This window comes from Muntiacus reevesi, chromosome 3, assembly GCF_963930625.1.
Source record: "Muntiacus reevesi chromosome 3, mMunRee1.1, whole genome shotgun sequence".
Classification (NCBI taxonomy): domain Eukaryota; kingdom Metazoa; phylum Chordata; class Mammalia; order Artiodactyla; family Cervidae; genus Muntiacus; species Muntiacus reevesi.
In genome coordinates, this window is record NC_089251.1 from 15,048,821 (window position 1) to 15,120,909 (window position 72,089).

Here is a 72,089-nt window from a genome sequence, read left to right on the forward strand (position 1 = left end):
AAGGAAAAAGTCAAGCTCTGGGAAAATAAAATAAATGAAACATGAGAATGTGAAATACGGCTAGTATTTAAACACACCATTGTGATTTGGCAGAGGGAGCATGAAGCCCTTTTGTTTATAATAAATGGTACCCCACCAGCTGGTGAAACCAGCTCTGTTCTGATTCTATCTGCATTCAGGAATTCTAAATGTTTTAACAGAGTGTTGCTTTGTTTCATTTCGTATTTCCAACTGAATTGCAAGCTCCTAGAAAGAAGAATTTTAAAGCTAAACCGGACTTTGTACTTCATTAAGTCCGACATCTTCCCTTTGCCAGTGAGAAAGCTGAAATCTACACGTGCTGTGTGACCTACCTAATACATTCACCACTTAGTGAGTGGTAGAGGTTGAAATGGAAGTTCTTTCTCCTCCCTTTTAATATCTTATCTTGATGCCTTTAGAATCTGGCATAGTGTTCCACAGTCTACAAAGCACATGCCTGATTATTTCTTCTGGCTAAATTCACAATATTTCAGTGCAGGAGTTACTCTTAGTACTCACAGTAGCCACGTGCTCTTGGCTTCTTGGGGCCTCTCTCAGTTAGGTTGGATCCAGGAGACTGGGGTCAGGCCAGTGGGAAGTGAGCAGAAACAAAGCCAGCCACTTACAAGGTTGACCTTCTTCACCACACTGTTATCCTGGAGAGCTAAGGGTTCCGATGACCTAACGGCAAGAGGACCCACCGTGGGACACTTCTGTTCAGAGGAGAGCCCGCAGGAGAATCTCAACCCTCCCCAGACCAAGAGATGAGCAAGAAATAAACCTTTGCTGTGTGGAGACACTGATATCCCAGCGTTTGTATGCTGTTGTAAGCCTGCTATTACCATGATTGTGTAGACTCAGCAATTTGGCAAACTTTTTTGACCAGTTTAAAAAAGAGGATAAAGAAATAAGCCAGGACTTCCCTGGGGGTCCAGTGGTTAAAACGTCACCTCCCAATGCAGAGGCTGCAGATTCAATCCCTGATCAGGGAGCTAATACCCCACATGCCTTGGGGCCAAAAATCCAAAACATAAAACAGAAGCAATACTGTAACAAACTCAAGAAAAGACATTAAAAATTGTTCACATCAAAAAAAATCATTTAAAAAAAAGAAAGAAGCTAAACAAGAACTCAGAAATAAAAGCAAATATTATAAGATCTGTCAAGTTCTTTCACTTTCCTGTAAACCAATCTATTCCTTCTCCAAAGCTACATAGGACAATCTATGCACCAGTCTAATGATGCCACCCAAGTACCACAAAGCAATGCTTTGTAACAGGTTTTCTTCATGCAGGCTTCCTCAGGAACATATCAGTTCAGTTCAGTTCAGTCGCTCAGTTGTGTCTGACTCTTTACAACCCCATGAATCGCAGCACGCCAAACCTCCCTGTCCATCAACAACTCCCGGAGTTGACTCAAACCCATGTCCTTTGAGTCAGTGATGCCATCCAGCCATCTCATCCTCTGTTATCCCCTTCTCCTCCTGCCCCCAATCCCTCCCAGCATCAGGGTCTTTTCCAATGAGTCAGCTCTTCGCATCAGGTGGCCAAAGTATTGGAGTTTCAGCTTCAGCATCAGTCCTTCCAGTGAACACCCAGGACTGATGTCCTTTAGGATGGACTGGTTGAATCTCCTTGCAGTTCAAGGGACTCTCAAGAGTCTTCTCCAACACCACAGTTCAAAAGCATCAATTCTTTGGCACTCAGCTTTCTTCACAGTCCAACTCTCACATCCATACATGACCACTGGAAAAACCATAGCCTTGAGCAGATGGACTTTTGTTGGCAAGGTATTGTCTCTGCTTTTAATATGCTGTCTAGGTTGGTTATAACTTTCCTTCCAAGGAGTAAGCGTCTTTTAATTTCATGGCTGCAATCACCATCTGCAGTGATTTTGGAGCCCCCGAAAATAAAGTCAGCCACTGTTTCCACTGTCTCCCCATCTATTTCCCATGAAGTAATAGGACCAGATGCCATGATCTTAGTTTCCTGAATGTTGAGCTTCAAGCCAACTTTTTCACTCTCCTTTTTCACTTTCATCAAGAGCTTTTTAGTTCCTCTTCACTTTCTGTCATAAGGGTGGTGTCATCTGCATATCTGAGCTTATTGATATTTCTCCAGACAGTCTTGATTCCAGCTTGTGCTTCTTCAAGCCCAGCATTTCTCATGACATACTCTGCATATAGGTTAAATAAGCAAGGTGTCAATATACAGCCTTGACGTACTCCTTTTCCTATTTGGAACCAGTATGTTGTCCCATGTCCAGTTCTAACTGTTGCTTCCTGACCTGCATACAGGTTTCTCAAGAGGCAGGTCAGGTGCTCTGGTATTCCCATCTCTTTCAGAATTTTCCACAGTTTATTGTGATCCACACAGTCAAAGGCTTTGGCGTAGTCAATAAAGCAGAAATAGATGTTTTTCTAGAACTCTCTTGCTTTTTCGATGATCCAGCAGATGTTGGCAGTAGCACAAAGTAGACACCAAAGAAATGTTTGCAGTAGGTGAAAATAAAGCTGATGATTTTATTTTCCTGCCAGCAACATATTAAATAAAAAAGGGGGTCAAAACTATGGTGTGATAACAAAGAGGAGTGAGAGAAATAAAGCGAAAGGCCTCCAAGGGCACAGCAGGTAGGGTCCACTCCACCAGCCTGCCTGTGTGGCTTTGTTCTGCACCAGGATAATAGTGGGTTCCATGTCAACTCTGTCAATGGTTCATGCCTCTTTTGGGGTGATGTTTGCTCAGTTAAGGAATGAGTGGAAAAAAACAAACTTAGTCCTTGCCATCAAGGAGCTCACAAGATTAATAGAAGAGAGGGTAGTGCTTAGGAGGTAAGATCTGGGGTGTAATGGCAAGTGAACTAAAATGGACTGGGATGGGTGAATTTAACTCAGATGACCATTATATCTACTCCTGTGAGCCAGAATCCCTTAGAAGAAATGGAGTAGCCATCATAGTCAACAAGAGTCCTTGTTGGATGAATACATGGATGAAACCTCAAAAACGACAGAATAATCTCGGTTCAATTCCGAGGCAAACCATTCAATATCACAGTAATCCAAGTCTATGTCCCAACCAGTAATGCTGAGGAAGGTGAAGTTGAATGGTTCTATGAAGACCTACAAGACCTTCTAGAACTAACACTCAAAAAAGATGTCCTTTTCATTATAGGAGACTGTAATGCAAAAGTAGGAAGTCAAGAAGTACCTGGAGTAATGGGCAAATTTGGCCTTGGAGTACAGAATGAAGCAGGGCAAAGGCTAATAGAGTTTTACCAAGAGAATGCCATGGTCCTAGCAAACATCCTTTTCCAACAACACAAGAGAAGACTCTACACATGAACATCAACAGATCGTCAATACCAAGATCAGATTGATTATATTCTTTGCAGCCAAAGATGGAGAAGCTCCATACAGTCAGCAAAAACAAGACCAGGAGCTGGCTGTGGCTCAGATCATGAGTTACTTATTGACAAATTCAGACTGAAATTGAAGAAAGTATGGAAAACCACTACACCATTAAGGTATGATCTAAATCAAATCCCTTATGATTATACAGTGGAAGTGAGAAATAGATTCAAGGGATTAGATCTGATAGAGTGCCTGAAGAATTATGGTGGGAGGTTCATGACATTATACAGGAGGCGGGGATCAAGACCATCCCCAAGAAAAGGAAATGCAAAAAAAGCAAGATGGCTGTCTGAGGAAGCCTTACAAATAGATGTGAAAAGAAGAGAAGCAAAAAGCAAAGGAGAAATGGAAAGATATACCCATTTGAATGCAGAGTTCCAAAGAATAGCAAGGAGAGATGAGAAAGCTTTCCTCAGTGATCAGTGCAAAAAAATACAGGAAAACAATAGAATGGAAAAGACTAGAGACCTCTTCAAGAAAATTAGAGATACCAAGGGAATATTTCATGCAAGTAAGTACATCAAAGGACAGAAATGGTATGGACCTAACAGAAGCAGAAGATGTTAAGAAGAGGTGGAAAGAATACACAGAAGAACTATACAAAAAAAGATCTTCACAACCCAGATAATCACAATGGTGTGATCACTTACCTAGAGCCAGACATCCTGGAATGTGAAGTCAAGTGGGCCTTAGGAAGCATCACTACAAACAAAGCTAGAGGAGGTGATGGAGCTCAATTCCAGGTGAGCTATTTCAAATCCTAAAAGATGATGCTGTGAAAGAGCTGCACTCAATATGCCAGCAAATTTGGAAAACTCAGCAGTGGCCACAGGACTGGAAAAGGTCAGTTTTCATTCCAATCCCAAAGAAAGGCAATGTCAAAAATGCTCAAACTACCACACAATTGCAATCATTTCACATGCTAGTAAAGTAATGCTCAAAATTTTCCATACCAGGCTTCAACAGTATGTGATCCATGAACTTCCAGATATTCAAGCTGGATTTAGAAAAGTCAGAGGAACCAGAGATCAAATGCTGGATGATGCTGGATCAAAATCAAAATTTAAAAATGCTGAATCATCAAAAAAGCAAGAGAGTTCCAGAAAAACATCCATTTTTGCTTTATTGACCATGCCAAAGCCTTTGACTGTGTGGATCACAATAAACTGTGGAAAATTCTGAAAGAGGTGGGAATACCAGATTACCTGAACGGCCTCCTAAGAAATCTGTATGCAAGTCAGGAAGCAGTAGTTAGAGCTGGACATGGACTGGTTCCAAATTGGGAAAGGAGTATATCAAAGCTGTATACTGTCACCCTGCTTATTTAATTTATATGCAGAGTACATCATGAGAAACGCTGATCTGGATGAAGCACAAACTGGAATCAAGACTGTCTGGAGAAATATCAATAGCCTCAGATATGTAGAAGACACTACCCTAATGGCAGAAAGTGAAGAGTAACTAAAGATCCTCTTGAAGAGGAGAGTGAAAAAACTGGCTTAATGCTCAACATTCAAAAAACGAAGATTATGGCATCTGGTCCCATCACTTCATGGGAGATAGATGGGGAAACAGTGGAAACAGTGACAGACATTTTTTTCTTTAGCTCCAAAATCACTGCAGATTGTGACTGCAGCCATGAAATTAAAAGACACTTGCCCCTTGGGAGAAAACTTACAACCAACCTAGACAACATATAAAAAGCAGAGACATTACTATGCCAGCAAAGTTCCGTCTAGTCAAGGCTATGGTGTTTCCAGTGGTCATGTATGGATGTGAGAGTTGTACTACAAGGAAAGCTCAATGCCAAAGAATTGATGCTTTTGAACTGTGGTGTTGGAGAAGACTCTTGAGAGTCCCTTGGACTGCAAGGAGATCCAACCAGTCCATCCTAAAGGAAATAAGTCCTAAGTGTTCATTGGAAGGACTGATGCAGAAGCTGAAGTTCCAGTACTTTGGCCACCTGATGTGAAGAACTAGCTCATTAGAAAAGACCCTGATGCTGGGAAAGATTGAAGGCAGGAGGAGAAAGAGGATGAGGTGGTTGGATGGCATACAGACTCAATGGACATGAGTTGGAGTAAATTCTAGGAACTGGTGATGGACAGGGAGGCCTTGCGTGCTATAGTCCATGGGGTCACAGAGTTGGACACGACTGAGTGACTGAACTGAACTGAACTTAAAGGCAAGAGGGCACAAAGGCAAGGGAACCACAGTCTTACCTCGCAGGATACGTGTGTTTGATGTTAAAAAAAAAAAGTGAAAGAGAAGAACCTTCTGGTCAGAACTGGGGTAAAGATTGAACTTGGTGAACGTGGGCGGAGAGACTGAAAATCTAGTCGAACAGGTAGAAGGAGTTTGGAAGGGTCTGGACAGTTATGTGGAGGAGTTTGGATCTTCACCAGGACAACTGAGAACTAACAGAGAAGTTTACAAAGTCTAGTAAGCAGCAAAACTTAAATTTTAGAATACTGAACTGTGGCAACAGCATTGGGGTGAATTTCAGAGGGATGAAAATGAATGTTGGAAAAGAAAGTAAAGTTCTAGAACAGCCTCCTAGGCCAAAGACAGTACAGAACTCTAAAGGCTGGATGGTGAGAACACACAGGGTCTAGCTGGGTGAGCCAGCTCATGGGCAGGGAAAAATGTTGGGGAAAGGAGGAAAAGAGAAGGCACGAACATTTCCTAATGCTACACAGAGGGCAGGAGCTGCATTAATTAACACCCGCAAGGGCTGTTTCATCCAAGCCCCTACCTACACTGACGTAGGAGCGAGTTGTTCCCCCAGCAGTGTAAGTGTGGCCGGGAGTTTAAAATAAAGGCACAATTTGTAACATGAGGGTTAGAGCCTGAGGCAGCCTGACTCCAAACACACAGTCCTGAGATGTTTAAAAGGGAGCTCAGTTTTCTAGAAAGCCAGTCCCTTCCTGCTTCAGGGAGACTGTATCTAAATATAGACAAAGGCTTTAAAAATAAAAAATATAAAAGACACTTACTTAACAGAGACAAAAATAAATAAAAGTCACTTGACTAAAAACAGTGTGCATATTAGTCGCTTAGTCCTATCTGACTCTTTGCGACACCATGGACTGTAGCCTGCCAGGCTCCTCTGTCCATGGAATTCTCTGGACAAGATTACTGGAGTGGGTTGCTGTTCCCTTCTCCAGGGGATCTCCCCAATCCAGGGATCGAACCTGGGTCTCCTGCACTGCAGGCAGATTCTTTACTAACTGAGCCAGCGGGGAAGTCCTGACAAATAACAATAATGCTATCTAAAGCCATAGTTCTAAACTTTCTTCCATTCAATGAGAATTCTTGCTTCCCATCTGAGACACTCCTCAATTCTGACAGTGGCCTGCCAGTGTGCGCTAACTAGCCTCCTTACAGGGCAGCCATATACAGTGATTTGCCCAGGATTGGAGGATTGGGGTATATACTAATATTACCTCTCTGGTCCAAAAATGTGTTCCCTTCTGAGGGACAAATTGTAGAGTCACCCCAAATCCACAACTTCTGACTCACTAATATACAACTTTACCTTTTCTTATAACTGCTCCAAATACCCCAGTGGTCATCATGCATTAGCATGTTCCAGATTTCCAAGAAACTCAAAATAAAATAAAACAAGTATACAGCAACGTGAGAGAATTCAGACTACAAGGAAAGCTGCAACTCTCTCCAGAGATGCAGGTCCCAGAAACAGACTGATTTTCTCTCTTTATAGAAAACCATGATAGGTTAGACATTTGTCAGCGTGGTTTTTGAGATCTAGATTTTATTGGCTCTCAGTCTAATTGTATGTTGTATCAGCTGTCCCCATCAACTTACACACATCTGCTTCCAGAGTCAGTGGGGAAGCATCTTAATTTCTGTGTGTGTGTGTGTGTGTGTGTGTGTAGTTGCTAAGTCGTGTTCAAGTCTTTTGCGACCGCATGGACTGTAGCCCACCAGACTCCTCTGTTCATGAGATTTTTTTCAGTCAAGAATACTGGAGTGGGTTGCCATTTCCTTCTGCAAGGGATCTTCCTGATCCAGGGATTAAACCCAAGTCTCCTGTATTGCTGGTGATTCTTCTTCTTAACTCAGAGGAAAAGAACCTCTTTCCCAAGCAGGGAATGTGAGCAAAAAGACCTAAGCTGGTCTCAGGTGAAGTATGTTTGAGGTCCTTTCAAGTTTCTGGAACCTGGATCCTTTTCCAGCATTCCTCACCTGTCAGAGGGCTGGGGTCCCTGGACATGTAGTGTGGTACCCAAACTACCAGCCCACAATCAGGGAAAAGCTGATCATCCTCCTCTGATCAACACTCTCAGATAAAGCCTGTGGGAATGAAGGGTGGGCATGTTTCCTCTGACCTCACCATCATAAGCTTGGAGCCCAATTTCAACTTGATGTAGAGCAGTGGTCCCCACTGACTCCATGTAAGACTTTTAACTCAGAGATCAAGAAAGACAGAAAGTGTGGTGGCCATTAAATTTGCAAGACTGAGTTGCAAGGAACATTTGAGAGATTTCGCCATTCCTGATCCCTCAGCACAGTGACTCTGCAAACCAAACCATGCTAAACCCCCAGCCAGTTCGGCCCTCGTTTAACCATTCATCAACAATTATTTACTGATGACCTCTCATGCACCAGTTTCTTTTCAGGATATGAGTTGTAAGCAACTCAGTCAAGGTCAGGCTTCTATTTTAAATGGAGAGAGAGAGAAAGCAATCAACAAATAAGTGAACAAGATGATTTCAGCTGAACTTTCTGCAAGGAAGAAAATGTGTGGCGATGGGGTTGCTAAAGACAAACTGATTTAGATGCCATGGCCTGGGGAGAGAGGAAACCACAGAGCTGGGAAGAGGGCAGCTCCTGAAACTCTTGGAGGCCCCGGTAAGAAGTAAGGGCTTTGTTCTCAGTCAATGGTCACCTACTGGAGGACTTCGAAAGAGAGGGAGGACATTGGAGGGAAGGAGCAGGGGCATTTTGTCCATTAAGAAGATCATTCCAAGTTGCAGAGAACAAATCTGAAGCAGGGGAAGCCACTGTGATGTGTCTGTAACAGAACAACATAAGCTGATGGCTTATAAAACCAAAGGAAAGTATTTCTGACCATTCTGGAGGCTGTCCTTCCAAAAATCAAAAGTGACTAGACATTAGTTTTCACTCCAGAATACATTTGGGATGATAATGGAATGGCATTCTAGAAAGTCAGAAAGATATGGAGATGACATGGAGCAAAAATTTAGTCAAAACAAAACTATGTCCAAAGAACAAAGCCTTCACTGATTATTGAAAGATCAACACGATAATCTAATATTCACTGCAGTTTTTTTGTTTGTTTGTTTCTGTTGGCTTTTCAAGCTCTGGCCTTCATAGTTCTGGGCAGGGTGGGGGGGGAAGCCAAACTCTTGACATTAACCAGATTCCAAAGGGTTCCTGAACCTGAAAATGCACCCCAGGGTATTTGGGAGGAGCTACATAGTTGATATTTGTTTGGTGTATTAGCAGAGCTTTGGTGAAAATGTCACGTATGGATGGAAGCTGGCTGCCTGGAAGAGCTCAGAGCCATTGAGATAGTAAATCCCTCACAGGTATGTATCTCAGTGTCTCACTGGAGAAGGGAATGGCAACCCACTCCAGTACAGAGGAGCCTGGTGGGCTATATATATATATATAGTCCATGGGATCACAAAGAGTCAGACACGACTGAGCGACTAGCACTTTCACCTTCACGTGTCTCCGTAGATAAGATGTCTTAACACCGCAGGTCCCTCACGACAGACCCTTCTCTGCTGAAAACTGGAAGGTAGGAATATCTAGAATAAACCGGGTTTCACAGAAAAAACATGGGTAGCTATGTGTGACTCAATTCTCTAAATAAATCATTTCTGGCACCTTTCAACATGGAGGTTTCTGACGTATTTCTTTTGTTTCATACAAGGAAGGAAAAGGACTAAAACACCCCATCTTCTCGGTAGGCTTATGAAAGTTAAGACTGAATGTCTACCCAGTGGCAGCCGCCTCATTAAAACAAGCAATCTGGAGCCATTATCTGCCCAGCAATGTATTAATACAACTCCATTAAATAAACTGGGTGTTCTTCGTAAATGGTTGATGAGATTCATTTCAGGTTATGAATATCATATTTATTGCTGTTTTATGTGTAATACTCAACTTGATGGCTAGTTCTTCCTGCAGCAACTCATAGTGAGGCCATTAGAAAGGGTTTTCTTTTTCTTTCCCTCTGCAATAGGTGAAATGTGACCTAATTTTTATGGGCATTATGTATCTATTTAATAAATACTGAAAACTTAGCGAGTGTACAGGAAAATATGCTATGTCTGACCTTATACTGAGGGTTGTGATTTAAACTCTGATGTTATTTCCATGGGTCCTGTCTGGGGCTTTTAGGACTGATCTAGACGTAGACTAAATAGTAGAGCTGGTGTGTGCACAAGAGGTTTATTCCCTTGACATCAGAGAGAATTGGAATATGCCAGGAAAGTCACAGGAAATGAAGACAGGGGCTCGGAAGCCAAGAGGTGGTCAATCTGGGGGTGTTGATCACAGTTGAATGGGAGGACCCAGGAGACCTAAAAGAGAAGAAGATGAGAGAGAAAATAAGCCAGAACTAGCAGCCTCCCCATATAAGGAGTTTTTAAAAGTCAAGAAACTCAAATCATGATGAGATAGTTCTTCACACCCATCAATATGACCATTTTCAAATATGCAACCAACCAAACAACAACAACCAAAAAAAAAAAAATTATGGAGAAACTGGAACCCACGTGCCTTGCTGGTAGGACTGTAAATTGGTGCAGCCACTGTGGACAGTAATATGACAGTTCCTCCAAAAATTAAATATAGAATCCCCTACGATCCATCGAATTCACTTCTGGGTATTTACCCAAAAGAATTGAAACTGGAAATTCAAACAGATGCTTGTACACCTATGTTCATAGCAGCATCATTCATAATAAATTAAAGTGGAAGCAGCCCAAGTGTCCACTGATGTGACCCGATAAGCAAAATTCAGACTCATGTGTGAATCTAGGAGGACAAATACTGAGGCCACTTATGTGAGGTCCCGAGAGTAGTGAATACTCAGAGACAGAAGGTAGGCTGGTGGTTACCAAAGGCTCAGGGAGGGGAATGAGGAGTTAGTGCTTAACAAGTGCAAAGGGTCAGAGTTTTGCAGGATGAGGATCTCCTGGAGATGATGGTGGTGATGGTTTCACAACGGTGTGAATGTAGTTAACACCGTGGAATTTACACGATAAAGTGCTCATGCTTGTGAACTTTGTGTAATGTGTATTTTACCACAATAAAAAAAAGTCATTAAAAAGTAAAAAGATAAGTACTCTTTTAGGAAAATAGGGACCTGGCACAGAGCAACAAACCATACCATTCTTGAAACACTCTCCTCTCCAGACCTCGATCTACCAGCATTTACATGTTTGTGTAGCTTTTCACCAATCCTTCAACCTCATCAAACCTCAGTATATTGGTCTGTAAGATGGTGATGCTAACTCCTCCATCCCAGGACCATGATGAGGATTAAGTGGGATAAAGTACAGTGGAATGTTTATTTCTATCCCTGACAGAGATCCGCAAATATTTTCATTCCTCTCTCCCATTTCTGCTCCTGTCTTTCAATTGTCCTCGCTCCCCTTTCTTTCCTTTTACCACTTCTCTGGTGGTGTTGCCTTCAAGTCCGTCTAGGGCTTATATTAATATTATGTGCATCGCCCTCTCTGTCTTTGTCCTGCCCTGATGCGGGCAGGACATTTTCTGTAGGTTGGCTCTTTTCCATCTAGACTGTGCCCCATCTATGGGATGTCATGCTCTGCACACGAAAGGTGCATATATGTAGTATGTGCCCATTCAGTAGAATCTTTCTGGGACCTCAGATGGTATATCTTCTCTCAGTGTATCATTCATTCACTTCCATAGATCTTATTATTCTTCATCCTTTAACTTTTTGCTCTTTAACTTTTAACATGAGAGTGATAATTTTTAAATGCATCCTTTAATGAATAAACATATAAATATGTTCGTTTTTAAACTTGGGAGATATTTATACTTAGCTTAATCATTTTTCATTTTCATTGTTCAAGAAGTATCCCTAATTTCTAATCATAGAACTTTAAGTTTAGAAAGAAACCTAGATGTATTCTATCCAATATTTTTCAACATGGAGGCCATTGACATTTGGGTCCTTTCTGGGCAGGAGTGTGGATTTCAGGACATGGGGAATCCTGGTCCCTGAACACAGAATCCCCTAATTGTAGTGACAACCAGCCAACTCCAAGCATCCTGGTTCGAAAAGCATCAGAAAGAGTAAGGGGGACCAGTGTCCCACCTGGAGCATGTGGCCACTCTGGGTAGAGCCGGGGTGGGCCCCTGGGGGCCCAGATCCCACCCATGTCCTGTCCTTCGGGTCTCACTGTTTCATTGACTGCTATCAAGGGAAATAGGATGTTTGCTTATAACTGAGGAAATGCCCTCTTTCTGTAGTTGGAGTGAATCATGCATCTGTGGGGACAACACTGGGAGCACTTTGAATCTCATCCGATTTCATCATCACTCCAGCAACTGGTGCCCAGAATAACACCGGTGAGGGGTGGGCTAAGTGCCCCACATTCACACGTGAACATCGGGCTCACAAACTCCAGTCCAGGTGTGTGCATCTCTGTGTGTGTGTGTTTAATGTTTGTTTGTTTGGAGATGCCAGGAGCAAAGGAGATTGACAGAGGCCTAGAGGAGGAGGAAGAGAGGAGCAGAGGGAAACTTCACTGCGAGGGGGCCGGGAGGAAGGGCATGCCCCGGTGTGGGCCACGGAGGTGGAGTCGGGGAGAGAGCCAGCGGGTTGTGTGCTCCTGGGCTCTCCCAGCCCTACGAATCCACGGAACCAAAACTGTCTACAAAAGCCCGAGCTCCAGAACTGATCCATGCGAGTATAAGTGAGGCTGACAAAGAACACATACCCTAAAAAATAGTTTCTGTTAATACTTGGCTTTCCGATGGCTATTTTTGTAATCTAACTTTTTTTTTAATTGGAAGATAATTGCTTTACAATGTAGTGGCAGCCTCTACCATATAGCAACATGAGTCAGTCATACACGTTTTTAACCAAGCGAAAGACTAGATGGGAGAAAAAGGCTTAAAAACAGACAGTAAAAGTTATATTAGGAGCTATTGCCACCTCAAGTTCCATCATAAATTAGCATAAATTATGATACAATGAAATCATTAAAGATGACTTAATTTGTTGAATACGAACTGATAAAAGCATAGTAAAAGGAATATCTCTGACTTTAGCTGAAAGAATGACATATCGGACTGGCTCATGTTTCAACTGATTAGAAAATTGCCACAACTCATTCCTAGCAAAGAGACACTGCTCTTTGAAAGCGTTTTCCACAACTACAAAGCTCAGGATGGATGAAAGTAGCTGTTATTTTGCAACCTTCAGACCAGCGGCTTCGAATATGATGCCCTTAAAGAGGCAGCTGAGAGAGACAAATAAGATACTATACATGGAATATTTCTTAAAAGCTGAATGTTTTTAGAAGCACCATTTGGTCAGTTATCCTAGAGTCTCACTGGAGCTTCACACACACTCAAATCTCTCTGAGCTGCCCCAAACCAGAGCCGCCACCTCGTAGAGCTGGGATGAGAAGAAATCAGCTGTGAAGCTGTGTGTTATTACATTCCGGATGACCATGGATAAGGGTGTTTGCAACTGAGATTGTGTGAATGGGATTTAGACCAGCAAACTGCAGCCTTTATCTCAAATAGCCCTCAACATCAAAGCTGCTAAAGCATACCACTTTCCATAAAAATGTGTTAAGAAAGCTTGGAGCCACAGCCCAATAGGAAGGACTACATTTATCAGCAAAGTTGTCGGAAGCAAGAAACTGCTGTGATAGGTGATGCAGAAGCAGGAAAAAAGAAAGAAAGAAAGAAGGACAACCCATCATCTGGGGAAGAAGCAGAGACAATGCTTCCTCCTTGGAGTGACAACCGGAGCTTTCAAAAGGACCAGAAGCCACCTCTATCGGAACTCACTTCAGGGGAGGGCAGGCTCTGTGTCAGCAGACTCACGGGGCCACTGGGAACGGTGACTGGTGCTACCGAGGAAGTCAAGTCTTCATTTCACCGCAATTTTAACTGATCTAAGTGTCAACAGCCACACACAGCTTGCAGAGCCCATGCTGATCGTGGTCACAGGAGCCTTAGGAGACAGAAGTGTCTCCCATCAGCTGGCTGCCCATGCATTCATTCAGCTGGGCAGAATTCACTGGACATGCTAGCCACCATGTTCAGTACCAAGACTCAGAGATAAAAGACAGAAAATTGTTCTGCCATTGAGAGTTTAGAGTCTAGTAGGCAGGAAAAGCAAATATAGTACAATTTTTCATGAAAAAGTGTAAATATAGAATGAAAGACATACAGAGGTCTCTGAAGAATTAAGAGAAGTGAGTGGGTGGTGGGATTTGGGAGCAGGTTTTACTGAGAAAGGACTGATTTAAGTCTTGAAAGGTGAGTAGATGTTTGAGGGAATGAGGGAACAAGTTTTATTCCAAGAGCATGTTTGTAAGTCCAATTTGTTTGTAAGTCCAACAAAGTTAGCCTAGGTACCTAACTAACATAATCAGCTCTATAGTTGTCGTTTATTTGCTAAGTCATGTCCGACTGTTTTTGAGCGCATGGTCTATATTCCATGGGATTTTCCAGGCAAGAATACTGGAGTGGGTTGCTATTTCCTTCTCCAGGGGATCTTTCTGACCCAGGGATTGAATCCACATACCCTGTATTGGAAGGCAGGGTTTTTACCACTGAGCTATTTGGGAAGTCCTACCTGTAGAGTACTGTGCTTTAGTAGGTTTATAATACTTTTCACATAAGTAATACTTAAAAAACAAACACACAAAAAAATAAACATTTTTAATTTTACAGTTTTGTACCTTGAAAAGTAAAGCAGTACAGTACAGCAGCTGGCATATAGGGGCTGGCATCCCGTGAACAGGCAAGAAGAGTTCCTGATTGAAGGAACGAAAGGAGGTGGGAGCTGGCAGCGTTGAAGGGCCATCAGCAACAAGAGGCGGAGGTCCAGCTGCAGCTTCACTCTCGCCTGATGTTGATGGAATGCATGCCTGCATCTTTGAAAGTTCGCAACTTGAAAGTTCATATGTACAGTGCTTGCTGTAAGAGCAATCCAGACAAAGGAAATGTTCAGAGATGACTGGCAGTCTAACGCACCTTAGAAGCTGCAGGAGCAATAAAACCCGGGCTGTGAACTACATTCCTCCAGCTCACTGTGGGTCTCCAAGTCCTGAAGCAAATACAGATCCCAAAGCCCACAGAGCCCTCTTCCAGCCTGCAGGCCTCTCTCAAGCACCAAATACACCTCTCAGTTGGTTTATTGACTCTCCAAATCCCTCTTGTTACTCACAAGCCTGTTTACATGAAGGACTCTTTTTATACTGTGATGGGATTATATATCAAGCAAACCAAGTAAATATGAAAAGGAAAGACACAAATTAAGTGTGAGTAAAACTTCTGTACAAGTTTGGGAGAAGTCTACGAAACGTAAAGAGTGATGCACTCAAAATTTCATGCATTCCATTTTAAAGTACTAAATCTGGAAATTATATACAAGGCATTATGATTGTGGTTTATCCAAGAAAAATGACACCTAACTCCAGCCAGTCTGGAGTTAGCCAATCTTCACTCAAAGAAAACGTTTTGGCCTTACATCAGAACATTAATAAATGAGTGTAAATGTGTATCTTTAGTGTTTTAATAAAATACTGAAAGCATATTGTATCAGTTTTCTGACTCCCTGTGTACTCTGAATTTTTCAACTGACTAATTGTCATTCTGGTTTGCATCCTGTTGAGGCCTCTCTGTTAGTTCAAGATGGCAGGAGTTTGAGCTGGCAGTGGAGATATGAGGGGGTGAGGATGGAGAGCTACTCAGAATCTTCATGAGCCCCTGGCATGCCCTGCTGGGACCCAGGGTGATGTGGACTTGGAGCAGAGGTGAACAAAGGGTGGGTTTTCCAAGCAGCTGGGTATCTACTGGACTCCATTTTTCTACAACAGTTTTAAACCATTGATTTAGTTCACTCAGCTGTGATTTCCAGTTAATCTGTTTTTATGCAAATACTGACACTGCTAAATTTTCAAACATCTATGTGCAATATTTTTATAAACAATAGCAAAATCAATCTACATAGCAGCTCTAAATGTGATGTGCAATTTTCCCAATGAATATTTGATATTGAGGCATATATATTGTGACAGGGGATAAAATAAAGTTATAACGACAGCCGTAAGTAAAGGATACAAATAAATTTGGGAGAGGTGGCTGGTTGCGGAACCCAAGCTTATGTCAGAATGCCCTTTCTCTGTTTGTAAAATACAGTCAAGATACATGACATTTTCATAAGTAATGATTTTAGAAGATTAGGGTGTCAATTCAGAGTTCTTGTATATTACTTTCTATGAAAATCATGACCATTGCCAAGCTGTAATAACAGTTGGAAATATGATTCATTATATGAAAAATAAAAAGAAAGATGATTTTCATTCTAATCAAGTCTCCCACTGGGTGTCAATGACCTCAGGAAACAAAACAGCTTCTCAAAGGTACAGTGTCCTCATCAGCCAAACGAAGAGAATATAAGAAACGTCTCATAGAGCTTTTGTGAGATTGATACTCTATCAAGTCACATGGCTATTTAGCAAAATGACTGGTATCTGGTAAGAGGCTAATACATGTTTGCCACTATCATCATTGTTGCTGTTAGGTTGAATGAAATGATTACATCTAAGATCATACTCATTGGAAGGACTGATGTTGAATCTGAAACTCCAAAACTTTGGCCACCTGATGCGAAGAGTTGACTCATTTGAAAAGACCCTGTCACTGGGAAAGATTGAAGGTGGGAGGAGAAGGGGACGACAGAGGAGGAGATGGTTGGATGGCATCACCAACTCAATGGACATAAGTTTGAGTAAACTCCGGGAGTTGGTGATGGACAGGGAGGCCTGGCATGTTGCAGTCCATGGGGTCGCAAAGAGTCAGACACAACTAAGCGACTGAACTGAAGATCATTATAAGGCACAAAAACTGTGTCTAAGTTAACAGTGAAGACCAAATCTGAGTCTCCAAATATCTGATACATCAGAGCAGCACGTGAGGACCTGATTTTTATAATGGCCCAGAACATCCAATTATTTATGTGAACAAGAATTTGTATAAAAAATGCATTATTAAGTAAACATTAGGGTGGTCAGCTTAGCCATTCCAAAGAAGCTTTCCAGTCACCCAACCATCAGCAAAGCCTCGTCTGGAGAACCAAGGAGTCACCCTTGAGAAGAGGAACCAAAGCCTTCTTGCATTGCCTCATCTGAAAGCAGCACATGGATGTGAGCAAGGCACAGGTGCTTAGACTCCAGGACTTGAGACATCTATAGGTGCTTTTTAAATAAAAGGGGAAATTTTGCAAGAAAGACTCATCTGCTGAGTTCCTCCGAGAGTTATCTATGGTCACTAAAAGGGAACCATCAAAGACTGGTTTCAGGACTGTGACCAGCTGGTGGCAGGATGGGGGAGGCAGAGGCCGGGTGTCAGCACATCGCAACCAGTGCTGGAGAAGGGCAGCGGCTGGAGGGTGGACAGACGGCCCCTGAGAGGCCAGGCCCGAGTCCTGGGGGTCCTGGGGGAGAGAGTGGGGTGAGCAGTGATAACTAAGGTGGATGCGGGCTCAGGAGGCCCCCAGGGCGGCCACAGAAGCCCTGTTTGTCACCAGATTAGGGCTTCCCTGGTGGCTCAGCTGGTAAAGAATCCGCCCGCATTGTGGCAGACCTGGATTCGATCCCCAGGTTGGGAAGATCCCCTGGGGAAGGGAACAGCTACCCACTCCAGTATTCTGGCCTGGAGAATTCCATGGAGTGTATAGTCCATGGGGTCATGATGAGTCGGACACAGCTGAGCGACTTTCATTTGGAAGAACCTTGGGGAAATAAAATGTCTATCTATATTCAAAAACTGGTCCAATAAAGAAAGTCATTTATCTGGGACCCAAGAAATGACTGGGGCATAGGAGAGGATAGTGAATGTAAACAGAGATTTCTTTCATGCAACAGAATGTACTTCACTGCCATTGGCCACATACTGTGGCTAGCATAACCATCTTCTCTGTGTGTGTGCGTGCTTTATTACTTTAAAATAAATTATGTTCTTGGCACACTGATGCTTTTGTTGTTGCTGTTCAATTGTTATGTCCAACTCTTTGTGACCCATGGACTGCAGCACTCCAGGCTCCCCTGTCTTTCACTATCTCCTGGAGTTTGCTCAATTCGTGTCCACTGAGCCAGTGATGCCATCCAACCATCGTCTCCTTTGCCTCCCCCTTCTTCTTTGGCCTTCCATCTTTCCCAGCATCAGGGTCTTTTCCAATGAGTCAGTTCTTCACATCAGGTGGCCAAAGTACTGGAGTTTCAGCTTCAGCAACAGTCCTTCCAATGAATATTCTTTAAGCCCCCAAGTGATGAGTTGCTATGGGGGCTGATCTGTGTGCTGAGGGGCATCTCACAGCGTCCCCAGCCTGCACCCACTAGATGCCAAAGATTGCCAGCCCCACCCAGACATGATGAGCAGAAATGTCTTCAGACTCTGCTCATGTCCCTGGGCACAGGGAAAACGGGGGCCCAAAATAACCCTCAGGTGAGAACCACAGCTTCACAGAAATGCCTTTCCATCTTTGCCTGGAAGTGTTTGCAGGGCAACTCATAGAGCTTGGAAAAGTATTTGAAGACACTGTGATTAACTTTCCCCATAATTCCAGACATTACTGAAACAGGTGAAAGCAACTTTTCATCCACCACCACGACTACACACACACACCTTGGAAGTTGTTCAGTTTCTGTTCTTCTCAAACACCAACTATGTCAGGACATGAAGTCCATCTCACTGGGATTACCCACTTGCTTGTCTTTACCAGACTATGGATTCTGCAAAGATAGGGCTATGTCTTATTCACAGGTATGTACATGGAGCCCAACAGAGTGCTAGAAAATTCCATTTTCTCAGTAAATGTTTATTGACTGGTTAACTACAATAACAAATGAATGAAGTAAAGGGACATGATGCTTTCAAATTGTGGTGCTGGAGAAGACTGTTGAGAGTCCCTCGGACAGCAAGAGGATCAAACCAGTTCATGCTAAAGGAAATCAACCCCGAATATTCATTGGAAGGACTGATGCTTAAGCTGAAGTTCCAATACTTTGGCCACCTGATGGGAAGAGCCGACTCATTGAGAAGGACCCTGATGTTGGGAAAGATTGAAGGCAGGAGGAGAAGAGGTCAACAGAGGATGAGATGGTTGGATGGCATCACTGACTCAATGGACATGAGTTTGAGCAAACTCCAGCAGATGGTGAAGGACAGGGATGCAAGGCACACTGCAGTCCAGGGAGTCACAAAGAGTCAGACGCAACTTAGCGACCAAACAACAACAACAAAAGGGACATAAGAAAACAAGCACCTTCTACTCAGTACGAGAGAATTTACACTAAGGGCAAGGGTACACTCTCAGCTCTATCACACAGTGACTTCTGCTGAAAGCAAGTTCATGGATAAAGCAATGAAGCCAGCGTTTCCTGAAGCTGAACTGAATAACTAGGGCAGAGCAGCAGAAAGATTTGTCCAAAAGGCAAGTCAATGCCTCGCTTCCTAAGCCACAGGCAGGCAAAGCATGGGAACGACACAGGCTGGGGCCCACATCCAGGCCGCCTGAGCATTCATTTACACGTTTTATGTGCTCTGGAAGTGCCAGGACTGAACGCATCTTTGTAATGTCTGTGCCAAGTAATCCCCAGCTCCGTAGCTCATGTCATTCTGGCACATATGGCCTTCTCCTTGCAGCTGGACAGTACGTAGCCAAAAGGTTACTGTCCCCTTGAAATATGAGTGGGGCACTCTTGGTTATCATTAGCGATGATCAAATCCATGGGGGTATCATTAGCGATGATCAAATCCATCTCCATGGGCTATCAAGATAGACTGATTCCAAGGAGAGTATAACCTGCCTAGACCCAAATGCTGCCTCCTCCAGAAATTCAGTATGTGTTGGCCCCCAGACACAGCAAGAGCAGCTTTCAAAGCACTCTAAAATTTGTAGCCCAGATTAGCAAAATCAAACTTTTATAAACTGACCATCAGAGAAACATAACTAAGCTGTGCCTAAGTAGAGGCTATTTATACCTTGTACTCCAGGAAGGGGAATCAGACGATCACACCAGCTTGAGTCACATGGTTGGATCCTCATTTTATGAATACATGTGGGTATGCCTTCGAATTCTGCCATAAATGTTACTGGGGTTATTTTAAAATGCACTTTAATTCGGCTGACATTTACAGATTTTATTTTATTTTTACACAGCACCAACATGAGCATGCAATGATGTCACCCCCAGCCTAAAATTCCAAAGTGTTTTTTTTAATAGTGAAATCTATGATGTGTACATCCTATCGGTGGCATCTCTGGGTCCTGACTCTGAGGCCATCAGGTCTGTCCAAAGGTACTTCTCTGACCATGGACATCTCCTTCCTATGAAGCTGCCTTTGCTTCTGGGGTTTTCTGCTGAAGTATCCTTGCTTGTGATTGTCTTCCTGAGAAATTCTTTCTTCTAATTTAGTTCACCCTTTGCTCCATCCCTTCCCTGATACCCAGCTCAAGCTTCTATCTCCTTCTTTCTTCTCTCCCCTTTGTACCACTCTCCATCACAACTGCTACATCAGCATCGCAATTGTCTGATTGTATCCGTTTTCCATGCATTCAGTTAGACACTTGAGAGGCAGACACATGAACATCAGAGTGAATGTGTGGTCCTTAGCTCCACAGCTGACAAATAAGAGGCAATCAGATAGATGAGGGAGAAATAGGTATGCAGCTCGAGTTCCTCAAACAGAAAGCACACCTAACAAATTAATACAACTCAAGCAAACAGGAATAGACAGTGAGATCTCGGAAAAGAAAACCTCAAACATGCAGATGAGGAGGGACACAGTGTCTGGCACAGTGGAGCATTACACTCGATGGTAATCCTGCTTGCTGGCAAGGTAAAATGTGAAGTGTACAATTCTTAGCTGTCAGAGAGAAAGGGAAAGTGTGTTTCTTGGAATAAGCAGGGCCTTTTCTGGCCATAAGTTCCAAAGGAAATGTCTCACAGATGGCTTCCTGAGCCGAGGAACGGGGGGACTAGGGTGCAGCCTAGAGGGAGGGTTCCTTTGGTCATGAACTAGCCTTAGCAGCGATGCTCCATCGATCCTGCCACCCAAAGGAGGAGCATCAAGCAACAACCATGTCAAAACTATTGTCATCTGAGAGCTATGTCCTACAGTCCAAACTTAAGCCAGTCCCTGCAAAAGTGCTACCTGTCCATGTTTGCTGAATTTCACAGCATTTCCAAAATTGTGACAATAAATCACAGGCACCCACCTGTCCTGCCTGTGTGTAAGATTGTCCATGAAGCCATGTGATGCAATGAACCTGTGAAACTTCTATAGATAACAGAGGGAGACCGGCCTGCCAAATATGCTTTATGATCAAGGTCAGTTTGGCCCGGCTAGCAACACATTTTAGAGTGTATTTAGAATTTATAGCATGAAAGTCCTCGGAGAAGGCAATGGCACCCCACTCAGGTACTCTTGCTTGGAAAATCCCATGGACGGAGGAGCCTGGTAGGCTACAGTCCATGGGGTTGCTAAGAGTCAGACACGACTGAGCGACTTCACTTTCACGCATTGGAGAAGGAAATGGCAACCCACTCCAGTGTTCTTGCCTGGAGAATCCCAGGGATGGGGGAGCCTGGTGGGCTGCCGTCTATGGGATCGCACACAGTCAGACACGACTGAAGTGACTTAGCAGCAGCAGCAGCATGAAAGTCCTAGCTCACATGTGATGCAAAATCCAGCTTAATTTCTTCTGTGTAATCTCAGTGTCTGATAGTCTTCAAATACACCTGTGTGGAATTATTGACTCTCGTCTTTTAAAGGCACTCCTAGTTAATCAAAAGCTTGTTTCATCATTAGGATACAAAGGTAGGAGGTGGTCCGTTCAACAGCCTGTGACTCGTCACTCACCTCTCATTCAGGTAGAAAACAAGGGCCTGGGTGCCCAGGTTTACAAAGAAGATAAAGATTAAAGGGGAGAATAAAAGGAAGGGGAGGTAAACAAAAAACAGGAAAACAGAAGTGTAGGAGAGGAGGAGGATGAAGAACCTGGCAGAAGCATTCATGAGAGAGAAATGGTTTCCGATTGCTTCATTCCCAGACTGAAAAGTCGCCAGAGGAGTCTCTCCTCTGGGGGGTCCTCAAGCTTCCTCAGAATTGACGCCAGGTTGGCACAGAACTTTCCAATTCGGCTCATATTTGCCACGAAGCAGTTCCATTGTCGGGTGAATTCTGATCATGATTGCAGATGTGAATGAAATGTGCAGACAAGTAGTAGAGTGTAATTTCAACATCCCTGTGATGTAGTGAGAAAGGGTACCTTGCCACAGAATATAGAAAACTGTGCATAATAACTCAGCGCAAGCAGAGTGCTCATTAGAGCGGTGAAGGAAGAGATTTGTTAAATTATAACTGTTTTTATGTTTACAATTTCCCCAATAAATTAGGGTTTAGTACACTAATTAGATTGTCTATTACAGTACCTGCACGTGTTATGTTTGCTCCCTCCTCAGCTGGCAGATGGTGTGGAGCAGATGATTCTGCCGTTAGGAGCCATGGAATTTCAAACAGACAAGCGTAACTGTGTGTGTTGCTTTTTTGCTGGCCCCCCAGCCACGTGTGTGAGTCAGGCACATGTACATGCAACACAGCTTCAGCATTCCTGCAATGCCTTTCTTTAGAAAACTGCTCATGCTTTTTTTTTTTCTTCATAAAATCTATGTCACGGATTATTTCAAAATTTTAGAAAATTATACCATGTAAACAATCATGTTGCTCTAGACCATTTCAAGGAGGCTCCCATTACACGATGAAGTCTGTTTGTTCTTCTCCTTCCCACGGAGGACTTGATCTAAGTGAAGTCTCTGTAAGCCCAAACTGACTAGGAGACACACTCCTCAAGTTATGGGACATTTATTGAATGACCAAATGCATGGCTGACAGAACAGAATAAAATGAACAGGTCGCACGTAACGACGTGTGGATTCGTGAACTGTAACTACTGCAAAGTGATAAAACCGTGGAAAACCGATAGGTGGAGGGACGTTTAGCAGAGTGAACATGCTTGGTTCGCCCTGGGTGCTTTCAAAGCTCATTGAAAACTGTAACGTTCCCCAGGGAAAATACACTTCTTGTAGATGGAGCCCTACACCAGCATCTTCCCAGACACGTGAGCTCTCCAAGGGCAAAGAAGCCCAAAGGTAAAGAGAAAGCCTGCTCCACCCTCACGTCTCCACGCTGCCGCAGGTGCGGAAAGTCTTTTAAAATGTGGGGTTAGTGATTCGGGCCAGCCTGCGATCTCCAAGGCTTTCAATTTCACCCTTGACCACACTGGCTGTCTTCCTCGTATGTTTCACCAGCACCAAACAATCCAGTGATGCTAACAGAGGTTAGCCAGTGAGTCTGCCTGTCAGGCCCTGGCTGAAGGTTGGGTGGCCGTGTCCTGCCTGCTCACAAATCAAAAACCACTGGACAGGGGGAAGGTGCAAGCTAAGAGTGGCCTTGCTTTCTCATCAGATTTTCCTGGTCTCCTGCACTGGGATTAACAATTCCCACTGAGATTAACAATTCCATCTGGGATGACCAGTTTGGAAAAAAAAAAAAATAGCCAAAGTGAGCAGTAATGTGTGCCAAAAAATGAAAAACAATTTGAATAAAATGTGAGTCTTTCTAACAATACTCTAGCTTAGAGAAGTTCAACTTTTATACAAAAAAAATGTTATATGATTAAAAAATCTTATTTTTTAAAAGCTTCAGCTCAGACATACTTAAACTATGGTCTCTACCAATAGTCATTTGCTAAAAAGATGTTATATTTAATTTTATATATAAATCATACATAATAATTTATGTCTTTTAACGAATTGATAAATCTAAAATGTATAAAATATAAAGATGTTCATTTATAGTCATTTCTATTTTATTATAAATCTATTTTATTTATTAATTTTATCTGTGTGTGTGCTCAGTCTTGTCTGACTCTTTTGCAAGTCCATGGACTGTAGCCTGCCAGGCTCCTCTGTCCATGGGGTTTCCCAGGCAAGAATACTAGAGCGGGTTGCCATTTCCATCTCCAAGGGATCTTCCCTAACCAGGAATTGAACCCCCATCTCTTGCATTGGCAGGTGAACCCTTTACCACTGTGCCACCTGGGAAGCTCTTTTATTTATTATGTTTTCTATTATAAACAAAAATTCATTGCTGATGTGTGACTATTAGTGACCCTGCCCCAAAGGCAATCTAAAGGATGCAATTCAGCATGAACACAAAATACATCTTCATTATGCCTCTCAAAGGAGCCATTGTTGTTGTTCAGTCACTAAGTCGCACCCGACTCTTTGTGACCCATGGACTGCAGCACACCCGGCTTCCCCATCCTTCACCACCTCCCTGAGTTTGCTCAAACTCATGTCCCTTGAGTCGGTGATGCCATACAACCATTTCATCCTCTGTTGCCCCCTTCTTCTCCTGCCCTCAATTTTTCCCAGTATCAGGGTCTTTCCCAATGAGTCGGCTCTTTGGAGACAGGAGCTGCAGGTTTATACCTGAGTAGACAAAGATGGAAGTCCCAGTTGTGGGCCCTTAGACAGGAGCACCTACTATCCATTGGGAAAAGGTAAGAGGCTTTGCCTGTGGCACAGATCTAGGGAGGCTAGGGGAGGTGATAGGCCTGTGGGTACAGGGGGAGGGTCTCTGCAGACTGCTTCCAAATTTACAAGGATACGAAAAGGAGAGGGGGGTACCTGAAGCTTTAGGAGAGGGGGTAGGTGGAAAATAGTCTCTCAGAGCCTCGAAAGTGACTGGACTGGCCAGCCATTCACCGTGGTCTACAGAGCCCTGGGTGCCAAGACAGCTGCAGGATATCAGCAAGGTCAAAACTATTTTCCTCGTAAAATTAAGATGCTACTTGCTTTTTTTCACTATGCTTATGTTTGCACTGAAGGTGAAAAGCAGTGATGTGTAAGAAGGCTGTCCAAGCAGAAGGCAAGACCGCAGCACCAAAATGGACCAGCAACCCGGGTATTCTCTATTTATGTGGTGCCCTTGCAGCTCGGTGTGTGTGTCTTTGTGCACACACACACTGAAGAATGACCTTGGTAAAGCTATAAATAAGATCAACATTATTAAATTTTAAGCCTCATGTACGCATATCCTCCATCTTCTGTGTGGTAAGCTCAGGGCACACACAAGGCTCATCTGCAGCGTACCCTGGGACGGTGCTTATCAAGCGTGTGTCAAGGAAAAGAACTCGTCAAGCATTTGAGCTGCAGGCTGAACCAGCTGCTTTTTCAATGGGGTAGCAGTTTTATTCGAAAGAATGACTGACAGACAAACTGATCATTCAGAGCTGGAGTGCTTGGAAGACATTTCCTAGAAAATAAATGAAGTGAGCCTGTCACTATAAGGAAAACAACAGGTTGTATTTGTTGCCAATGATAATATGAGAACACTCTGGTGAAAATTAGAAATATGGCAAACTTATATCTATTACTCTGAGCTTGACAGCTTATCAGTACCTAGAGATAATTCTAATGAGTTGGGTGGTGATGATTAAAAAATGTGATTTTTTTTTTTTTTTTTTTTTTTTGCTATTATATAATGATCTATGGGGAGTTTCCCAGGATCTGGAGATTCCCAGAATCTGCCTGCCAATGCAGGAGACACAAAAGACATGGGTTCGATTCCTGGGTTGGGAAAATCCCCTGGAGGAGGGAATGGCAACTCATTCCAGTATTCTTGCCTAGAAAATTGCATGGACAGAGGAGCTTGGGGGGCTACAGTCCATGGGGTCACAAAGAGTGGGACATGATTGAGCGACTAAGCACAATGAAATATATTCACATATGAAAAATCTGGATAACTCTGTTAATCTGATTTCTCCAATGAAGTAATGCATGATGTTAAAAAAAATCCTGGTCAAAGAGCCCAGGTACAAGATAAATCAATGCAATAGAGTCAGAGTCCAAAGCATTTGAGGACATAGGTCTAGATTCCACACAACCACTAACTGTTTACTAATAGGAATGTACTCTGTTCAAGTTTCTATGTGCTGTCAGAGGGCAACATACACAGCTACCTGAGCAGGCTAGTAAAGCACTCAGCTCTATCTGAACCTATTTTAACCCAATAATTAATTGACTGCAGCAAATCGATGCAGGAAGAGAGACAAAGATCCAGCTCCTTTCATTAAACCTGACACTGACATGATTTGCAAAAACAGTCGCTCCTCTTCTTGATAAGTTTTCATAAAAATATGTTATTCATACCATGAAATTTTATTATGAGTGCATTAATAAATATTCTAAGATGTCTCACTTTTAATTAGTAACAGAGCACACATCAACAAATACGACCCACATAAACACTCACTCTTTGCTGTCCTCAATAATATTTAAGGACACAAGGAGTTAACACCGTTGTGGTCAACATCATTGAGAATTGATGGTTCATGGAAAGACCCAGACAAGGATGGGTGTGTTGCTCCTCAGGCTGTTGTGTTGTCATAGTTTCAAGTGTAAGTGGGAGATAAATAGGATTTGCTTTTCTCATAGATTCCATCGTTAATATCTGTATCCATCGTGACATTTAGCTGCAAGACACAAAATTCATATTCATGAATTTGAGTCTAAAATGAGTTTAGCTAGGTCCCAGAATATCCGGGATTGTGTAGAGCCAGACTTTGATGGACAGGAGGCAACGCAGGCAGAGATGCAGGCAGGAGACCTGGGCCAGAAGTGGGCAGGAGAAGACACCTCTGCCATTAACTGTCACTGCTAGAGCCTGGACTCCCATGGAGATACATAAGCCCAGTTCCCATGTCCTGCCTTCTTGGGTGACAAGCCCTGTATGGGAGCATGGACTTCCCTTAGCAGGAGCCAGGTACCCAATACTGCTGACCAGAAAGTCAGAAAAGTAGCTATTCTGTCCTTTTTTATGGTGTGATAGGAAACAGGCCTCACATCCTACTAAGATGCACATAGAAAGACTCCTCCATCACAGGGAAGGCTCAGATTTTACATGAAAATACATCCCTTGTCCTTGTGAATCTCTTTCTCTGTCATGTTTACCTCCTCCCCACACTCTCTACCTTCCTCTGAAGCCTTGGGACTTTGAAATATTCACACCAAAAAGATGCCTAGTACTCCTTTTCTCAGCTCTGAGATGATGCCATCCTAAAGGAAATGAGTCCTGAATATTCATTGGAAGGACTGATGTTGAAGCTGAAACTCCAATACTTCGGCCACCTGATGCGAAGAACTGACTCATTTGAAAAGACCCTGATGCTGGGAAAGATTGAAGGCAGGAGAGGGGGATGACCGAAGATGAGATAGTTGGGTGGCATCACTGACTCGATGGACATGAGTTTGAACAAGCTCCGGGAGTTGGCCGTGGACAGGGAGGCCTGGTGTGCTGCAGTCCAAGGGGCTGCAAAGAGTCAGACACGACTGAGCGACTGAAATGAACTGAACTGAACTCAACTGAGATGATGCAATTCACAACCAGCTTCCTGGTGAGATGATGGAGGGAAATCCAAGGAAAAGGGAAGAGTAAGGGCAGAATGCAGGGGAAACTGACACCCTAAGTTAACATGAATGATGACCTTAGCGCCCTTTCTGCTCTCGTGACCCACTGCAGCCGAGTCAACCTGGGGTCATGGCCTACGCCCGTTGTCCTGGGATCTAATACCTATGGAAGCCTGCTTTGGTTTACTCTAACACTCAAATTCTGAAAGAATAAGGATCATTCATTTGTTTGATTTTCATAATAAAGAGTGAGAATGTGTAGCCAGTGAATGCGATTTTAAGGGCACATTCTGCTGTGGCTACCCACGTAGGAAAATACCTAGATGGCATGTGTATGTGTGTGTATGTGTGTGTACATATATAAGTATTAAAATGTATAAAATATATGTACCTATATATATTTTAATGGCCAAATTTATAGCTTGGTAGCTTCTCTTTTTTTATGGAAAGGACAAACATAATTCTGAATGGGCCTTGAAGTACGGTATAAAGTATGGCATACATTCTATATTTTGAACTATCAAAAATATTATCCCAAAGAATGACAAAATTAATAAGTTGACATTTACTATCTGATATTTATGTGGCCTTGCAGCCATAACAGATTTTCTGGACAACAGAGATAAAATTGTGAAAAGATCTTTTCATTTTTAGAACAATATCCTTAGTTTTTATCTTCATTAAAAAAATGCATTCCTTTTAAGAAATAACAAAAATGACCAAGAATAAATGACCCAGAACCATTCCCTTTTGCTTAGCGCCAAATCTCCTGTGAAAGATTGGGTCTCTATCGACCAGCATGTGTTGCCTTGAGAAGAAGGCAAAGATACTGTCCTGTGTTATTTGGGGAAGGGGAGTGAGGTCTCCAGAGACTCACACAAGTTCACACAGTAAATCATGTCTGTCTTTTCCTCACATCTTTCTAACACTGTTACTAAAGACTTCATTTTAACATATACAGATGGTGTTTAGGAGAAGTAATGTTGGTGGAAAGCAAGAATGATCAAAGCTTAAGATCTTCTGTGAACAGATGAAGCAAGGGAATAGAATTTATTAGTTTATAGAAGATGATAATGATAAGGACACATAAACAGATGGTAGATATATAGATGGATAGAGAGATGGTAAATAGAAAGTTTAGATAGATAGATAGATAGATAGATAGATAGATAGATAGATAGATAGATAGACATGTAGATGAAAATTGTTGTTGTTCAGTCACTAAGTCGTATCTGACTTTTTGTGACCCCATGAACTGCAGCACGCCAGGCTTCCCTGTCCTTCCCCATCTCCCGGAGCTGCTCAAACTCATGTCGGTTGAGTTGGTGATGCCATCCAACCATCTTTTCTTCTGTCATCCCCTCTTCTACCCTCAGTCTTTCCCAGCATCAAGGTCTTTTCCAATGAGTCTGCTCTTCACATCAGGTAGCCAAAGTACTGGAGCTTCAGCTTCAGCACCAGCCCATCCAATGAATATTTGGGGTTGATTTTCTTTAAGATTGACTAGTTTCATCTGCTTGCAGTCCAAGGTACTCTCAAGAGTCTTCTCCAACACCACAGTTCGAAAGCATCATCCTTCGGCGCTCAGCCTACTTTATGGTCCCACTCTCATATCCGTGAGGCTTCCCTGATAGCTCAGTTGGTAAAGAATCTGCCTGCAAGGCAAGAGACCTGGGTTGGATCCCTGGGTTGAGAAGATCCCCTAGAGAAGGCAAAGGCTACCCACTTCAGTACTCTGGCCTGGAGAATTCCATGGACTGTATAGTCCATGGGGTTGCAAAGAGCTGGACAAGACTGAGCAGCTTTCACTTTCTCACATCTGTACATGACTACTGGAAAACCATAGCTTTGACTATACAGAACTCTGTCGGCAAAGTGATGTACACGATAATAGATAATAAGTATCTTATAGTACATAAAATAGATGATAGATAGACAGACAGATGATAGATAACTTACTAGGCAATGACCATATGCTAGCAGCTAGACCAGTGTGAGGGCAACATGCTAGCTGTCTCTATGGGAACAGAGGAAAAGTCCTACAATTATACAGCAACATTGATTTTCATAGACCCATTAAGCTTGAGCTTTGGGAGGAATGTTACACAACAACTGGCCCGACCCCTTTATACCAGGAAAATGAAGATTAAAAAGTTCTAAGCCAAAGCCAAAAATAAATCCAACTCTCCTTTCTCTTTCCTTAGATCTTGCCCTTGTGCCTCTCTTCCCCCCTGCCACACACCACCCATTCACACACTAAGCCCAGTTGCCTAAAAAAGGCAGCAAGAGAAACATCTCTGACAATTAGATGGTCTGTCAGGGGGTGATAGATCCCAATCACAGAAGCCAAAGGACAAAACAGAGACAAAAAATCATCTTAAAAGCTTTTATAAGTTTTTTTTTTTTTCATTTTTAAAAGCATCATCTTGGTTGCATGTTAATTGGTCACCAAAATTAAAAAAAAAAAAAAAAACTTTCTCTTACCCAAATCTAAGCTTTCCAAACTAAGTTCTGTGTGTTATTCTGATAAATTAAGTTCAATTTTCTTACATTAAACATGAACCATGAACATTTGGTGGGGAACAAGGTACAGAACACAAATCATTTCTGGAAAAACTAGTGCTTTAAAAGCAACAAGCCAACTAGATCTTTTTCTAATAGGGTTTAAATGTTTATTTGAAATCTTTCACTGATGGGAAAAGTGTGTGTATATATATATATGCACACATATATACATATATATATATTTTTTTTTTAAAGCACATCAAAATGTTGAGATTGAGGAATACTGTTCATTTATGTGCTTTCAAAAGTGCCCTTCTGTTTTAGCCATTCCCTATCATATCTCCCAGAAGCCATGGAGAATATTCATTTTTCTTTGTACCACATCAATCTTTCATTATAAACAAAAATTGTGGAAAATCACAGTATTTTTATGATTCCAAATTTAGAATTTGCAGGCTTGAGAGTGACATTAAACTTGACTGAATTCTTTTTCATAATCATGAGCAAATGCTATCATTAAAAAGATTTTAAAAGCTAGGATCATTATGTACTGTCCACTGGCATGTGTTAATTTGATGGACTTTTCTGGAAAAATAGCTAACAAGGAATATTCAAGATTGAACACATTTTTTAAGCCAGTGTTTTCTCTACTCTTTAGACCTCTTTAAGTTAACGAAGTTTGATGCAGGAATATCTGAAATGACATAATGGATTTGACTCTATTACTATTTTTATGGCTATGAAACATTATGTATTCACAAGCAGCAATTTTTAAAGCAAAGAGTTGTATTTGCACTCTTTAAAAAATGTGATTCTCTGGACATAGCCATAATAATGGCATTTGGGGAAGATTGCGGGGCTCCTCATTGAGGCCAGGGTCTTCCATCGGACTGTGAAGTCAAGGGGCTTTAGCACGCCTCCACCCTGGGCAGTCAGTGGGCTGAGCGCCCCCTGGTGGATCTGCACAAAGCGTCTTGAACATTTTAGTTCTACGGATGGTGGTGAGAAAGCGCTTTCCCCTAGCCTGTATTTTTATACTTGTCTTTATAGATGCAAATCGCATGGCAGGACCACACAGAAACGTTCCTATATCTGAAATCGCTGGTCTCCAAAATGGAAACTGCAGACTGTTAATTGGGATTCAATCCAATGTAATTTATTGGCTCATCGGTGTGAAAAGCTAACAAACTGTGGGGCTTTGTGACAAGGAGTTTGGAGGGAAGGTGATGAGAAACCAACCTGAGCCGGAAACCCCATCCCCGAGCTCCGACCTTGAGAGATTCACCAGTGAGCTTTGAGAGGACCACCCTTCACACCCATTCTCTGAAGCAGCAGAAAGTTTAATGTTTTTAAAACGACCAGCTTCCATCTGCTGGTAAAGCCCAGCTTAGGGCTTCTCTTGTGGCTCACCTGGTAAAGAATCTGCCTGCAACGTGGGATACCTGGGTTCGATCCCTGGGTTGGGAAGATCCCCTGGAGACGGGAAAGGCTACACTCCATGGAGAATTCCATGAACTGTATAGTCCATGGGGTCACAAAGAGTGGGACAGGACTGAGACTTTCACTCACTCACGTTCCCTCTGCAGGCGATAAAATGATTCAAGAACTCGGATTTTGTCTTGCTTAGTTTCTCCTAGGTGAGAAAAACCAAGGCCCAGACAGAATACAAGGTATTTCTGGTTTTGACAACGAGACAGGGCATGAAAAAAAAAGTGCTCAGAGTCCAGGAATGACAACATGATTGTGGGTTCCCTATTGGATTTAGCTCGATTTTATTTTCTTTTGTTAAAAAAAAAAAATCCACAGACGTTTCTTTGAGAATCTATCACCCGCATGTTTCACTTCTCTCTAGAGAAGAATGCTGATGGCTTCATGTCCTCTGCAGCAGGGGAGGGGAGGAGGCCCTGCTTTGGCTGTACAGTTTGGAGAAGAGAAGATCAAACATTGAAATAAGCTCATAGAAATGGCGTGTTTCCCTCCCGGAGACTACATCTGTAAACATCAGATCGGGACACACAGTTTGCTGGGGGTGCACTGCACCTGGAATTGGGGTGCTCTGTGAGATCAGGGACAACGGACGCCCTGCCCTCTGAGTCCCCAGTCACTGTCCTGGGAGGCGTTGCTCTGGGACAAGCAGACGCATGCCCTTCTCCAGCTGGGGCAGGGAGGGTGCTGACTTGTGCCATCTGAGACAGGATTAGAGGGGAGAGCCCAGAAGCTTCTGGAGGAATGCAGCGGTCCCTCCTCCTCCCCAGGAAACAATCAGCGGGATTCTGTTCAGAAGAAACCCCCAGGCGAGGATTTGGGAGAGGGCAAGGGCCTGAGTCTGCCTGCCTCTTCCCCTAAAATGAGTTTCCAGGTTAGTTTGCTCTTCTGCTGAGCTTTGGGCAGGTTTATTATTTACTCTAGGAGAAAAAGTAAAGATTGTTGAACTGAAAGAAGTTTTCTGTATTAAGCGACAACATAAACTTTGTTATTCTATACTGCCCAACCAAAAAGGAAAATTGAGTATCTGAAAATACAATAGTATATTCCTTTTGAAAAAGGAGTTAAATGCGTGATACAGCAGGCAGGGCTGAATTGACTAGGATACTGAAGAATTTTTTTTTTTAATCTATAATTTTTTAATATCCCCTGGGGGAAAAATACAAGGAATATTCTGATCTGTTAATATAGAAATCTGAGAATGAGTAGGGTTTAAAGAATAGATGCCCCCTCAACATTGTTTTTTTTTTTTTTCTTTTTTAAGAGTTCAAAGAAATGTAGGAGAGTGTCACTGATTAAATATTTTTGAGGAAATTAAAATACATGGATTATTTGAGAATATTATTTAGGAAGATATTTTGGAAGAAGAGAATGTAAGTAGGAAGATAAAGAAACTAACAGTAGTTCTTAGTCACATGTTGCGATGTTTCAAGTGTTGTCTTCAATGTACAAGGGTCTTAAAGACCAAACCCGAGATAGACAGGAAAGGGCCGTGGGTCTCTGCTGACCCTGACCTGTGCTGCGTCAGCAGAAACTGGGGCTCCCTGGTGCCCTGAGCATCCCTGCACTTCTCCTGGACGGAGGGTGACACTTGTTGTTCAGTCGCTCAGTCATGTCCGACTCTTTGCAGCCCCATGGACTGCAGCACGCCAGGCTTCCCTGCCCTTCACCATCTCACAGAGCTTGCTCAAACTCATGTCCATCGAGTCGGTGATACCATCCAACCATCTCATCCTCTGTCATCCCCTTCTCCTCCCGCCTTCAATCTTTCCCAGCTTCCAGGTCTTTTCCAAAGAGTCAGTTCTTCCCATCAAGTAGCCAAAGTATTGGAACTTCAGCATCAGTCCTTCCAATGAATATTCAGGACTGATTTCCTTTAGGATGAACTGGTTTCGTTCCCTTGCAGTCCAAAGGACTCTCAAGAGTCTTCTCCAACACAAAAGCATCCCTGTTCCATTTCTACCTCTTTTTCTCACAGACTTTTGGAGACTTCTGAATAACCAGAGGTCAGTCTCCTCCTCTAGGATCTCATGTTTCTCTGAATAAGCTGCAAATCCATCCACTAAAGGAGAAATCCAACTTGCATTCTTCCCTTGTCAGCTATGGCTGGATGGCATGCCCTTACCTGCTCACATTTTCTGATACTTTAGAAAGCAGCCTAAAGAACAATGTATTTACAAAGTGATGGGGAGTTACCCTCCAATCAAGAAGGACTGAAGCCTCTGTCGAGGTAAAAGTTAAAGGCATCAGAGTAAGTGGATCCCAGGCTGTGCAGTTTGGCCATCGAATCTCCTGAAATATGCAGTCTTTGTGTCAGCCCGCAAAGATTTCCAGGGGAGCGTCTTGCTGGCCAAGTCTGACCCTGCAAGTTCCAGGCTGTAAGAACGTATTTTCTGGTACTCTTCAGGCTCAAGGTGAACTAAAAATTCATTAGAAAGTTCTCCTCTCTCTCCATCTCTCTGACACATGGCCACCATGTAGATGTGACAGATAAAGACGGTCTGATGAAGGTGCTATGCAAGTGAGCCCTGGGTTACCTTTGATGAGGGAAGCACATACAGTACAAAGACTTACACTGTGAAAATCGTGGGAACCAAAGAAACTATTCCGGAAAGTATTTGCCTTTTCAGAATGAGATACCAATTTTGCAGAAAAATAATTCTCTCAGGCTCCCGAAGCACACGGGCTGAGGCAGGTCCTCAGAAGGAGTTGACAAGGAACAGAGAAAAGAAGGGCAGACGGAAGGCAGGTGTTGGGGGGTGGGGGCGGGGAGATGAAAAGGACAGAGTACTAGCCCCTGGACCCTGCAGCATGCAGGCTGAGCGCTACAGCAGGCTGTGGACTGGGACTTCGTGTCTGAGTAGGTTCATCCTTTGGAGCCGACGCTCTGCTCTGGTGGGGGGAGGTGTTGATGGGGCCAGGATGTCTGTGTTAGGGGACAGGGCAGGAGTTGTGCTGGAAATCTCTGTACTTTCCTCTCAACTCTGCTCCAAAACATGCAAACTTTTTTATAAATAAAGGAAAGGAAAGATAGAGAACAAAGGAAAGGGCAAAGAGGAAGTAGGAAGAAGGGGTATAAAAGAGGTAAATTAAATTTGTCAGGGTGCAGGCTTTCTCGTTTTAAAACAAAGCATGGAATACACATCTGAGCCCTCCCTCCCCGCCTTGGCCCCTGCAGCCTTCCATCAGCCACTGATGAACAGGTCAGTAGCCGCCAGCTTGAAGCTGGGTCAGCGACCTGGTCCCTAAACCCCACCGTCTCCGGCTCTTCAGAGACGAAGCGCACACAAACACACACGTGTATACATATATATTCTTTTCCAAATTCCTTTCCCTTATTGGTTATTACAAAATATTGAGTAGAGTTCCTGATGCTATAGAGTAGGTCCCTGTTGGTTATCTATTTTCTATATAGTAGCATGTGTATGCCAGCATGTATATGGGCTTCCCTCGTGGCTAAGCTGGTAAAGCATCTGCCTGCCATGTGGGAGACCTGGGTTCAATCCCTGGGTTGGAAAGATCCCCGGGAGAAGGGAAAGGCTCCCCACTCTAGTATTCTGGCCTGGAGAATTCCATGGACTGTATAGTCCATGGGGTCACTAAGAGTTGGACACGACCGAGTGATTTTCGCTTTCATATGCCAGCCAACTTTTTATCATGGCATTTCCCCACTCTTTGGGTAGTTCCAATCACACCATAAAATAACTTAATATGTAATATTATAATGAGAATGCATAATATAGAAACATTATAATAATGTATGACCACAAGTAACAATAATATAATATAGATAAGAGGTACAATGGGCTTCCCTAGTGACTCAGATGGCAAAGAATCCGCCTGCAATGGGAGAGACCTGGGTTCAATCCTTGGGTCAGGAAGATCCCTTGTAGGAGGGCAAGGTGGCCCACTCCAGTATTCTTGCCTGGAGAATCCCCATGGACAGAGAAGCCTGGAGAGCTACAGACCATGGGGTCTTAAAGAGTTGGACACAAGTGAGTGAATAAGTACGTGATGTACGATGTCGTAATAAAATAGGAGAGCAGCAGAGAGCAGAAGGCGCTCTCAGAGAGGTTTGAGCATGTGTGGATCTTGACAGATCTCTAACCAAGTGGGTCCCTTACCAAGGCACGCCTGCACCTACCGCAGTCTCTGACGGGCCATAGCTCAGCAACAGGTCGGAGCTGTATCTCCATCTACGAGGGCAGCCACTCTGGCAGGGACGGTGTGTGCTGGGATGACTGCTGTGGGCATTATGACTGCTTTTCCACAGTGCCTAGCTCAGTAGGAAGAATCTTGATACTCAGCAGAGAAAGTCGGCTCTTGTGGCTGCTTGAAGAATACCGTTCTAGGGTGATAAAATCTAGAATCAACCCAGTTCTCATTCCATCCATGGCCCTGCTGGAAGTCATCTGCCCGTCGGCCACACCCCTTCTGACCTGCCACGGCTTTTCACCCTGAGCGGGGAGGAATGTTCATGAGTTGGACATCTCTTCTTGCCGATTAGCTGTGCTCCTTGAGAACAGGCAGAAAGCGGGGGTCTTCCTGCCTGCCCCCAGTCCCTCGGTGGGGTGACCTGTGCACAGTGGCCTGAGGCTGGCTTTGCTTATCCCTGGACCAACGGCAGCTTCTTAGGAGCTGTCAGATGACAGCTGCCACCTAGTGCAGAAAACTCATACAATTCCCCCAAATCCAACCTTTTCTTGCCTTCAGAAGCTTTGAAAAAGTCAAATTCATGGTTTCATAAGAAAGCTCATTTGTTTTTATAAAATTTTAAATACCAGAAAAGTATTTTCTTAAATTAAACTAAAGTTGTCCTCTTCCTACCTGTGCAAGGTAAGTTTACAAAACTGACTCCTTCAAATATATAGAGATGACCAAACTGTGGTATTTGCTATAGTTCAAGTTCACTCATCGTGCTGTGACCCTTAGTGGTTTATATATATACAGTGACCCCTCTGTAGCCTGCCCTGCTCGGGAGCAAACGGGATCACCCATCCTTCTCCTGGACACCACTCTGGTGGTGGTGGTGGTTTAGTTGCTAAGTCGTGTCCAACTCTTGCAACCCCATGGACTGTAGCCCACCAGGCTCCTCTGTCCATGGTGTTCTCCAGGCAAGAATACTGGAGTGGGTTGCCATGCCCTTCTCCAGTGGATCTTCCCAACCCAGGAACTGAACCCAGGTCTCCAGCATTGCAGGCAGATGATTTACCAACTGAGCTATGAGGGAAGCCACTCTAGTCCTAGCTAAATATCTAAATATGACTTGATTACTGTGAGGCAGTAATTGCCTCAACATTCCATCAGAGAGGGCAGCCACAGTGATACACACACACACACACACACACACACACACACACACACACACACACACCTCCTTCCATTACCACATTAGACTTACCACCATTAGCATATCATAGGGATGAAGGCTATGGTCTTTCCAGTAGTCATGTATGGGTGTGAGAGTTGAACCATAAACAAGGCAGAGCACCAAAGAATTGTTGCTTTTGAATTATAGTACTGGTACTGGAGAAGACTCTTGACAATCCCTTGAACTGCAAGGAGACCAAACCAGTCCATCCTAAAGGAAATCAACCCTGAATATTCATTGAAAGGACTGATGCTGAAGCTGAAGCTCCAATACTTTGGCCACCTGATGGCATCACCAACTCGATGGACGTGAGTTTGACCAAGCTGTGGGTGTTGATGATGGACAGGGAAGCCTGGTGTGCTGCAGTCCGTGGGATCGCAAAGAGTCAGACAGGACTGAGTGACTGAACTGACTGATGCAAAGAGCTGACTCATTGGAAAAGACTCTGAAGCTGGGAAAGATTGAAGCAGAAGGAGAAGAGGGTGACAGAGGATGAAATGGCTGGATGGCACCACCAATTCAATGGACATGAACTTGGGCAGACTCTGAGAGATGGTAAGGGACAGGGAAGCCTGGCAAGGGGCTTGGGGTTGCAAAGAGTTGGACACGACCTGGTGACTGAACAACAGGAACAAAGAATGAACCACAAAACTGGAAACTCTTATGTAATTGAAATGCACATATTATTAAAATGACAATGTCTCCCTTTCTCATCTAGCTGTCTACCATCTTATTATTTTATATTCTAGAATTTAATGGAAATGTCTGTTTACTCAAAATCTTCCTAGACATAGAAAAGCTGGTGGAGGGGGGAAGGGGGCATACAATAGAGATAGTATTGATTAGGACATGTTAGTGACTAATGAAAAGATGTACAATGAAAAAGCACTAGCTTTGCCAATTATGAATCTCTAAAATTACTTATTTCTCAGGGCTTCAGTTTCCTCTTAACAAAATCAGAATATTGAACCCCTGGATGTGGCATTGCCTTCAAGTTTTTAAATACTCTGATTATTATGATAGTATACATTTCAATAGGAAAGACAGAGGACCATGGAAGAAAAAATAACATGTGTAAGTGATTAAAAAATACTTGCTGCCTGGATAAATGACGACTGTGGTAGACTTCAAAGTTGCATTGAAAGTTAACCTTCTTTTAATTATATATAAGGTATGAGGTAATCCTGGCCCTTTCATGATAATTCTTTGCATCCCTAAAATGTCTTTCCTTTAATATGAATTTCCAGTTGTTTAATCAGTTTTGAAATTTTCTTTTATGTCTTGGTTTTAGTTTTATAAATACCGTCTATGATAGCAAATGGCATTTCCTGTGGATTTGACTGGATCAGAAGGAAAACACTTTTGGAGTGAGAGTGTGGCAATCAATGATTGTTTTGTTAATTGGTTGCAACTCTTGTAGAGTCTAAATAAGAAATTTTAAAAAAAAAGTGGTAAGCAATCATGGCAGAATTGAAGCCTGTCTTTTACTGTTTTATGTCAATCTGTACTTCTCGGCATGTTGTCAAGTGTTGCCTCAGAAAATGCCCAAAGATGAGTTTGTGAAGTTGTCCTGAATGTTAAGCTTTTAAATTAATACCTTTATTGATCACACTCAGAAAATCTCAACTGATAGACAGATGGTGATGGCATTTCCTTAACTAAAAGTCTGAACACTTTGGCAGTCACAAAGGAAAGCATTTGCAAAGAGCATATTTGAATCTAGAATTTGGATTCTAGAATTCAGAGTCTCTATGGAATTTATGATCCCTACAATGATAAGATTATTTTAACATCTATTAGTACATTACATCCAGAGTGTTATGACTGCATCTGAAGTTTCTCCAAATGATCTTAGAAAGCTACATGAGAAGAGGGAAGTGTCAAGGAGAGGGCTTGAGGCAGAGTTTGCAGACTTGGTGTCTTAGCAGCATTTATATCTCTTATTAATATGTATGTATGAACAACAAGTTCTCACAAGAGATCGAGGTTAACAAGTGTATGAAACTATTTTTATCAACAGCACCCTGTATAGTTAATAATATTCAAAAGAATGTTTTCTGCATAATATTATTTTTTAGGTAAAGTTATAATAAAAAATTAAAGCAAACTTTCCCCCTAAAAAGAAAGAATACCCCACAGGTTTAATCTCTTGCATTCATGCAGCAAAGTCAATAGGGAAATAGAAAATACTGCCAAGCAAAGAGGTTAAAATTCCAACAACAAATACAAAAAATCCTGTCTGTGTTGGAGAGACCTTTGAGTTGTGAGCTGTGTGCTTGTGTCCATATGAGGAGAAAGGGGAACTGGAAACACCACCCATCTCCATCTCCCCCCACAGCCTGCAGAGCCAGGAGTTCCTGAGTGTGGCTCTTGCTACAAGCCCCTAATGACTTTTTTTTTTTCTCACTGTAAAGATCCTCCCAGAGCTCTCAAGCTGGGTTGAAAATGTACCTTTCCCTGCCATTCTGCAGCTGGGCTGGAAGGCCCCTGGTGGACCCCCGCAGGACACCATCAGAGCCTTCAAGTCCCTATCAACCTCCCCTGGGAGACCAGGCACCAGCTTTTGTGCCCTTAAAAACCTCCTGCAGGGACCCAGTTGCCTCCAAATCCTGGCCTGGATCTAGACGCCATGGGGCTGGAGTTCACTTAGGAACTTGGTTTCAGGAGCCCTACCTAATATTTCCAAACATGAACCCCAAAGGCTACCCTGCCGTTTAGGCTGTAGACCAAGTTATAGACAGACATGCTAGCCCAGGTGGGAGACCTAATCCACCTGACCCTCCTGACTTCACTGTGGACAGGACAGAAGGACATAAGACACAGGACAGACAGCAGGCGATAGGCTGTCTGTCAGTGGAAGAAAAATAAGTCAGTAAATAAATAATGACTGCATAGAGATTCTTTTCCCTTAAACTTGTTTTTAAGAAGATCATACTTACACAGTTTCTTGGAAACCACATTTGGGATTTTAAAGTTAAAGAAAGTTATACATTGCTTCCCAAATGTGGGAAAAGAGGGATAGGATTAAACTGTCCTTATCTTGCTACATGAAGATGGTTTATCACATCCAATTATAAGACAAGCATGAATATAAGGAAAGTTAAAAAAAAATTCTCTTTAGGAAATTTGTTTTAATTTACCTACTTTAGGATTATTACAATGTTCCTGACTTTTTAAGATAAGATTCTTCCCTTAGCTATCTATTTTGCAAAAAATTTTTAGAATAATAGGCTTAACTTATTACAAATATAGGGTATTATTTTGTCTGGAGCTCTGCTGAAATCAGATGCAACCGCCACCTATGAAAGAACCAGTAAAAGCTGAAAGTAAGGGGCCTCAGAAATGCCAGATTTCAGAACATAACGGGGTTGAAACTGTAACACTCATTCCTTCCTAAAAATTATTTTTGGAAAGAGCTGGACTTCTAAAGTGTTTCTCAGGAGAAAGCAGTCAATGGTAAGCCTGTTCGTTGAGAAATTCAAGGACCGTCCCTGAGGTGAACATGTGAACTTCTAGCCGATGTTGCAGAGTTGTGCTCATTTGTGACTTAGCAGGCACTCACCTGATGGTGTTTCCCGTGCAAGGCACCAGCGCAGACACCCCAGGGGCCCAGAAGGAATGGCTGGTCCCCCCACCTTACGGACCTGCAAATGCAGGGGGTAGAAACACACACAGAGAAATACATGAAGAGGCTTAATTCACTTTTTAAAAACAGTTTTTAAAGCACTTTCAAATGTTTTCCTCTTCTATGGTCCTCCAGGTAGCCCTGCGGAACAGACCAGGAAATTACTTTTAAGTCACTTGACAGATGAAGATGTCTGAAGCCAGAGAAGAGATCCTGACAAACGGGATCCAGACCGTGTGGCCACAGTTGCACGCTCTTTCCCTGTTGCACGCTGCCTTCAAGAAGCCACAGGAACACTCCTGACTCCTGGAGGCAGGACAGCCAGTCCTCTGCAGGGTGACCCTCCTGGGGTCTCGAGACGCCGACATCCTTCTGAAGTATCTGGTCCTCTCTCCCGTGGGGCCGTCAGCTCTCGGGGCTCTGCGACAGCTCAGTTCTCCAGCAAAGGACCTAGTGCAGAAAGCGAAGTTTGTCAACAGCTTCTAACCCAGAGAGAAAAAGAAAATAACCCATCCTTGCCCATCCCTGGTCTTCGTCCGAGGGGCTCCCGCTGACCACCTGGTTGGGGCCCACTCAGCCCCTCCCGCCCTGCTATTTCCACTCAGGGCCCATACACGTGTGTGTGCGTGTGTGATTGCACACTTGTGCACACAGATATGTGACCTCCACATCCCAGTCACCATGCACTTCCTTCCCCCCATTGAGGGACCTGTGCAAATTCTGATTAAAGCAGGAAGCCCACCGGCCCTGCCGCCCAGACAAGAGTTTCTATTTTTACTCAACTTTGTTTTCAGATCGGATCCTAGAATCCACTTCAACTTCAAACCTGCGTCCCTCAGGTCCCATAAGGAAGGCTCAGAGCAGTTGTCAAGCATGGGTTATGGAATTAGAATAGCAAGTTAAAATGCAAAATATCTCAGTTTAAATTTCAGATGTGTGTGTGTGTTCATATGTGTGTATGTGGGTGTATACATAAAGTGTGTGCATATATCTAATATATAAAATGTATGTACTTAATATATGAAATATATGTAATGTGCAATATATTATTATCAAAACATGATAAATAATATAAATATATTAATCATCATATGTTATGCAAAGTAATAAAGATAGAATCTAAATTCATTATATAACATATAATTATACCATTAGATATTGGATAATTATATTATATATTAACTGTTATATGATATATATGCATATGTGTATACATTTTATATATTTTATATATAAATCGACATGAGCTTGAGCAAACTCCAGGAGGTAGTGAAGGACAGGGGAGTCTGGCGCACTATAGCCCATGGGATTGCAAAGAGTCAGACATAATTGAACAGCAAGAAATATTATATATTTTATATATGAACAAACATATAGTTTATACGTTATAGTTCTACTTCTGTTTCTAGAAATATTTAACACAAACCACATCCCTCTATGCACTGGCCGCGTGGCCTCTGTGTGTGTGAAGCTAAGTTGCTTCAGTCGTGTCCAATGCTTTGCAGCCCTATGGGCTGTAGCCCATCAGGCTCCTCTGTCCATGGAATTCTCCTGGCAAGAATACTGGAGTGGGTTGCCATGCCTCCTCCAGGGGATCTTCCCGACCCAGGGATCAGACCCGCGTCTCCTGCATCTCCTATATTGGCAGGTGGGTTCTTTACCAGAAGTGCCATCTGGGAAACTGGCACCTCTGTGTCCCGCTGTCTAACTTACCCTAGCCCCTGTCTCCAGGCTCTCTGTCTCCTGATGTGGACCGATGTTCTATCACTTCTAACCTCCCGATCCCGTCCCCTTCCTGTGATCCTCGCACACGGCTGCGTTCCCTGCAATGTCTGTCTGCCCACGGGCTGTCAGTTCCTTTTATCATCCCAGGAAGAAGCACACTTCCTCCCTTTTTGCCTGATTTCAGTGTCCTGGCCTCTCCTGCCTCACCCTGTTCCTACAGAGTGCTTTCCTGAGCCCCAGACCCTGGTTCACTTTAAGCTTTTTGAACATAAAGAGTATTGGTCTGGGTCCATCCAGGAATGCTGCATATTCAAAGTTCTGGATTATTTGGATAAAAAATGAAGCAGAATAAATTCATCCACTGCCTAAAAACATCTGGTCCCTTTTAATGAAAACCTACCACTGGGCTGTCTGGCAACAAGTCTATTTGTATCCAACGTGTATCCAGAGAGTTCTTTTAATTTTTTTTTTTTCTTTTCCAGCTGCAAACCCACATGTGAAGTAGACATTGCTCTTTCATGTAATTCTTCACTGAAAATGATCTGAAACTATTTCCCAACTTGTCTGAATGCATTCTGAATATTCAAGGGACATTTCACAGCTTTGAACCAAAAAACTCCTCCAGTACCTGAAATTGGTATCTGCATTTTGACAAATGTCAGGGAGAGCACAAATGCTATAGATTGAGACCTCGAACAATCAGGAAGTCTGTGTTAGCTGCCTGGTTCCCTCGGTCTCCTAGTTGAATCTTCTAAATTAAAAGGCATTAAAATCGCTAAGTCAATGTATGACAAAACCCACTGAAAAATTAAAAAAAAAAAAATTAAATAAGCACGGTGAAAAAACAAAAAAATCCCTAAATCTCCTTCCACGGGCCAACATTCCCAGCCTTTGGTGATGGATACAAGTAACGCACAGGACTTCTAACGCTACAGTTTAACATTTGTATTAAACCCATTACTGCTTTCAAAGCATTTCAGATACCTCATCCCTCTTGACTCTCTTGACAAACTTCTGAAGAAAGCGGAGCAGATAGCATCCTCTCTACCTTGAAGAAGAGAGAACTGAAACAAGAAAGATGAAATAACTACATTGTCTCTCTAAGACGGAGGCAGAGTTAACCCCTCTTCTCAAGGCACTTTGATGGGTAACATGTTAGCAGAGAATAGCAGTAAGACACCACCTTCTTCAGGGCTCTTGCATTCTTGTGAGCCAGATGTAGAATTCAACAGGCAAGAGAAGCGTGAGCAGGACGCTGGCTGGGTTTGGAAACAGGTCCTCCTCCAGATGTGAAAGGAGGCAGGTGCCCCCTCCAGTCTTGCGTCTTGATGCCAGAGGCCAGGTGAAGTCTTTTCTTGTCTAAAAAGGAGCCTAAAAACCAAAAATGGTTGTAAATTCCATCTTCCACAATGATTTTAAAAAGCGGGAGAGGACACAGAACAGTCTGTGACGAGAAACTGCACCAAGAGGCCCATGAGCTCGTTGTAATCGGAGTAGCAATGTCACCAGGAGCGCACAGAGAGAGTCCCCGAGTGACGGCTCTGGCTCTGGACAGGGCTGCATAGTAGGCCAGGTGAAGGCGGCAGAAGCTCCATAAGCTGGGGAGAATAATCAGAAAGGGATGGAGAGAGAGAACAATTAAAAGGCATCGAAATGACTGCAGACCAAATTATCAGAGGAAGTTAAGCATCATTTGATGGTGAGATACACGAAGTACATGATCAGAAGGGACGCTCACTCAAGATAGTTAATTCTGCAGACTGTGACTTTCAGGTGAATACGGATAAGATGCTCAAAAGAATAAAAACTCAATTTTTGTCACAAAGGCATTCTTAAACAAAGCAAGCCTAAATTGAAGATTATCTAAACCTCTAGATACTAAATTGCTATGTAAAAGACCCAATTACAAATTTGAGGAAGAAAAATATAGATGTTGCTTTTTTTTTTTTATGTAGTAGATGCAGTATCGATTTCTTTTTGCTGCATAAAAATTATCACCAACTTATCTGCTTAAAACCACACCTCATTACTTATATGTCTGAAGATCGGGGAGGTCTCTGCTGATTCTCTACTTGGGGTATCTCACAGCAAAAACAAGGCATTTGGAAAAGAATCCCCATCCAAGCTCACTAGGGTTGTTGGCAGAGTCCGATTCCTGGTCCCACTGGTAAAGGTCCCGTCAGCTGAGGCCACTCTGTCCTTGTGGAGGCCACTAGCCTCCCTCCTTTCTCCATGCCAGCGATTGTAGAGCAAGCCCCTCTCCTCAAGTATCTCTGACTTCCTCTCCTGATAACACCAGAGAAGCTCTGTGCTTTCAAAGGACTCAAATAGTGCCATTCTGTCCATTCAGATAATTGCCCTTTCACTCAATCATTCACAACTTACATACTTTTCAGGGGCTCCACCCACAGTCAAAGAGGAGAGTATTTCACAAGGGTGAAGGGTCATCATGGGCCTTTATTAGAACTCTGCATCCCAAATATGGGTCAGACTTGAGGTTGGAAAGAGAATTAGTGAAGTGGAAGATAGGACTAACAATTCATTTGAGAGCGTAGCACACACACACCCGTAGTTTATTATTTTGTAATTAATACTTGAGAAATCAAAAACGTTTCCAACTTATTCTTCCAACAATGGAAGAATGTCTCCAACATTCTTGTAATAAGAATCCCAGAAGAGAATAAAGGGAATGTCAAAGAAGAGAAATAATTCTTGATTTTTATAAGGATATCAAGAAATGTATAAATTTTACTTAGAAAGAATACTTAGTGCAACAAATAAAAATAAATTACCTCTGAAGAACTACAATTAGACTGATAGCATACTCCTTGTTTAGGAATAATAGATGTCAGTGAGTACACCTGGTCAGAGGCCTCAAACAGCTGAAGACAGGTCGTTCTAGACCAGTGTGGGCAATTAAACTCAAGCAAAAGTAACAGCACCTGGAAATGTCTAATTAAAGCAAACAACCAAGAAAGGGATAAAATAACACAGGGAAGGGAACTGGGATCCAAGAATCACTGCTGAGGAGCCATGAACCTGTTGAAATATGGAACCCAAACCAAGTGTGTTCATATCAGACAACGTATTTGACATTATCAACTTGGAACACTTGAAAGTAATATGACGAGTAAATATCAGGAGGAAAGGAGTTCCAGAACAATAGTATGTTTACCTCACTTGTCCATCAGCAGTGTCAAAATTTAGACGTGAAATTTTTAAAAAGTACAAAATAAAGGTATTTTGTTACACACACTATGGGAGGTTCCCAGCTCCAGGACTCACAGCCTCACCCGAGGAGCTGGGAAAATGTACAGGTCACCATGTGGGAAAGAATCAGGCAGAGGGTGTGGCTGAAAGGAGTGAGGACATACACTGAATATGCTTGTGCTCAATTCCTCCTTCAAAGAAAACCACTTCTCATTGTAAAGGGCCAAAAATAAACCTCTAAACAACAATGATATGGTCAGAAGAAATAGTCAATGAGTAAAGCAAGCAAGGTCAGGAGGAAATACCAAATAACTTTATTCATAAGCAAAAAATAGAGTTACATATGTCAGTGATACGTAGGTCTCTTTGAAAGAAGAGAAGTCCGTCTTAAGTGGGAAAAAGATGCTGAAGCAGGCCATCAATCCAGGAAATGGCAGTGCAAAAAAGAAAAAGATAAAAATAGAAAACAAACAAAAAGAAAGTAGAAAGAATCCCAAGTGCATGAACCCACAGTAACAATAAATGCAACAGTGCTAAACTACGATACTGGAAGAGAGATGATCAAATTGCATGACTGATAAAATTAAAACACAAAATACTGAGTGGTAAGTCTTGCTACATAAATATTATGCACATGTACAGTGATATAAAAATATCAATATTAGGAAAATTAGATTTAAAATGAATCCTGTGTAATAATGAAATTAACATTCCTCTACTAAGAATTTGTACAGTCATATGTTTTATGTCCCTGACACTGTAATGTCAAAATATATAAAACATAAAAATGTGAATTATAATCATAGGAGGAGATTTTAGCATAGCTTCCTCTGAAATGAAAAGCCAAGTGAGCCAACAAAAGTTTGTCAAGTCTAAAAATTTAACTCCTTACTATCTTTCCTGATTGACACAGAACTGCATGATTCTAAAAGTTCTACCAGTCAATCATGAATGAAATCAACCCTGAATATTCATTGGAAGGACTGGTGCTAAAGCTTAAGCTCCAATACTTTGACCAACTGATGCAAAGAGCCGACTCATTGGAAAAGACCCTGATGCTGGTAAAGATTGAAGACAGCAGGAGAAGGGGATGACAGAGGATGAGCTGGCTGGATTGTGTCACCAGCTCAATGGACATGACTTTGAGCTAAGTCTTGGAGGTAGCCGAGGACAGAGGAGCCTGGCATACTGCAGTCCATGGGGTCACAAAGAATCAGACACAACTTAGTGACTGAACAACATTAACAACAGTTCTAGCAATTCTAACCATTAATCTGTTAATGAAACGTGCCAACATAAACGCATAAAGAATGCTATGCAGTGTGATGCTCAGGGCTTAACATAAACGCACTAGTCTGAAAATGAAAGCTGGTGTAGAAGTGAGAAGATGCAGACAGCACAGTGCTCCACCTGTGAGGATAAAGCCGCCCAGGTCTTCTGAGGGCACAGGTGTGTCCACAGAGTTAGGTGAAGCAGCCACCTGGGGTGAGGGTCCTGCCCATGTGCAGGAAGCTGTGCTTTTTTTTCAACCCCAATTTTGTTCTATGTAACTTTTCACAGGGCTTCCCTGGTGGCTCAAGGGTAAAGAATCTGCCTGCAAGGCAGGAGACCCGGGTATTATCCCTGGGTCGGGAAGATCCCCTGGAGAAAGATATGGCAACCCACTCCAGTATTCTTACCTGGAGAATCCCATGGACAAAGGAGCCAGGTGGGCTACAGTCCGTGGGGTCACAGTCAGACACGAATGAGTGACTAAGCACACAATTTTTCATAAGTTTCCATATATTTTCTCCTTTGCCAATATTTTATATCCATGAACTGTCTGTGCCCCTCTTTTAATGGGTTATCATCTAGTAAGGACAAAATCTGCAAAGATTGACGGTAGATGAGGTGTTCTAAGTGAGTCTCAGAGAATCCATATCCCACAAAAGCTAGCCCTTGGACCTCACGAGCATATAAGGGACAACAATTACAAAACGGTTTGCCAACGCGCTGCTGACCATCAGAAGAAACGCCGGTGTAGCACTTACGGATGTTCCAGGCGGTCTGTCCGCACGGCTGTACTGTAGCGGGTTCTGTCGTCCCCATCTGGCCGAGGGCTCACCCAACATCTCAGAGGGCTCACCCACACCTCCTGGAGCTGGGGTGCCCACAGCCATGCCTGCACCCCCCACACGGCTACCGCTCGGGCTTGGGGGCCTGTGGCCCCAAGCTCACAAGGACCTGATGCTCGGGCCTTAATGCTCTGCTCTCCTTGCCCTGAAATTCTTAACTATTTTTCTGGGAATGTGAGCTTTGAAAGACAAGTTGGTCCAGCAGAGCATCTGCCAGGGCCTTGGAGCCTCGGCTCAGGGGTGTCCTACTTCTAGCCACTTTTGAAGCCCTTGAGAAAGGCTCCTGGCTGCCTGACCCTGACCCCACTGCTCCAGGAGCCCAGGTAGGGTCACAGGTGGGAGCTGTCCCACCTGGGGGCTGCCCCGCTCGCTGCTTTTGGAGGCAACTTGCCAGTCATGCACCCTGACCCAGCACAGAAGGTGAGGGGCAGGTACAGTCCCTTGAGGGGCACGGAGCGTGAGACCCCACTGCCGGGGGTCAGAGGTGGTGGGAGACAGCCTGCTGTCATTGTGAACCCCAGGTGGCAGAGTGGAGGTCTCAGGCACCCCCAGAGTCTGCCCTCACCCCACAAAATGCCCACTCCTGAAGGAGAACAACATTAAATTACAAATGAAGAATTCCACACCAGATCAAGAGATAGCCACCAAAAAAAAAAAAAAGAAAATATATTTTAGTACCTCTAATTTCTCAGTTTTTTCCTGTTTTTAAACAGCTGTCCCACTTTTATTTTACACTGAGATTTTTAAATTAGCTACCTCCTTCTCTATGTCTCACTACAAAAGACCTTTAAAGTCATTGGGTTTATCTCTTCTTCCATATTTTGGACAGTTCTGTCATTCAGAGCCACATTAGATGAGTCAAATCACTGTATCATACATTAATAAGCACTTCTCCCCTGGGTTTTCTCTTTTCCAGGTATACATGTTCACTTCTTAAAATGGCATCATCTCAAGGTGACCATAGACCACCCGTGACAAGCTCTTTGGATAGGACATCTCAACCAGGTTAGGTCATGCCAGGTTATTTTCACATTGGTATGAAAATGTGGGAAAAAGTAAAACTTAAAGAAAGATGGAGTTCAAGGTAACTCTTCCTGGGAGTGAAAAGTCAGAGACACCAAGATTTGAACATGAATGAGAGAAAAGTGTCTTCAGGACACATCCGGTCCCCAGAGCAGCTTGTACATGCATGGCCCGAGGTGGGGGTTGGGGGGTGGGGTGAGCTGTCTCCTGGGACAGCTGCTGATAAGGGGCATCCTGGAGAGGAAGGCCCCTTTGGGGCTGAACTCAGTGACCTTATAACTTTGAGGTCTAGAAATAAGTGCAATTACTGTGAAATCACATTTACATGAGTGGACATAATCAACTAGGGTGAAATATATCCTCCTGCCTTTTAATCACTAACATATCTAATACTTGGAAACTCTGCTGTGTCTCTATCCCCAAATGATTATGTAAAGCTAGTTCAAAGACATGGATGAACAATAGGGAAAAGACACTAGTAAAACCTCTGCAGATCTGAGCTGGGTTGGAGGGCAGATTCAGTTAGTTATGAGCAGAAGCTAAAGAAGGATCAACAGGAAGAGTTAGAGAAAGACACCTTATAACTAGTAAGGGGCCTTCCCAGGTGGCTCCAGTGGTAAAGAACCTGCCCGCCAATGCAGGAGACATAAGAGACTCAGGTTTGATCCCTGGGTCAGGAAGATCCCCTGGAGGAGGGCATGGCAACCCACTCCAGCATTCTTGCCTGAAGAATCCCATGGACAGAGGAATCTGATGGACTACAGTCCATAGGGTCTCAAAGAGTTGGACACAACTGAAGCAACTTAGCATGCATGCACACAACCATTAAGTACTTCATAAGTTCTGTTAAGAATCAATACTCATGTATTACTTCATGGTTGGTGAATTCTGGAAATAAGTACTTCTCTTCTGCCCTCTCCTTCACCAACAGAAATACCCATTTCATTCTCAAACTTAGATTTTCTTAGCAAAAAGCCAAGACTATACAAAAGTGATCACTTTTCTGGCAATGCATGCTTGCAATAAGAGAAAGTTAGAAAGGAAGTCAGATCTGCATGCTTGAGGTTGCTAAAATCCACTTTGTGTTGATTAATGCACTGAAATTACCCAAGACCAGCTCACTAGGGAACATCTGTCATACAGCCAAAGTAAGTGAGACCTTTCAGGACCTGCTAGATGCCAAATACGCAAATTAAAATTGCTGTTGGGTTCAATAGTGCTGGAAATCTTTGTTTTTAATTTCTTCAAGAAGTTTCTTTGGAAGCAAAGTACATGAAATTTTGCTAATGGAGACCCTTCCTTCAAGGGTAGCTCATCATATGGCATTCCATTACTTTGACGTCTCCCCGTGTATGCTCTAAGGTTCGATCTGATAACGACGACATTGCACCCATTGTCATGCAAATTCCACAGACTGAACAGCCCGCTAAGACAGACACAAAGCTGTCTGTGTCAAAAGGTTTGAATAAACGCTAAGTGTCATTAGCAGGGTCTCTCCTTCTTCCCAGTCAATTCCCAGAACCCTGATTTCTTTTCAATCTTTCTTTAAAAGTGATCTCATCCTGATCTAATGATGCTGATTCACAGACACGGTGAGGTAATGCACTTAAGATAATGCATCATCTCCACGGCTCACACAAGTGTGAATGTTAAGCAGAATTTCAGTACAGCCTTAACTTTTACTGTAACAAGAAACTGCAAACTAATAGCACAGTGCAGCCACCAGCACAATGCCACACTGACAAGATGGCATTAGGAAATGTCAGAGAAAATGCCTTTTATCCATATTATAGGATGCCAACTAATTTTATAGCTTCCTCATTTAGACGAGAAGGGGTAAATAACAGTTTTTAGATAGTAAATTAAAATATTTTTTTATTTAAAAAGCAATGAGTAAATCTTTGTAACCCAGTGATAAACTAGGCATTTTTTTTTTTTTCCAATCTGCCCTTGTCGAAGCACAAAGAGTTTGAATTTATGGATAAGTGTATCAAAAGCATCTTTGAAACATCTGACTACAGAACGAAATTTTACTGGTCCTAGTAATAGACACCAGACTCTCAGAGAAGTCTTTCACAATTTATAGTTGCATTCAGATCACATTGTATGTATTCGTGGAGCAAAGGGATATGTCTCCTTCAATTTTATATGTATAACTATTTTATACTCAATGTGCTTTCTCAAAATATGTGAACATGGATTGCAATGAAAAGAACAGAGATTGGGAAAAGTGTAGGCAAATGGAATTGCAGACATCAGAACTCAAGTGGGCTCTTGGAGTCATCTTCTCTAGCAGCCCTCTTTCATGGGTGATGAAACTAAGACCTAGAGATGATAAATGATGAGCAGATGCTATCATGTGTTTGATCCCCTCAGATACTAACTGTAGGGCGCATTTAGTGATAGGGTTATGCCGATGAGTGCAGCTTGGTTCTCACCCTCAAATAGCTTTCAGTGTAGCAGGAAACTCCAATACATAAACAACCAATTATACTGGAGACAGAAGATACAAGTGCTGTGAGCAAAGTGCCGTGGGACAGCGGGAAGCACAGCTCACGGTGAAGGGGAGAGAGACAGAAAGTGGAGGTTCAGTGGAAACTGAGAGCCGGAGGGGAATGGCGATGATGGGAGAAGGCAAACAAGAGCGCAGGGTGGACCGATGTGCCAGCACACAAGACACAGGGAGAAGATGGCCTTGGGCATATGCCATGGAGGGGGCATGGTGGACAGCAAAGTGGCCAAGAGTGAAAAGGCTCCAGTTGGCAAAATCTTTTCAATCAGTTTGGTCAGAAGAATTGTTAGGAGCACAGCAGAGCCTGCCAGGTATTGCAAAGCTATTTCCTAGTCTGGAGGGGGCTTTCATGAGTTTTTGTATAATAAGATGGTCTCATTGGTAAAACAGGAAAAAAGCCAAGATGTAGAGGGTGCACCACCATCACAAAGAATAACATACTGATACAGATACTTTGGCCACCTGATATGAAGAACTGACTCATTTGAAAAGACCCTGATGCTGGGAAAGATTGAAGGCGGGAGGAGAAGGGGACGACAGAGGACGAGATGGTTGGATGGCATCACGGACTCAGTGGATATAAGTTTGAGTAAACTCGGGGAGTTGGTGATGGACAGGGAGGCCTGGCGTGCTGCAGTCCATGTGGTGGCAAAGAGTTGAACATGACTGAGTGACTGAACTGAACTGAAAGGTACTTGATTTTTTGTTCTAGTTTACAAATCAAGACATGCATACCATTTCATTGACCTCATTTTCTCTGGGAGTGGAATGAGTATTATTTTAATTGTACAGATGAACAAACTGTGCCTTAATGAGCTTTCTGACTAGATTAGAAGTAGGTTTTGTAGACCAAGTCCAGTGATCTTTCCAGTATTTATTAAATCTCAAAAATTATGTGTATGTATTCATTTTTTAAATTTTGCCTGATAGTGATCGCCATTCACTTGTTTGCAACTCTGCAACCCCATGGACTAATACCCTGCCAGATTCCTCTGTCCATGGAATTATCCAGGCACGAATACTGGGGTGGGCTGCCATTTCCTTCCTTGCATAAAGGTGCACCCAAAAGGTCAGAGTGAAGTTGGAAATGGCTGAGAACCCAGAGTTGATTGAGAGAAGAGTCTCCAGGCTGACGAGCGCGGCCCTCCCTCTGCAGGGGGCTCTCCTCTCCCACCCTGCCCCTCTCACTTAGCCCTGGAAGCCTGGCTTTCATCCTGTGCTTTCAGCGACTGATAATCCCCCGGAGATCAAATCCAGGGGCCTTTTCTCTGTTCCCACCTCTTTGATCTGCACAGCCTTTAAAGCTGGTCACATCACCATTTCCTCTTCTTGAAGCTGGACTGTTCCCTTCACTTTCAGAGCCGAGTTGGCCATTTCGGACCCAACGTCCCACTTCTCTGGTTGGTGGTTTAGTTGCTCAGTCAAGTCCGACTCTTCCAACCCCATGGACTGTAGCCCATTAGGCTCCTCTGCCCTTGAGATTTCCCAGGCCAGAAAACTGGAGTGGGTTGCTGTTTCCTCCTCCAGGTGATCTTCCTGACCCAGGGATCGAACCCCGGTCTCCTGTATTGCAAGCAGATTCTTTACCGCCTGAGCCACCATCTGCCCTCTGGTCTCCCTTGTGGACGACACCAACCTCTGACCAGGGAGTCTTACCTGGTCTTACACCAACCTCTTACCTGTTACTCTGACTTTCCCTGAGGATGTGAGCTTGTCTCTCTCTCGTGTTCTGAAAACTCTCCTTGGTGAACATCATTCATTCATTCACTCATTAGTCCATTCGCTTATTACCTACTCATTTCATGTAAATAACTCCTCTGTGAATTTCTAGATTGACCAGGAATAAATGCGGGGTGTATCATCACTTTTTTTTTTTAAAGATCAAGCTTCTCTTTGTAACTGCTGAAAACAAGCAAATCGAGGGAAAAAACAAACCAAAACCTTCTATAGTGTAATTTAAAGCTTTAAAACATATATTAAATGTTTTAAAATATTTATAAGATATTGTAAATATTAAATTTATAAAAATTTATAATAATCTTTCAGACATTCTCTTCAAAATGTAATTCTATCCCACACCATACGGTCTCGAACCCCCTTCTCTGCTTTTCTCTCTTCCACAGAACTAATTATGTCTGATGTCTATCCACCACTTATTTATGTTAGATTGTTATTTGTTTCTCTACCTTAGAATATAAACAACCGAAGGGTGGGAATTTCATCTGTTTTGTGCATTGTTATATCTCTGGTACCTTGAATTGCAACTAGTATCTTATGGATCCTCAGGAAGCATATGGATGAAAGAAAAAATTTCATGTGGTTGAAACAACAAACTGGCTTTGGGGAGCATCCAGCCAGTGGACTATTCTACCATCACAGGCAGGATCAGTTTCACTGTCAGCCGCACTGACCTCACCTGTTCTTCAGCAAATCCAATGGAATGAAGTTTGTAGAAGTAGAAATCCCAGTGCCATGGAGGCAGCAGGACAGGACTGTGGCGTGGGTTCTCTGTGATGTTGGGAGTAGAAACAGTACACTGGACTCTGAGAATCTCCGTTCATATCATTCCCCAGTGAGGTCAAGTCCAATGCAAACTGCTCAGCTTCCCCTAAGACAAATCCACTTCAGGCCACCTGGCAATGACCTTGAAAAGTGCTTCACAAAGCTTCAAGTGTCAGGGAGGGTTCCTTCCCTGGTGCTCCAACCAGATTTGGGTCTTCAAACAGCCTCATAAAGGCAACAGCGAAGTATTGCGAAGTATTCCCATGTGATTATGTTTAAAAAAGAACCCACAAATACCCAAAATTTCCTGAAGGGGTAGCTGAGCTGTAGAAAACAAAAATTTCTCACCTTTCTACAAGGAACTGACATGACTTTTTCCTTTGTAGTATACTAGATGCCTTTTTATTTTCCAAACCAGCATGTAGAATTAAGCCAAGTGTTGTCTGTCTAGATATTATATCCTTGTAAAACAATTCCAAATGATAACCATTTGACACAGGGGCCTATAAAAATAGGTGTCTGTCTCTCTCAATCATAGTTAAGCACAAATGCAATACTTGATTAATGATTGCTTTTTTTAAAAGCAGCTCTCAAATCAGATAGGATAGGACCTTTATCACAGACACTCAGCGTTAAGCAGCTGGTCTTCTGCTGTAATTGTCCTGGTGCCAATGAACTGTCAGGGCAAGGAGTGACTGAATATTGGCCTCGTCGGTTCCCTGCATCAGGGAGAAGAGGAGACACATGGGTTGCTGGCAGTCAGCCAGCCTTGACATTCACTCTCTCATCAAAGGAAGGACTCCAGTTAATTTATTAAGAGGAGCCTCTGATGCAACTAACCTGGGAACTTAAGAACCAAGCAAGTTCCTCCTCCAAGTCAACTCCAACATTTGCTGCAGAAAAGAACCCCCAACAAGATGATAAACCTTCTCTGGGAGCTTACAGAGACGTGATGTCTGGCTCACCCACAAATATCAATGTGTTCTTGACCTTGCTAGAAGATGAAAATAAATTAGCTAACCACAGCACAGCCAGTAGGACTTGAGAAAAAGTGAAGAAGCCTGTCTCTATGTGGACGTAGAAGGAGACAGTGATGGTGGGAATATGTCCAAGAAAAAGCCAAAGAGATGATTGTAGCTTAGTTAAGAAAATAACTTATACTCAATAATTTTCAAATAATTAGACTTTTTTCCTTAAACTTCACTTCAGAGAAACTATTAATTAAATCACAAAGGTGCATAAGAGGAGAAAAATAAAATTACAAATAAGTGACTCTTGTTTCTTATTTTATTCTTAACGGACCTACTGCATGGAATATATTTTGGTTGGAAAGACTTGTCCTCCTCACTGGCTACTTACAAAGAACAAAATGAAAGTTTCTGTAAGGTTCCCGTGTGGGACTATAAACACGGTCTTCTTTCGTTTACCTTATTTGCCCTTTTTTTTTCTGTTAAGAAGAAAAATCTCCAAGGGAGACATGTCAAGGGGATGTGAGGAGTGTGCAGAGGATGTCAATAGTGAGAGAGAAGGCGGAATGTGGTTCACTCCTTTTCGTCAGAGGGGAGGGGTAAGTTCTGGGCAGCATCGGAAGAGTGTTAGGGTCAAGACCTGGGACTGCCTGCATCCAGACCCCCTCACTGGTCCTCTCTGAGTGACACAAGAGAAATCAGTGTCTTGCTTCAGTGCTGGGTTGGAGTGCATGCTCAGCTGGGACCCAGAGTCACAGATGAGCACTGTGACTTCTCTGACCACTAATCTAAGAAGAGAAACAAGGGTGGGGTGAACTGGGAGTTTGGGATATACATTACTGATGCTATGTATAAGATAGATAACTAATGAGAACCTATTGTATAGCATAGGAAACCCAGTGTTCTGCAGTGACCTAAATGGGAAAGAAACCTAAAAAGGAGGGGATATATATGTATACGTGGGGCTTTCCCGGAGGCTTAGCGGTAAAGAATCCGCCTACAATGTAGGAGCCATGGGAGACGGTTGAGTTTGATCCCTGGGTAGGGAAGATCCCCTGAACTAAGCACTCACATAGGTATATATGTATTCACTTTGCTGTAAAGTGAAAACTAACACGATGTTGTTAAACAACTATCCTTCAATAAAAATTAATTTAAAACAAGGAAGAACAGGAACGCAGAGGGACCAGCGTCCCTCGTGGTGGTCAATGTGCATGAAGGAACAGACATGAAGAGTTCTCTCCCAACCATTCCCCACATAAGATTCTCAGCTCCTACCACGTGGGCACTGAGCTGGACCACAGAGGATGCTGTGAGGCTGGGGTGGCCGGGTACCAGGGGATGGACTCAGACAGGCAGGGGAGTTTGGGGAGACACAAGCTCTAGCGCTTTGCTTTATGTGAGGTGGAAGTCGTTGGAGGAAGAGGAGAGACGGGGTCAGACGTGGTTATCACAGGACCCCTGGGCTGCCCTGCTGGGACTTCAGTGGAAGGTGAATCAGGACAGAAGGCGGGTGTTCAGGAGGCTGATAGAGCAACCCAGGTGGGAGACAGCGGTGCTTGGAAGCTGAGCGCTCTTCCCATCCCCTCCCAGCTCATCAGCAGACACTTTGGTGGCTTCCTCTCTTCTGCCTGCACAGTTTTCGCCCTTCACCCCTCCCTTTTTCCTCAACATCCACCCTTTTCATCTATTCTCTTGGTCACCCCACCAATCTGCATCCATGGTAGAGCATTTACACTTGCACTTTTTATCAAGGCATTTACTTTTATTTTTAAATATAGCTCATTTTTTATGCCCAAAAGACTTGGTGCTGTTAATTTCCGTTAAACATGTATCCACATCACTGGCTCAGTGGACATGAGTCTGAGCAAACTCTGAGAGCTGGTAAAGGACAGAGAAGCTTGGCGTGTTGCAGTTCATCAGGTCACAAAGAGTCAGACACAACTTAGGGACTGAACAACAAAAATAGCAGCATCGTATGTGTGTGTGTGTGTGTGTATGTGTGTGTATGTGTGTGTGTGTGTGCGTGAGTACACGCACTTAGTAATATCTGACTCTCTGAGACTCCAAGGACTGTACCTCACCAGGCTCCTCTGTCCTGGGATTTCTCAGGCAAGAATACTGGAGTGGGTTGTCATTTCCTTCTCCAGGGGATCTTCCCAACTCAGGGATCACATCTGCATGTCCTGCATTGCAGGGAGTTTCTTTACATCTGCACCATCTAGGAATATGTATTTGTAATGTACGTAATGTATATTTGATAAGCTATATGTATATATTTGATAAACCATATATATATAAACCATATGTGTGCATTCTAAGTCACTTCAGTCATATCTTACTCTTTGTGACCCTACAGACTGTAGACCGCCAGCCTTCTGTGTCCATGGGATTCTCCAGGCAAGAACACTGGAGCAGGTTGCCATGACCTCCTCCAGCGCATCTTCCCAACCCAGGGATTGAACCTGTGTCTCTTATGTCTCCTGCACTGGCAGCTGAATTCTTTACCACTGGTGTCACCTGGGAAGCCCATATAAGTTATATATATATGTGTGTGTGTGTGTGTGTGTGTGTGTGTAATTGTCTTCTAGAGATGAGAAGTCTCCTGTGAGGTGAAATATAGTTTTAAAATATACAGAAATTCTATATATGAATTTAGACACACATGTAGAGAGATTATACTTTAGTATTATTATCTTTTCTTTTTAAGTCAGTGGAAGCAGTAAAATTATTCTGAAGGTAAAAATTGCAATTCTTGAGCTTACATATTTTTTCTCTCAGCTTATTCTCCCATCTTTCCTTGTTCATTCTTTTCTTCCCTTACTTAATGAGCATATTTAAAATGGATTATGTCTCAGACATTATGCAAAGTTTGAGGGATCAAAGATCGATATTAATAGATTCACCCCATGCCCTCAAGGAGTTTACAGATGAATGGAGAAGACTCTTAAAAACTGTAAACCTTTGTAGCAGCACAGAAATGTACAAAGGTATGCAATGTGTTTGAACAGGTGTGGCCAGATAATTTCTCAAGTAAAACTTAAATGGCCAAGCGACAGAAAGCAGGGAGAAGTGGTATTATGTACATAGTCCTAAACCAGGCTCTTTACAGAACACATTTAAACATCAGGAAATTGACTTTTAAGTTACCAAAATCTGTATATCTCAGTCTTGACAAAATAAACCCCAAATTGTTCACTGAGGCCTTTAGATGCATTTCTTTTTGTTCCTGATATTTTTGAACCTCTGGAAGCGGCATATAGCCTGACTTACGTTACTAAATACGTAACATGAGTAGAAATAATGGTTTTCATCCAATAGTAAATTACTGATTCCCTTTACCTCATTTTTATATTATTTCTAAGCCTACACAATTCCTGCCAAAAGGGAAAAGGATGTAAATTCATGTGCATTCCAAACAAGCATGAGTTGCTCTCAAATTGTAAATCTGGTCCTTTATAAACCCTCTCACTCCTATCAAGTAAACGAGCCCAAATCCTTCATATTGCAAAACATTGTAAAATTAAAATATGAGAAAGGCCTAAAGTTGGTCCAGGTTGCAAATAGAACATCACTGCTCTGATCTTATAGCATGTAATTCATTGGAGCTTGGACTTCAGCGATGCTGTGTCAGATGGTGAGAGAGGGGAGACGTCAGTTCCAGTTTCAGAATTAAAGCCGTAGAACCAGATCCGTGGGAATGGTCTCAATGTCTCTCTCAACTCTGGTTGTTCTCTGGGAAGAAGATGTAACCAGAGCAGCACTGGCCTCATTTTCAGAGGTGGGGTCCACATATTCTTCTCACTTTGCCTACCTGACGTGTATCCTGTGTCTGCCTGCCCCAAGCCCACGAGTTTATGGACCCTAAGAAGTTTGGTTTAATAGTTTACACCTGGCTTCCCTGGAAAGAGAACCTCTGCCTCCCCAGTGAGGGGCCCTCCGTTCTATCCTGTCTGCTGGTTTCTGGTGACCTGATAGCCAGAGAGACCCTCAAGTGGTTTCAGTTACTGGCTCGTCCATCACCCCCTCCTTCCAGGTGTGGACCTCACTGATGCTATCTTTCGGGCAGCATGTGCCCTTTTCACCCACACTGCTGCCTAAGTCAACGTCCTGCTGCATCCAGAGCACCATCTCCATCTTTAGTCTCTACCACCAATCACCAGCATGTTCACCCTTCCGGGCCCCCAGCCGCCTGCACTTAGGATCACTGGTATTGCAGATCCCATGTTTGGGTTGCACATAAGGTGACGCTGAAACTCCCTGGGTCATTGGTGGTTCTGAAGCATCGCCATCACCTGACTCTAGAAGCATCTGGAATGGGGTCAAGCTTAGAGTTAAGGATGGAGCCCACCTGCCAGGAGTCCGAGTTCTTGGTGCTATGGTCCTAGCTACCTTCAGGCAGCTTCCTCAGAGACAGAACTGAGGCTTGGTATTCTTGTGCAAATTGTGATTTATAGGGGAAGCTTTCCCAGGAGAGGGAGTGCATAGGAAACAGCAAATGAAGCTAGAAAAAGAGGAAGCATCTGATGAGTCTATATTCAAGATGATTCTGCAGGGAACCGAGCTGCACCGAGGAAACCAATGGTATTTTGTCTTTAGGCAACAGGATCTGGACTTGTGTTTTTCAGTCACTGATGGTCTTTGGGCGTGGCGTCACTGGCCATGTATCTATGGCTAGCTTGTCAATACTCTTGGACACCAGTGGGCAGAGGAGCTCTGGGCAGAGCACCAGCAGCTCATTACATAGACTTTCTACCACCACAGGTGCCTCTAGGGGCTGGTATAGGGCACATTTATGCCCAGCTCACACTCCACTAGGCAGAAATAGCATGTAATTTCCACTTTAATATGGCTGTTTGGTTAGACTCTCTCTCCTTAAAGGTATTATTTAGAAACCTCATCTTATATCTGTGCAATAGCATTTTTATGTCTCTGCCAGTACATTGGAATAGTGCTTTTTGGTCAATTTGCATTCTCAGACTGGTTTCGATCTTTATTCCGTGGGGAATCCATGGTCCCATACAAACCAAGGGATGTATTAGCACTGCTAATTTACAAGGAGGTCTTAAATCCAAGGAAGGAGTCAAAAAGTATCAGATGTTTGGCTTCCTTGCATAGGAAGAAAGGTCTGAATTGCAATATAATTGCTATTTCTATACAAAATATACAAGTAAATGATGAAAATTAGTAGCTAACTACCAGAGAGTTTACTGAGGTTTGCAGGGTGATATGGCAGAGGCTTACTTTTGACCTGACCTACTATGGTCGACTTACTGCTAAAAACCAACCGTATGTGACCAATGTACAGTCAGTGCCCTGGCAGAGATGTGAGCCTCTAACCAACTTGACTTCCTCTGCTTCCTGAGCCCAAAGCATGACCGTTTCCCCACCCCATCTGACTATGTTTCTCAGAGTCTAGAGAGGCCACGTGGCCAAGTTCTAAGCAATGTGACGTGAGCTGTGCCATTTCCGGTGTGTTGTTCATACTTTATTTGTCTTCCAGGCCACACGCCAGGGCACATTGAAGGTTTCAGGGCCCATACCATCCTGGATTCTGGGATGGCAAGTGTGCCTACCTTGAACTCTTTTTTGAATGAGAAAGAAACTTTATGCTTAAGCCAATATCCCTGTATCACTCAGCATAGTATTAATAATAGAAATGGGAGAGCACACTCAAATTTGGGTAACTTAAGGATAGTTTATTGGTCTGGGCAGGATGATGATACACGTGGGATAGCCCAAGTCTGGTGGCAGATTTTTTTTTTGGAGGGGGGGGTGCACCAAAATAGCTGCAGATGGTGACTGCAGTCATGAATTTAAAAGACACTTCTCCTTGGAAGAAAAGTTAAGACCAACCTAGACAGCATATTAAAAAGCAGAGGCATTACTTTGCCATCTAGTCAAAGCTATGTTTTTTCCAGTAGTCATGTATGGATGGGAACATTGGACTACAAAGAAAGCTGAGCACAGAAGAACTGATGCTTTTGAACTGTGGTGTTCTCCAACTGTGGTGTTCTCCAACTGTGGTGTTGGAGAAGACTCTTGAGAGTCCCTTGGACTGCGAGGAGATCCAACCAGTCCATCCTAAAGGAAATCAGTCCTGAATATACATTGGAAGGACTGATGCTGAAGCTGAAACTCCAATACTTTGGCCACCTGATGCAAAGAACTGACTCATTTGAAAAGATCATGATGCTGGGAAAGATTGAAGGCAGGAGGAGAAGGGAACGACAGGGGATGAGATGGTTGGATGGCATCACTGACTTGATGGACATGAGTTTGAGTAAGCTCCAGGAGTTGGTGATGGACAGGGAGGCCTGGCGTGCTGAAGTCCATGGGGTCAGAAAGAGTTGGACACGACTGAGAGACTGAACTGACTGACTGGCAGAGGTCTGGAAGGATAAGGAGAGAAAAGTCTATTGGAAACCGAGAAGAAGGCCTGGAGCCGGTTCCCTGAGAGAAGTGATGTCCTGTTAAGGATATGACTAGCCCAGGATGACTCCCCAGAGAGGGACCTGGAGCATAACACCTGGACCTCCATCCACTCCTTCCCTCTGGTCCCCCAGGGGCTCCCTGTTATGGGAAAACCAAAGCGGGGCTGGAGGACTTGGGATTTGTAAGTCAGTCTCTCAGAGCTAAGGCACGGTTGAACAGGAAATCTTAGGCAAATAGAATACATCAACAAAAGGTACTTTGGGATCTGTTTGTCGCATCAATTTTTTCACCCCAACCAATACAGACTTTAAGTAATGGAGTGAGGAAGAAGTACCAAATATCCCAGATGCTAAAAGGGATCCGCTCACATGAATATTCAATGGGAGGAAGCTAACAAGCTCATGGAAATTTTTTTTTTACTGTTAGCAATTCTATCTATTACTGTGTCAAATCTAATTTCCTACATCTTCTATCCACTGGGCATCTATCTTCTCTATGAGGTTACGTAGGATACAGCAAAACCTTCAGGTGCATTAGAGCCCGGCTAGCATTTGAAGGCAGTTGTCATATTCCTCTCCACTGCTTTTTTTTTTCTCTCTCTACAGGAACTGCAGAGCCTCCGTTTCTTTACATCCAGGTTTCTGAATCCAGGATTCACCTTGTCTGTCTCCTCTGTGTGGTCACTAGTTGAGGGTGCTCTTTATAAACTGAGCTACCAAGAGCTGAAGAAAGTACTTCTGGGATGACATTTATTTTACATACAAAGAACCTATTTCCAGAATTATGCCTTAATTAAATAACAAAAGACTCACATTTTTAAAGTCATCAAGTTATAGAGTAGATCAGATGAACTTTGATAACCACGACATCCTCTAAGTCAGAAGTCAGCAATATTCTTCTGTAAGGAGCCAGATAGTAAAGATTTTAGGTTACGTGAACTGAACAGTCTCTGAGGAAACTACTCCACTCTGCCTGGCAGACAAGCAGCCACAGAGCAGATGTAAATGCCTGTGTGAGGCTGGCTTCCAACATCGTATTATAAGAACCAGCCAGGCCACTGGGCAGACTTGACCCACGGACCAGTGTATTCTGACAACTGCTCTAGGTCAGAAGTTTTCAAACTTGGCTCCATCCTAGAATCTCTGAGGCAGATTTTAAAATCCTTATCTTCAAGTCACACTCATATCAACTCAGCCATTCTATCTCAGTGGGGGAGGGCTGGCTGGGGTAGTAAGTCCAGGCTCCTTGACAGTGTCCATTCATCTAGTGGGGGTGATGGTTTCGGCTCCCCATCAGCCTCCTCTGACCCCCCAGAGAGCAGCTGGGATATCTCATTGCAGCCTGGTGAGGGGCAGGAGTGGGCATCTGCTCAGAGCTTACTGCTGTTGCTGGGATCGAACCACACAGCGTCCTGTTCTGTTTGTCTGGAGTGAAGCAGGTACCATCTAAAGATTTGGTGTCTTGCTCAGCTGTCCCTTTCCTGGTTCTTTGGCTAGAGAGAGAAGACTTGGTCTTTCTGTTGCTGTTGTAGTTTTGTTTTCTGTTGTTTTGTTTGTCTTTGCTCCTTGGCATTTGTAAGTTGCCACAAAATCTCCAGCTCCACATCTGGAATACACAGACCTGACCAGAACACTCTCTACCCTTAGTTCCAAATCTTCTCACTGGTCTGCATTCTCTTTTCAGAAGGAAACATTTTTCAGAGTTGCTAGTGTTTGTCTTATTTAGCTTGACCAGGGTATTAGTGTTATATAGTGGGAGGAATAGGGAAACTGGCTCCATTTTCCCAGGTTGTTTTTGAACATTAAATGCTGGTAGGCTGTTTCCTTTCCATCATGTACCTTAATCATTTAATGTTTACCTAAGAATAAGGCAGAGAGAAACTCAGGTAGGCAGCTTACCTTGGGAAGCAGTCAGGAACCACATTAGATGTCATCCTTTCCTCAGGAGACTTAAGGAGTGTTGCTTAAATTTGTGAAAGTCATTCCTGGAGACTGTTCTGTGGAGCCTGTTGTTGGAAGTTCCAAGCTCATCCTGCAGGTGAAGATCTTCAAGTTGACCCTGTGTTCACAGACACAGAATATTTTCATTGTGTCTTATTCCTCAGAATCTCACTCTCTAATCAAAGGGGTCTCCAGACCTGCAGCAGGTTCCTTGCTAAAAATGCAATTCTCTGGGTCCACCAAGAACTATAGAACTGGGAATCCCATTTGAGGAAATTTGGGCTTCTCTGATGCCTCAGATGGTAAAGAATCTGCCTGCAATCAAGACCTGGTTTCGATCTCTGGGTAAGGAGGATCCACTGGAGGAGGAAATGGCAATTCACTCCAGTATTCTTGCCTGGAGAATTCCATAGATAGAGGAGCCTGGTGGGCTACAGTTCATGGAACCACGAAGATTCGGACACAGCTGAGTGACTAACACACACATCCTGGTGGTTCAGTGATTAAGATTCTCTGTTTCCAATGCTGGGGGGTAGGTCTGACCCCTGGTTAGGGAGCTGAGATTCCACTTGCCTTGCAAGGTAGCCAAAATCACTGAAACCCCACCTGAGAATCCCTGTCCTGATATATCAATACTAACACTATAACCTATTAACAGAATTTAGACTCTTATTCTTGCCTGGAGAATTCCATGGACAGAGGAGCCTGGCAGGCTACAGTCCATGGGGTCAAAGAGTCAGACATGACTCAGTGACTACATGCACGCACACACACAAACACAGACTCATTTTATGTCCTGGGTATCTTTATTCAGTGGTTCTTAATTTTTTCCGTCCACTGGAATCACATGAGAAACTTCAAAGCAAGCAGGACTGCCCTTGTCACCCCTGGAGACTGTGAGTTAATTGGTCTGAGTGTAGCCTGCTTTTCAGAAATCTTAAAATGTCCTCAGAAGGATATGATGGTTGGATGGCATCACCAACTTAATGGACATGAGCTTGAGCAAACTTCGGGAGATAGTGAAGGATAGGGAAGCTTGGTGAACTGCAGTCTGTGGGGTTGCAAAGAGTTGGACATGACTGAGCGAGTGAAAAACAAGATGCAGTAAATAATTATCACACTTCCCCCAAAACCTTTCATCCCCTCTTAAACAGGAGAGCCATCTTGTTTTACCGTCAGTTAATTAGTGAGTGCTGTGAATTCTAATCAAGCAGATCTGGTGGACCTAGAAACCCCATTTTTATAAGAATTTCAAGTCAGTTTGAACAGCTTTGTTTAGAAGTAACTGCCTTGCACCCCAAAGAACATGAAATAGAAATACCTTGAGCAGAGAGAAAACCATTGACTTCTACATGTCATAGGGGATGTTTCTACAAAAATCCAGAGATTCTGGGTCGTCTCAGTCTGAGATAGATTCCTTCACTACAACCTCCTGGAACTTTCTTCAATCTGCTTCTGTGTCTGTGACCTTGTTTTCCAGGACCTGTTTCTCAGAGGGCTTGTAGCTGCAGAAACCTTTCTGAAAACAAAGCTTTGTGTCAACTCGGCTACTTTTTGTCTAGGCTTTTGGTAAACTCTGGTGATCCCCCAGGAGTTGGTAATGAGAATTAATTTGCACTAGCCTCACATCAAGACTCATTCTCTTCTGCAAACACTATATTTCATTTACCTTCCCCACTACTTCCACCACAATGTTTACCAGAGGATACCTCTCAAACACGATACCACTATAAAAACATGTCTAAACACCCAAATAAATCCCAGATGGATTAAAGATGGAAACGTTGAAAACAAGAAACTGAAGCGTATAAGCCTCAGAAATAATTCTTTAATCTTGAGGTTAGGGATCTGGCAAAACTCCAGTATCAATATCTTCATGCTCTCCTCTGGAGCCTGTCACATTCCGCAGAGAAGACTGGCGCTCCTGCCTGCCTGCCAGCCTGGTGGGAACCAGCGGGCCGGGCTCCCAGGACATTAGCATCCAGGCTCCTACGTTCCCTGGTCACCCAGCCATTGGGGTGGATCCAATCTGCGTTGAGGACTCAGGCAGGGAGACACGAAGTTGTAACACATGTGAGAAGAGACACCTGGGCTCCTGCATATGGAGAATTTCAACTGGTCCTGATGCACAGGAAGAGAGAGTAGCCCAGATCCAACTGCCTCAACTGGCTCTCAGCCCTTCTTGATTTCTGCCCCTGAATTCGCCCCCATTCCAGTGCTGCCAGCCGTGGAGATGGTCATGGTCAAGATGACTCCCTCCCAGGCTCCTTACTGTGGGCTCAGGACACCACTCTTTTGAGTCCTGAGGTCTTTTTCAACTTCTCAACTTATTTCCAGCTCCTGAATATTGTTCCCCTTGGACTCAGTCAATGCCCTGGTGTATCTACAACCAGCTTTTGCTCTAGTTTTCATAGGGTTTGGCAAGGGAGCAAAAAGGACATGCATGTATTTCTGTGGTCATTTTTACCTGGAGAAGGCAATCTAATTTTTAACATTTTATAATAGGGAATACATGCAACAGTCCTAGGAAAAGAATCAAGAGTAAGCATTTAGGAAAGAAAGAGAGAAACCTCCTAAGTACGTCAGATTAGAGGAGTGTGGCCATCAAAGAGAACCAATCCTCTTGAATATCCACCTGGCTCAGAGGGAGGTCACCCTACTGCTAAGCTGCTCAGGGAGAAAAACAGCACTGTTCTTGTGTCCAGGTTTCCTTTGCTCCCAGGGAGGACCATCCTTCAGTGTGACAGTGGGATGGCTCCTCCCTCTTCCAGCACCCTGCAAAAAAAAATAAATAAATAGGTTCTCTTGCAAAGAAAATTCTAGATTTCCTCAGTAACACCCTACTATTTTAAAATCTATCTTGGCAGAAAAAAAAAATCCCTCCCTCTGTTTAAATAAATGTATTCATGCATAAGCTCAAGGCATCTAGTTTGCTCAGCAGGCCAGTGCCTTCTCTTTATATAGTCTGTTGATTACATAAAGCCTGTTATTAGGTCTCTGCATCGTCTCTCTGATACATGAAGAGTAAATAATCCTTAACACTTCCTGGTTCTTACTTCCAGGTTTTGCTTCATCTCGATTTTTTTTCCCCCTCAACCTCCCCAAGCTGTCTGTGCCACTTCTTAAGTTGGTAATACCTTAACTATGATAAGGTCGCAGGCGTAAGCTGACCTACCAGGCTATCGGTCACTCACATTCACCACGCATTTATTACTATTTTTGCATCTGAATTTATTGTTGCCCCAGGTATTGCTAATGAGTATTTCTTTTTTTTTTCTGCTTACAAAACATAATTTAATGAATTTTTTTAATTATAGATAGCTTAAGAGAAAAGAGTTCTTTATATCAAAGAAAAAAAAACATTAAAGCATCAACAATATTCCTAACAAAACCCACACTCTTCCTCTATCAATTCATAGAGTTCTGTGAACTAATTCTTGTTCTGCTTCATCTTGGGTTAGAAATCTCATAAAGCCATCAGTTTCTCTACGAGACTTCTGGATATCCTGACTCAGTGTAGTAGCACGGTGAGCTAATAAGTGTTTCTTTTATCACCCACTATGACTTTCAGATGTTTTGCACCAGACTTGCTCACCATTCATCCTTTGGCTAATGTTTATATCTTCTTTCTCCCCTAATTGTACAACTGCAGCCTCAGAGGAACAGTTTTTTCCAAAGCTAAACTGGTAATGGTTTATAAACCATTTGTTTGTTTTATATTTTCGTTGAATATATATTATATATAATATATATTATATGTTTAATATTTTATATAAAAATATAATGTTTATTATAAACAAAATGTACTTTTGTTTCCTTAGTTTGTAATAAATTTCAGCTGTATTTATGTAGCATGACCAAATCAAACATTGGATGGTGGGGAGAGGCTGAGTTGGTTAGATTTTTCTTATTATTAGTCAGAAGCTCTGAAGAACATCTCTCAGGGCTCTGGGGACCCAGGAGACCTGCCATGATTGAGAGCATCACAGAAGACAAAGCTGTTTTGACTTCATTGAAAAAAGTCAGAGACAGAGGCTGCTTCTATGTAGCCCTGGTAAGAAATAGAATAAAACTTGGGTAGTTACCAATAATAATTTAAATTCAGTTAATAAAGCTGTTATACAATACCTGTTGATCTAGCTATTTAAATGGTTGGTCTATTTTGTCTTGATGTATAATTGTAATATAAGTTAAATACAGTACATAATGATGTGTATCAGTAGGTTGATCATACTGTTTATTATCCAGCTTAACATTCTTTCAGAGTGAAAGAATATGCTATCAATAGTTACACAGGGTCAACTGGAATAAACCAGGACTATCTTGGGAGAATGGCAACAATTGGCCATGCTTTTATGAAGAGTGTTATTGTTGAAGAAAGTACAATTGACTGAATTGTGTTCTAAATGCCCCAAGACTGACTTGGCCATGGAGCAGGAAAATCACATCAACTTTCCCTTACTTTGTAATGAACAGCTGTTCTTTAAGTCTGAGAATAACACGGAGCAGAGGACACTCCTCTGCATGGCTATGTTGCAACCATTAGAAGCATCACTGGGGAGCAGGAGGTAGTTTGTGGGTGGGTTTGCTTCTTCTATCAGGATCTAGTGAGGCGATGTGGCCTGACAAGGCTACACCTCCATTTAGCTGGAGCTCCTTCCCCACGGCTATGGCATAGTGCTCCAAATGCATGAGGCAAGGAGCATGTTGAACTCAGAGATGAAAAATTAAGCAAGCGCTCATCATTTTGACAATAAGCTAGTTTTGAACTTGAATGAATTCTTTTTCTCCTCTGAGCCTCAACTACTTCATCTGTAAATTAAACTGGATTGTTAAAATGTGTCTGCAGTGCAATTTGAGGGAGATAATCCATGTATTCTTGACACATAGTACATAATTCATATAATGTACAATTGTAAATAATCATACATTTGCATTCCAAGTTTAAGATAATGTATTGATTTAATCGTGATCGTTTCTTTGGAAGATAGAAGTAGCAGTCATTTTGGTTTCATACTTTATGTCTATTACTCCTTCTTGTGAATAGCTCAATCCTGTCTTGATTCACAATGCCTAAAATTGTAGTGTCGTAGAAAAACTTTAAAAAAACATATAATGTCCTAAAGTCTCTTATGCAGTTATTAAAGCTCTGAACAACTGATTGTCTTTTTTATGTAATCAGTTTCTCAATATTTAAAACAGCTTTCTGTTAGGCTGATCTAAATCACATTCATTAGAATCAAAAATTATAAAATTTTAAAAAAATTACAGGTTAATAAGCAGTAGCTTACCTTTTAAAAGGTTTGAAAAATTGAAGTACCCGGAGTTCAACTAGAAAATAAGGGATCAAAAGATGCTACAAATCTCATCAGAAAACAAAAACCTGGAAAGGATGTTAGAGTACATGAAAGTGGAATGTAAAATGTATCCTAAAAGATAAATTTCCTATTTCAATCATCCTGCAGTTTATATTTTGTCAGTCTGACAATAATTTGTAATCAAGCTGATTGTAATTGACCAAATGAGATTAATAAGTGAATGAAAACATACCTTATGGTTTGATCTCTACTTTGACATAAAATAATGAGGTTAGAAAATTTGCAACTATGATTGATTTTAACTTTCATCTATCTCAATTGGTACGTGGGATATGAGGGGAAATTATAAGGATGCACTGAGGGTTAAGTTTCATTGATGGCTGCTCCTACATATTTTATATTTCTAAAATTTCCTAGAGAATATCTTTGGTCTTTCAAGGTGCAACAGGACACCCATTTTTTTCCAGAAATCAGGCAAAGTCAAACAACAGTTTCATTGCTTTGTTCATACCCTATGTGTGTTCTCAGACATGTTGGATGTCTTTGCTCTAAAAGTCTTTTGCACAGGGGATGCTGTTTCTGCTTGCTGCTGATAAGGGAACTAGGATTCATGGAGAACTGACTGAGACTCCATAGGGTGGAGCTCCTCACAGACGGATGTCTTGTCACTCCAAGTCCTGTACACTTTCTGTTCAAACAGTGATCTTTCACACTACGTTCCTGAGTTTTAAGGACTCTTCAAATCATGACAGGAGCAATGGGGACGGAGGGAGACAAGGGCCTTCAGCCATGCTGGTTCCACGTCCCACTAGCAGACATGCAGGCGTCCACATCTACTCATGTACCCAGACTGCAAGAAAAGGGAGGTCAGCGGGATTCCAGGGAATCAATCCAGGGCTACCCTCTGCCCTGTGGAGCGTCTTCCCAGGGAGCTTGACCTCTTCACCATGCCCTGCCACCACCGCCTCCCTGAGCCTCCAGGACCACACGTTGGGCCCAGCTCTGCCAGGCCAACTCGGGGTCAGTGCCTCCATTTCTACAGAATAAGGAAGAAGGGGAAAGGTGAGAACCAAGGGGGGCATCAGTTTCCCAACTTCTCAGACTCATTAACGATGAACAGCTGGAGCCTGGGCTGCAGCACTGAGGTGTGGGCGGGTGTAGCGGGTGTGGCAGGTGTGGCAGGTGGAGGTGTTCCTGTGGAGCATCTCAAGTTGCCTCTTAGTGACGCACGGGGCTGAGGTGGGTTGTTCAGGGGTCAGCAGAGTCTGGGCTGCAGCAGGAAAAGAGAAGGAAACACTGGAAGCCCGCTGGTCTGATTCTGGCCACGGGAAGCTGTGGACAGTCTCAGCCGCTCCGTCTGGCTTCCTGACCTGATTCTGTAACAGTGTTGACTTCCCTTCTAGGAAGCCACGCACAGTAGAAGTAGCCCTGGCCATTCTTCACTGACCTCTGAGGAGCTCCCAAGGCGGGAGACGATCAGGCTGAACTGGATGGTTGAGTTTATCTTTGTTTTCAGAGGAGGTCAAGGCCTCAGCAGCACAAGGAGGGCCAGGACATAAGCCAAAGGGGTTTGCTCAGCTGGTAAAGAACCCGCCTGCATTGCAGGAGACCCCTGTTCGATCCCTGGGTTGGGAAGATTCCCTGTTGAACCGTACGGCAACCCGCTCCAGTTTTCTTACCTGGAGATTTTCATGGACAGAGGAGCCTGGCAAGCTTGAGTCCATGGGATCGCAGAGTAGGACATGACTGAATGACTTTCATTTTCACTTTTCTCACAAAAAAACAGTGCAATGAACCCTAGACTAACGTTGCACTGAGACTACATCACCTCATGCAGGACAGAAAGGGAATGTAATCAGCTATCTAGGAAGATATGTGAAAGTGAAAGTGTTAGTCACTCAACCGTGCCCGACTCTTTGCAAGCCCATGGACTGTAGCCTGCCAGGCTCCTCTGTCCATGGGATTCTCCAGGCAAGGATACTGGAGTGGGTTGCCATGCCCTCCTCCAGGATCTCCCCAATCCAGGGATCCAACCCAGGTCTCCCGCATTGCAGGCAGATTCTTTACCCTCTGAGCCATATGTAAAGAGCATCACAGAGGGCACACGGTGTAGGAAGGGATCCTAGAATAAGATGTTTAACTCAGAAAATTCAGGATCATGGTTCCATAATGGCCAACAGTCCTCACATAGAGAAGTGGCATATGGGTCAATTTCTGACAGACAGATCAGTTAGAAACCAATGGTTGGGTGTCGTGTGTGTCTCCCAGTGTGGGTCATGCTGGAGAAGAAACTGGAGAATTCACAGCACTGGGAACAAGGTGTGTGTGCTGGTGGTCCCGAGTATATTTTTGTTCCCCAGTATAGCCCCTGCAGAGCAGGGCAGCAAGCGTAACTCTCACACAAATTCACACTCCCCAGCGCCCATCCTAAATCTCGAGTCACCTAAGGATGAGAAAACACATTTTCATAGATTCTCTTTTAGGAATGTTTTCTCTTCTCACAATTGCCATTCCCAACTTGCATGAATTTTAATGCATTTAATACATATAAGTAAATAAGCTGTCAATATATATCATTGCACATACCTGTGCTATTAATAGGTTTAACAGGAGAGGTAGTCAAAGAGGTCCAGTACATTTGACAAGGTGAAGTCATTAAAAAAAATAGGAATTAGTATGTTTTATATATATATATATATATAAAACATATATATATATATGTGCAGCTCTGTTCATAGTAAATATTTTGCAATGATAACTCATTTGAGAATTATTTTAAGTTAACTAAAACAAATTAGAGAATTCTTATTAGACCATCAGTAGAATTGTTTGGAAAAATGCGACCTAATAAGTCACCTTTAGACTAGTAAGAGGTTCTTTTGGAGCTAACTAGCTGTCAAATTTCCCCAGTTAAACCTTTGCAATTGACAATATGCTTTTAAGTGTTGAGGTGATACTAAGACCTAGTCAATGAGTCATGGTGCTACTAGAAATTTTAAATTACTTTTATATTCATTACATATTCAATTTATTTCTCTATGTATTTAATATTTGTTTGATACTTTGCCAAAAACCTTTAAAAATAAGGCAGTTATTCACAAAATATGAATAACAGTTTTATTTAGAAAAGCTTCCTGATATTTAGGTTTATGATTTCATGATTATTTTTACAGAAAGCAAACAATATTACTTTTAATTGTGGACATTTTAGATCTAATGTATATCTGTGTAAAGTATATTTAAAAATGAATAGACTGAATAATTAATGGAAAAATACACCATTTTTGTCTTCATTTTGTTGAAAATTTAAAATGTATATTTAGAGCTTTCAGTACTATTCAGATGGATGTTCTTATTGTGCTTATTTGTAACATTTTTATAAAAAAAAAAAAAACCCAGAACTACTCATTAAGTGTTATTTCACAGAAAAATGGAAAATTAAGTAAAATAGTATTGATAATAGTTGAAAACTGTCACTTGTGCATAAGCACAAAGATAGAGGCTTCAAATGACTGTTGCTTTTATCCGTTTGAAGCAAACAACCCCTCACGTGAACACGAGATGTACGCATATAAAACAGATACTTAAAAATATATTTAGGTGACGGCAGATGCCCTTGCTTCTTCTTTTCATTCAGGTATCTAATCTTTATGGAAGTATCATCCTCTAGTTTTTAATATAATGCCAGAATCTTAATGGCAATTTTCATATTCTCCAATACAAATCTACATTAAGTCTTCCTATGCATTTATAGATAGATACCTTGTAATACCTTGTTTAGGAAACACCAAAAAGGCATCTATCCATTTGCACATCCAATTCCCTGAATGTCAGTCATAGACCCCAGGGAGGTTTTGAATGCGTAACATTGACCTGATTTGGAGACGTCCAAAAATCTGCTTTCCTACTTGTCACACATATGGGGCACCGCTGGCTCGGGGTCGGGTCTTTGCTGCCTCCTAGATCTCACTAGAATGCTTGGTGGTCTGTTAAGCATTACCATGGGAAAGTGTAGTGGCTTTTTTGAAGCTGTTATGATCTATTGGGTCAAGGCCTGTTTCACTGATAAGACAATTTTGCTTATTCTACAGTCAGGCAGGTCTGTGGATCAGGCGAGACACCCAAAGCCTAATGAAATATTTAAGAAAGGGCTTTCTCCGTGCCGACACC